Raw genomic sequence first — 72,089 nt, 5'->3', positions numbered from 1 at the left:
GGAGCTGCAAAAGGCCTGGCTTTTCTCCACGAAGAAGAAAAGCCGGTCATATATAGAGATTTCAAAGCTTCAAACATCTTATTAGACACTGTAATATCTTTAATCTTCTTATTAGACATTTTTATTTTCCATATCATATAAGATTAAAAGCAAGTGACACTAAATTAAGATGTCCTATTTGATTTTTCAGGAGTACACTGCTAAGCTTTCTGATTTTGGGCTTGCAACTGATGGACCAGAAGGGGATGAGACACATATCACAACTCGTGTCATGGGCACACATGGCTATGCAGCTCCTGAATACGTTATGACAGGTATTGCAGTTATTTTTCAATTTATATAGTAATAAACTAATTACTACACCAATAACCAAGCTTTAGTTCCAAAATGTTGGGGTCGACTATGAATCTTTAACAAACTAATCAAGATCGGCTACATGGCAATAAACTAATAGCATTCAAAATATGTAACATTCATTCACCAACAATTTGGTTGTTTTCAGGTCATTTGACGACTATGAGCGATGTGTTTAGCTTCGGAGTAGTCCTTTTAGAGCTAATAACGGGTAGGCGATCTGTGGACAAGAACCGGCCAAGTAGAGAGCAAAATTTGGTAGAATGGGCAAGACCTCTTTTGAAGGACCCCCATAAACTTGAGAGAATAATGGACCCAAGGCTTGAAGGCCAGTACTCAACTGAAGGGGCTAGAAAAGCAGCCTTATTGGCTTACCAATGCCTAAGCCAGCACCCCAAGTCAAGACCAACAATGAGGAATGTGGTCAAGACCTTGGAGCCTCTCTTGGACTTGAAGGATATTCCAATTGGACCATTTGTGTACATTGTACCAAGTGATGAAAGCCTAAACAACGAAAGTTGTGTGCTAATTAGCAATGGAAAAGGAGGAAATGAATGTGACATGGCAAAAAATGGGAACAAAGATGAGCAACGAAAGGAAGAGGAAAAGAAAGAGAAGACTTGTCGCCGCTACCGCAAAAGTCACAGGCATAGACATAGAATTAGATCATTGAGGTCTCAAGCTGTCTATTCTGATACTGCTTTGTATAAAACTCTTGGGACTAGTTTGTACACTTCTAGACAAGAACAATTGGGCTTAGTGGCATAGTTAGAACAACTTAGCATCATACTATACACAAGAAAAATGAAAAAAAAAAAAAAAAAAAAAAACACTCTTCAAGTATAGAAGACATTTTAATTGTAAATCAGGGATATTTTTTCATTTGGGTATTATGGGGCCTTTGGATTTAGCTATAAATTAAGATGAAATATCAAATATTTGTAATCTTTCTTATCTCTGTTTGTCATTATTTGAAAATTAATATATATTTCCAATTGCCAAAGTTACAAGTTATGGTGTCCCCATTAGCCTGAAATATGGACTCGTAAAAGAATTTTGGCCAATGCCCGATTTCAAAGTCTGTGGTCATGAAGATAAAAAATTTCCAATACTGTCTACTGTATAAATGATTTTGTATCCATATGCGTGGCCAAGTTTAATTTATTCAACTTTCTCAAAAAAAAAAAAAAAAGTTTAATTTATTCAAATGGCCAAAATTTTCTACCTTTCCTTGAATTTGATGGGAGGGCTTGTTGAAAGGTATAATACTCTCCCAACCTATTTCTTCTGTTATCCACTAATCTAATCCTAGATTATTCCATATTTCCAAGTCAATTTTCCATGATCAACAATGTGGTGGACAGTTCAAAATCCATAGCCCCTAGAGATGACTGACCTTAAGAGTCCTCAGTGGATATAGACAATTTTTTATGCTGTTTAGAACATTCTATGGAGCTAGACTCTTATCTTTTGGGCTAGCCTAACATTTTCAACCCCTTCTACCAACCCACCTAAACCTTTCTGGTCCTCCTAAACCGAACTACTTGAATCATTTAACGTCTTAACTCAATTTTGAATCTAAAACCTTATGCCTGAGGTTGGATAACAGGCATTTGTTAGGCCAGATATTGACCATAGCTATAGATGAATCGTGAATTGTTGGCTCCAAGGGTTGTTTGCCGCGTGTGCAGAGGCTGCTAGTTTGTAATTGCATTTAAGGTATTATAAAAGTTAATCACCAAAAACCATTTAAGTCTGTGAACCCTTCAGTGTATGGAGAAAAAACAAGAACAAGGCTTGAAAGGATTGGTAATAATGATCATTATTTACCGTTCTCCTGAATTAAAATCAAGCATGGTTGAATAAGGTATTTGTATACCTAAGAGGCTTATACACAGACACAACAAATTTTGAAAAATTAGGACATGACATGGTGCATATATGATAATTAATTAATCAATTAATATTTAACACACACACAGATATATATATATATATATATATATATATATATATTGTGGGGGATTAACTTGAGCTCGGGCCAAGAACCAAGGGCCCAACAGATTGAACCTCAATAGATAAGTCCAGCCCAAAAAGGTAGATATGAGTAAAGAAATCTTAGAGATAAAAGACAACTCCCAAGAATAAGTCCGGTGGAACCCCGAGATAGTTACCACTGCTAAGGTTCACTACTGTGATAATAAGCAAGTCTCTTTCTGTAAAGGATATATAGGGAACCACGGGTAACCAATTCTCCTTTAGCCCAAGATGCCACTATCATCAAATTTGCATCGGAAAACGCCACAAAGAGATAAAGACCATAGAGCTAGTCACCTTCGCATTAATGAGATGTTCTCTACCTAATCTTTTCCACATTAAATGCTTATAAACAAGCCTGAACAGTAAAAACACATCCAAAAGTCCTGTTTTATGATGAAATAAAGGCGGAGCAAAGGAATGATGGGATAAGCAACCCCTGAATCTAGTTGGAAGCAAGTTAGCTGGGGAGATAAGGAAGGGAAAGGTGCCTATAAAAGGAGGGGAGGTGCAGCAAAAAGAGGGGGTTCAAAAAAATAGAGAGAGAAGCATAATAGGACTTAGAGTTTTTAAACTTTCAATTCAACCTTTTGTACCTCGAGAAAATAGTTTCTATATCAATAAACAATCATTTTGTTCCTCATCACTTCATGATCAATTGTTTAGATTTCCCATTGTGGAATTTTTACCCTCTAGTTCTTATAAATTAATTGTGATAATCATCTACTTAATCACTACTGTTACTAGTATTTTGTTTTTTGATGCCCATATATATATATATATATATATATATATATATCTTCTTAACATATTGAGGACACCCATCTAGAAGTGTCCTTGCATGTCTGTGTCCGACATGGACAAGATGGGATTTTTGGGTGTTTGCATACAAACAACTTTGGGCACTAAACAGCCCCCATTACAATGACTGGGAAAAGCTAGAAGCCTAGAACAGTGTTGCTTATTGCATAATCATTGCAATAAAAACATGTTAATTTGCTTAGCTTTAGCTTATTTGGGTCTGATTGTTTTCCGTTGAAAGCGGGTTAGAATTATCGTACTTTTAAAAGGTGAAGTTTTAAAAAGTCTTATATAAACAAAATACGCTAAAAGCTAAAAAAAAAAAAAGCAGCCGGTGGCAATTGGAAGAGACAAATACATGCAACTCAGGTTTACATCAATGGTCTAAAAACAGCTGTGATTTCAAATGAAGTCCAGAATTATGTCCACCCATCTAAAGGACACCCGAACTCGTTCTAATAGTGTAAACATGACATTTTAGGCAACTTGATCGTCAACAAAGTTAAAGACTTAAATGTCCAGCTTCATGCCTTTAGTTAAATTCAAATTTCCTAGTATCTTTTTCTGAATGTCTTTGTACATTTTCTACTTTCACATATTGACAGTAATTTTGGTCTCAATCTTTCACCTTATGCTGTTAGGTCTTTATCATCCGGTACATTTCCAACAATGAATGTTTTTCTCTTGTCTGAAAATATGAACGTCTTTAACACGAGAAAGGACAATATGTATCATCTATTCAAGAATCATTTCAACTGGAACTGTGGACCCAAATAATGTATGATCACAATGCACTCAGAATTCTCATGCTTTACAGCTATTTTTCTTACCTAGCTAGTTATCCTTCAACATAAATAATTGTATACATATTGGCTTCTAGCAATGATTTCTTTCTACTTTGTGCTGAATATTGGCCCAAACCAAATTCTTACACCCCCTGGGCTGAACCCATTTCCCATATCAGAAATGTAAGTCCAATAACATCATCAATTACAATTTGATGTAGACTCATCAAGAACCTTATGACTTTGTGACTTGCTTTTTTTTCTTGTGTGTGTGTGTTTATTTGTTTTACTTTAACAAACAATATTACCAAACCTTGTGATTTGGAGAAAGAATAGTGCATAAATAAGGATAATGTGATTAACATGTTTTTAATTATGGCCAATCAGAAAAGCTGTACGAAGAAAAATCAATGATAGAGCAAGATATGGTACTTCATTCTTTGATATTTTCCACCTTGACATAAATAGGAATAGGGTAGCACCCATTTCACATTTTAGGCAAGGCTGAAACCCAAACACTTCTGTTAAATCCAATAACTCAAAAAAAAAAAAAAAAAAAAAAGTCTCCATGAATATCATCATTCATCACAATGAATCTTGTTAGTCAAATTTGTTAGGAACTGCAACCAAATGTATTAGTAATTTAGTTGTACTTGGTTGAAATAGGTTACATTGGCTTATTTGCTTCCTCTTCTCGACAAATATTAACAGTGAAATACTCAAAACAAAGTGGCATGTGAGAAACAAAATTACTTAATTACACATCCATAATGTATGTAGAGAAAAAAACACAAAGATATCAAAAAAAAAAAAAAAAAAAAAAAAACAGAGCCTAATTAGCAATAATGATTTTTTTTTCTATGAACTATATGATAAGTTTTGAATTTCATCTCTATGATTGTGGCAATTTAGTCTATGAATTTTTGCAAACAATTCAATGTTACATTATCTCAAGTTTCCGTTTAAAAATAGTGTTATTTTCATAAAATTGCTTTATAAATAAATAAAAAACTAAGTCCTAAAAAAGATATGATTGATCTCTACATTTTTCGTAATTAATTTTGCAAGTGATCCTCTATAGAAATACTCAAGTGGCGAGCTTATTAAAAATGAAATGTGAATAAACCGTTCTCTCTTTATTATTGCTTGAAACAATTTTTATCTTCTCCATATTACTATATCTCCAAAGCTAACAATTTTATATTAGGGCCTATTTAAATCAATTACCATTCAGTTTTTTTTTTTGGGTACACATCTGTTTAGCTTTTACCAAGAACATCTTATTATGGCCGTTAATCAAACGACACGTTTTACCAGTGACATGTTATTGTGGCTATATGGTAAGTTGGGCTAAATACATACTATTGCAGTCGTTTTGTCCAATACGTACAAACTCTGGGAGGAATTTCTTCAGTGTCCAATTTAGAACTTCTTGTTATGGGCTAACAAAAATAACAGCCCAAACTGTAGAAGAGTCTTTAATTAATTAATTATATATATATATATTCAACTTATGGCGTCCGCTTCTAATGATTATACTTTTTATCACCATCAGAGACTTTATTAATTTTTTTTAACTGAAACCCACAATTTTTAATTATATCTATATAATATAATAGTATATCAGAAAATCACAAATTTATTATGGGTCCGATTAATACAAAAGCATATATGAATCACCCATTTTAATAAATTTTTTATAAAAAACTGAAAAAGCTGTAAAAAAAAGTTAGTCACTTTTTCATTCTTATAAAAAAAATCTAAAATAGTTATTTTACTAATATATACCATAAGGACATAAGTTAGTAAAACTCATTTATTATTATTATCATATTATCCACTTTTGGAGCCCGTTTGGATCCACTTTTTGAGCCCAAAAAGGGCGTTTTCAAAAACGCGCAGCCCAGTTTTGCGTTTGGTAAGCTCAAAACGCAACTTTTTTATAAAAGTTGCGTTTTGAACTTTTATAAAAATGTGAGGGCAAAATGCGGAAGCAAAATGGTGAGGACGGGCTCCATAAATCAAAACGCGCTGTGCGCGTTTTGTCATATTACCGTTGCAATGGGCAAAAAGACCATTTTATCCAGCAGAAAGTCGCCCCTCATCTCTCATCTCTGCTCTCCCTTCGCATTTGACGCTGAAATCTGTTCTCTCTGCCTTGCTCTGCCTTCGTAAGTCTCTCTACTCTCTCTGTCTTTTTTCTTTGTCTTCCTTTTCTTCTTCCGCTTCGTCTTCCTCTTCTTCTTTCTTTCTTTCTTTCTTTCTTTCTGGTTCTTCCTCTCCGTAAGTCTTTTTCTGTAGTTTTGGATTGTGGTTTGTTTTATGGGTAATGATTTTTCTATGTGTTCTTTGGGTTGATTTGTCATGGGTATGGTTTGTTTTGATTTGGACCGAACCTGGGTTGATTCTCATGGGTCTGATTTGGGTTTTTTTGGTTTTGATTTCTCTGTTCTTTGGTTGATTTCTCATGGATCTGGGTTTGATTTCTCTGTTCTTTGGTTGATTTCTCACTTTTGGTGTGTGGGTTTTGATTTCTCAGGTACCAAAAACACTGATCTGCTACCAAAAACCAGGTACCAACACTGATCTGATTTTTTTTTTTTTTTACCGAGTGTGGGAAAAAAAATTTCGGATCTTCCTATGAATGGGTATTGTTCCTTTACTTGTTTTGTTATTTGTTTTTGCTGATTGGAATATATAATGAAGTGTTAGTTTGATGAATATATAATGGGTATTGTTTTCGGATCTTGCTGATTGGAATATATACATGTTCTCTGGTGCATGAAATGTGTTTCTCTAACTTTTGTTTGGTTGGACAAGAAGAATTTAGGGGCATTTACAGTTCAGTTAGCTTGTCAGATACCTTAGCTTTGAGACAAGCTTTAGTGGGAGTTTAAATCAACTTATAAGTATTTTTAATGATGCAGTTAAATATCTTTGTAGTTTTAAGTTAACATCCATGAAATAGAATACTTTATGGGACTATATTTGACCCCTTGAATGGACATCAACTAGTCAGCCTTTTACTTGCACACTTTACAACTGGTTCTATCTACATGGTCTTTCGTTCACTTCTTGATTCTTGAACCTAATACAAGATCTCCAATTTTTAAACTCTCCATCTTCGTCAGATATAACTTTCATTAACATGAGAAGATTTTGTCTAACTTTTCTCCTATGGATTTGTAGAATAACAATTTCTTTAACAGAAATTCATTCCTGAATCTTTTACTACTTATCTATAACCTCAGGTTATAGAAGGCAGTTGCAAATATTCCTATCTTGTTATTAAGAATTCCATCCTCTCATTTACATGGTCACCATCTCGTTAATGTAGTAGCATTCTGCATCCTGAAATCAACTATGCCAAATATCTCGATCCTATATCAAATATAACTATGAACTACTGCACGTTTCTCAATTGTTTGATGGAATATACATGGATCTATTTAAATGTGCATTGCACCAAAAACTGAGTCTGCATTCTCTCATTTATGGCCAACCAAAGCATAAAAGAGTATTTGGTATAGATTTTGAGCAAGAAATTCTGTGTAAGCTCCTATTTATATTATTGGTTATATTATTTCCTACAAGAGTAATATTGGATGTTCCTTGTTGTTTACCCTTTTAGTCTTTCTGTAATTCCCAGGACAATGTGGCAGATTGTGTTTGTTGGTGGAGTTTACAACACAGGATGCTACTTTTACGAACTTATTTTCTCAAAAATTCACTAATCTGATCGTCAAGCTGGACCACTACTTTCTGTAATCTTTGTGTGGAACAGATTCAACTTGCTAATTCCATTTGGGGGGATAAGAATTAGTAGTTGTCTTTTTTTTATAATATCCTGTAGTACAATTTAAACTTGGGTTATTGGTATGTATTTTATCGTCTTTTTTACATTTTTGTGTTGTACAATTTAAACTTAGATTATTGATATGTATTTTATATGTTTTTACATTTTTATGTAGTACAATTTAAACTTAGATTATTGGTGTATATTTTATCATCTTTTTACATTTTTATTTTGTGCTTCATGTTGATGGAAATTATTTAGATTTAATTAATATTATTATTATTATTGTTTAGTAAGTATATGAAATAGATAATTTAATAAGTATGAAATAAACTCACATCCACAAAAAAAAAAAAAAATAATAAAAAATAAAAAAGTTTGAAATAAATTCCCTTATATATACATTGTCCTTTTTGGTCATTTACCCCTCTAAAAGCCACTTTTAACAGTTTTTACCAAACACTCAGCTTTTTCATTATGCACTTTTTAACAGATTTTACCAAACACTCAGCTTTATGAAACTCCACTTTTTCATTATGCACTTTTACAAAACTCCACTTTTTCATTATGCACTTTTTCAAAAAGCTGAACCAAACTCACCCTTGATTGCAATCCAGTTTGTTGTCTGTCATGTAAGTATTTTTATAAACAAAGACAAATGAACATGTCGCTTGTATCCAATAGTAGTTATTACATACCTGAAATTTACATACTATTGATCTTTATGTTTTTTGTCATGGATATTCTTTGTCCTATTTCCTGCAACCCAAAAACAATCAAAGTCATGCTATTTATTGATATACAGCCCATGCTCCATTTCTGATATGCTGTCATTAGAACTGGAGCAAATACCGTACCAAACAATATCTATAGAGTTACATTATTTTTCACAACTATCCCAAAGTATGGTGTAATTAGTACATACTTTAAGTCATGTCAATTGTGGACCTAAGTGAAAATGATATTAGTATAGTACCCAATGTTAACCAGCTATGTCCACAGTTGTGAAATAATTCATCCCCGATATTATTCGGTATGAAATAAAGCACCAGAACAGTTTAAAATGGCTCTGAAAGACTGATATGAAGAAAAATATATAATTATATACTACGTTGATGTGATACAAAAGCCAAGACATACTGATATAGATTACACTAATAGCATGACCTTAAAGTGTGAACAAATCCATGCTTGGTTAAGATAAATGCTAACACCAGTTATTCGGATTTTGTTTCACTAGGCTCATTAAGAAGCACATAAGAGTAGAACCATCATAGTAATACTAGTACAAGCTGAGAATCTCAGTGCTATTTATTAGAGGGAACCTATAAGCAACCCATAATCACATAGAGTAAACATGTTTTGGAAGTCTTGGCTTCACAACAACTTCAAGTGGGAATTTCTTAGGTGTTGAGAGCCCAAATATTTCCTCCATGTTAAGATCTTCAATCTTCATGTTCTCTGGCAAACTCCATGTGAATCCATGCAAGAGATTAGACAAACTTGATTGAATCACCTTTAGGCCTAGACTATAACCTGGGCACATCCTTCTACCAGCCCCAAAAGGCAGTAGCTCAAAATCATGGCCTTTGACATCTATTTCTTTCCCAATGAACCTTTCTGGGTAAAATTCATTTGGCTTGTCCCATAATGTTGGATCTCTTCCAATGGTCCATACATTTACAAGCACTCTGGTACCTTTGAGAATGTCATAGCCAGCAATGTTGCAATCTTCGCGAGATAGACGAGGTACTAACATTGGTGCCACAGGGTGCAACCTCATTGTTTCCTTAATAATTGCATCAATGTATGGTAAATTCACAATGTCTTTCTCTTCAACCCATCTATCTCTTCCAATTACCCTATCTAGCTCTTCTGTTGCCTTCTTGAAAACCTCTGGCTTCTTTAGTATCTCAGAGATTGCCCATTCTACAGTCACAGCTGAGCTCTCAGTTCCACCCGCTATTAAATCCTGTAGACCAATTAGCCAAGTCTTTATAATTCAATACATAAGAGAAAAAATAAATTATTGCAAGTTCATCAAATGATTCACATCTATGATTATTGGACTCAACTCACTTATTGTACACTAAATTATGAGTTCCTTATTAGTCAAAAAAATACTACTAATCTTTATTTATTGTCTATATATATTATTATATCAGAATAAATTTAGGGACATACGAAATTTTACAATATATTAAAATAATCAATGGTGATTTATGGACACTTTTTATTTACCACTATTTACATGGATTCATCACTTATCATCAATTACTTCTGACGAGTTAAAAATTTAGATGTATTACTGTAAAGATAAACAATAAAAGTAAGTAGAGTGGGAAGCAATGAGATTACTTGTGTCACATAAGTTCTTAGTGTGGTCACATCTGGGTTTGTGATCCCTAAGTTATTTATTTATTTTTTGATAAGTGGAATCCACTAGATACCATAAAACAGATATGGACAAATTTCAAATTTGGTAGCTGCCAAGTTTCTCACGTGTATCTGTTACCAGGAAAAGTTTATTGGCAGTAACGTCAATGTAAAAGCTAAAAATGGATTATGTCCCACTTTGGGAAATCTTTTTTTTTTTTTTTGCTAAACCCACTTTGGGAAATCTAGTCCATGGTCCTAGTCGAAGTATTATTATTATTATTATTTTCATTCCAAGCAAAACAAATTGTAAAATTGTAGAACTAAAAAAATATTTCATTCCAAAGAAAAAAAAAAAATTGGTTTGATAAATCTTCTTTTTCTTTAAAAAATAAAGTTCTTAAAATTATACTTAAGCAAATAAAATAAGTAAATAAGCCCAAAAAATCCAAGCTCAACCGACTGGCTCTTCCTTCCTTTGGAGTCATTTGCTTAAAAGGACAAAAGAAACAAATAATTGAATCTAGTTGCATGTACTAATACTATACCAATACAACGAATTGACCAGTGGTGCGAGCCCACTATGAATCTCCATTGGGACTCGTAACTTGTGTGGTCAGATTTAATTATTTAAAAAAAAAAAAAAAAAGAACAAAAGTTGTCTCTATCAATCAATATTTCGATCAAAGATATTATGCCACTAATTGAAGTTAATAATGTCTTATTAGATGATTTTATGAGAAAGTTATAAGGGAAATTTCTAGGAAATTATATAAACCAAAATTAGTGGAAGCCACACAAGGCATTTTTTGAATTCTGTGGCTGCTATTGACCCACAAGGAAGATGATACAGCACTCAAAGGAATTGAAAATACAACCCAACTTCCCATCAAAAAAAAGGAAAAGAAAATACAACCCAACTAAGACTACCTCGGTTCTGGTTTATGTACACTCAAACCAACTCCTAAATAATAATTAAAAAAAAGATACAATTTTTTTTTTGGGGGGTAAATCAGTGAATATTAAACAACAAAATATTTTTAATTACTATAAATAAAACAAAATGTACAATAACTCATAACTTGCTCTGCTATTTAACCCCAAAAAAAGAAAAAAAAGAAAAAAGAAAAAAGAAGAAGCTCTGATAAAGATGGTGACTGGTGAAGCAAGTCACGGTATTTTACTGTTAGCGACTTTTGTTTTATTTTGTTTTGTATTTTTTTGTTAGAAATATGAGAAATGCTATGTCCAGATATTTGCATAAAAAATTCTAAATGACGAGTTGTTTCGAATTGTTATTGATGAGATAAAAAAATAATTTCAATAGTAAATCTAACTTAAAACAAATAAATCAACCACTTATCATTTGTTTTGAAAACGTTGTTGTCGTAACACTTTTCATATATCATTAAAGGACAAAAGCATTGACAGATATTTCAGCTCTAGTTGTGGCATATCTGCAAATTTCCATTATATTAGAGGGTTAACGTTATGCCGACTATTGATAAAGAGTATAAAATATTCCAAGAGGATAACGATGGTTCACTGACTCTACTCTCTTTTCTCACGTAAGTATCGAATCTCAACATTGGATCAAGATTCAACTATTATATGAAAGAGTACATTATTATTATTATTATACTATTGCAGTATTATATAATTAGTCAATAAATTTTTCTTAAGGATTTTACCATAGGTGAACTTCATAAAAATAATAATAAACTATACGTAAAAGATTGACCTCATAATGAAAGATAAGGTAAAGTGTGATAGTAGTACCTGAGTAAATGCCTTGACCCCATGTCTCTCAAGCTTAACATCAAGAGCAGGGTCCTCAGCAAATTGCAAAAGCACATCCACCATGTCCTTTGCAACGTAATCTTTCACTCCTTTCATCCTCTCAATATGTTCATCCAACACATGCTCCAAGAACCTATCAAACTTCTTGCTCAAAGCCTTCATTCTCTTAATATAACCTTGCAAGTCCAAGAAATCAATCCAAGGGATCGAGTCCCCTATGTTCAACACCCCACTAAGCAAGAACAACTCATCCAACATCTTCTTGAACTCGTCGGGGCTCACAATTGAGTCCACCGTCTCGTCGGTGTACTTCTTTCCGAGCACCATCCGGCTGATTACATTGAGACTCACGGTTGTGAGATTGCCTTTCAATAAAACAGCCTCATTTGAGGACTCATACAAGTCTCTGAGGCAAGCATTCATTTCCTCCCTACGTATGTACTCATAGGACTCTAAGCGTTTTGCACTAAAAAGTTCCATTAGGCACATTCTACGGGCCTGGCGCCAATATGGCCCATACGGGGACCAAGTGATATCGGAATAGTTATAGGTAGTGTATTTACCTGCAGCAATTTTGGGCCTCGAGGCAAAGGTGACATCATGGGTTTTGAGAAAGGCCTTAGCCATTTCAACGGAAGAGCCCACGACCACTGGGAATGACCCAAAACGGAGGTGCATGATGGGCCCATATTTTTGGCTGAGTTCATGGATGGATCGGTGAGGAAGTGAGCCTATAAGGTTGAGGTTTCCGATGATGGGCCAAGGTTTTGGGCCTGGCGGCAAGTTAACTTTGCGGCGGCGTAGATAGTGGGAGAGGAGGAGGAGGGCTATGGTTGCTAGCCATGCCAAAGTGAGTGAAGGCCAAGTAGGAGTTTCCATGTGTAGTGAAAGTGTGTGTGAGATATTGATAATGGTTTTGGTGGTTTTAGTATATGAGTGGTAGTTGTAGCGGTCATGGTTGTGATAGTAGTGATGGGTATTTATAGGATAAGAAAGCAAGGACAAAGTCTTTGTATTTTGGTTGTTTGAGTGGGAGGACACTATTTGGTTGGCGTCTTTCATGAGATGTCACATTTTGGAATTATTATACTCTTTAGGGGAATTGTCTAAAGCATCCTTGTGGATGTTTCTACGAAATCTCAATTATTTGTCTAAAAGCATCCTTTTGCACTTTATATATATATATATATATATATATATATATATATTTTCTACGAAATCTCAATTATTTGTCTAAAAGCATCCTTTTGCACTTTATATATATATATATATATATATATATAAAGAAAATGAAGTGTACCCAGTGTTAGGAAATAATACATGTACACAGTACACTTACCAAAAAATAATTTGCAACCATAACCAAGCAATGGTGTGAATTAATCTTATAACTTAACACCAAACAACGAATCATCATATTTTCCTTAGAAAAATCTTGAAATTCATCACCCTTTGGTAAACAAATTGCATGGTGGAAAGTGTTTGTGGCCCAATGCACAGTGAAAGAACGTGTTAGGGGTGATTTGGGGAAATCACTTGTTTTAATTGGTTAAAAATATACACATTTAAAAAAAAAAATAGTTAGAAAGGGAAAAATTTTTGTTTTAGGATTATATGCTCTCAAAAGTTAAGTTTATAATTATTGCGTACTTTTGGTGTGGTGGTTGCTTCATAAGTACAAAATTTTTGTAGAGTAAGTAGTAAGGAGTGAGACTCAAGTCTTCAAGAGGAAGACTTTAGTATATTTAATCAATAAATTTTTCTTAAGGATTTTGCCATAGGTGAACTTCATAAAATGATAAATTATACGTAAAAGATTGACTTCATAATGAAAGATAAGGTCAAGTGTGATAGCTAGTACCTGAGTAAATGCCTTGATCCCATGTCACTCAAGCTTAACATCAAGAGCAGGGTCCTCAGCAAATTGCAATAGCACATCCACCATATTTCCATGATTCAAAAAATGTGTAAGCTAATTTTACATTGTATTTAAATTCTTAATTTTGATACCAAGTGATCCATTCATAATTCTACACAAAAGACAATATTATCACCTCGTTCACCCAGATAAGAACACCTTATTATTACCATTGCGCACCTTTGGTGTGGTGGTCACTCCACAAGTATAAATGCTTGTGGGGTGTGAAGGAGTAAGGGTCAAGGTTCAAGTCTCTAGGAGGGAGTTTCACATACATATACACTTAGATTAGGCTATAGTGGAAATTCTATCTTGTATCAAAAAATTTTTAAAAAAAAAAAAAAAAACCCTCATTATTACTACAATTAAATGTTTCCATGCATCAACACAAGTTACAACCTAGTCCTATGTCCATTCTCTCTCTACTGTTTTTATTAAAGTCTTAAAAAAGAGTGATCATAATCTTTTTTATTTATTATTAAAGTCTTAAATCAAGAGATATCACAATAATTGGCCATTATAATTTATAACTATTTTTTGGTAAGCTACCCACTTTGATTTTAAAAAGAGACACACACACACGTGTTTAAGTATAATGATATATAAATTATAATCACTAATAAAAAATTTTAACTAAGTATTATTTTTGTTTAGAATAGTACAAAACGAGAGTAGTTGACGCATAAAGTTGGACCCATTTGGCCAGTCTCATTAATTTACTTGCAACTTCTTAGTTGGTGAGAGGAAATATGAACTATGAAGTGGTTGATCTTGACTATTGACTTGCCTTTTGAAAAAGGTTTCTATTTTGTACTCCACAAACTTTGTTCTCAATTTCCTGGAAATTTTCTCAATGGACTCAGACAAGTAATACCAACTTCTTACTGGTTGACTTAAGTCAGCGCAGTTGGTGGCTGTAGGCGAGAGACGAGAGTATCAATAATTTCTTTAGGGAAAAAGGTAATCATATTATGACCTGCTTGGAAATGGCATATATTGTTGAATCTATTAATCACTTTTTAACATGAAATTTGGTACGAATATTCTATCAAAATATCAAACAAAAAAAAAAAAAAAATCTACAAATATTAAAATGAGAAGGGTAGTTACGGATTCAGAAATTTCTTCCACACGAAAAATTATAGATGCCCTTTTTTGCAAGGTGTGGGGGCTATGGCCCAAAGTGACCAGTTGGGCCTTGGGTTGTCCGAGGACACTAATTAGTTTGAGGAGTCAATGAGACTTAGACGAATCTGCGTTATAAGTTTTATCACGGGTGACAAAGAAAGAGGGTCCGAGGAGGAACCCCTCCTCGGACACTGAAAATCAGGAGCAAAAGTATGTCCAAGCCACTGAAACGCATCCCTAAAACACGTGAAAAGGAAGAAAACACAAAATATCTAAGCAAAAGCTGCCACCATCACATTAAATGCATTGCAGCTACTTTTCTGGCCGCATTAATGTGGAGAAGACTCCTGAACAGTGTTGCTCTAGCTACCACAACTCACAAAGGACTGAAAGAGGTGTCTGATGGGATAGGTGCTCAAGTGGAGACTTGGATGATCGACAAGTGTAAAACTCAGATGATTAGGAAGAACCTATATAATGTATAGAAGCCCCCATAAGGAGGAGATGGAGAAAAGAGGAAGGAATACTATAGCATGCAAAAGAACCCTAAAGTAGTGATCTGTATTCATAAATTAAATTATGTGTCTCCTCGGACCGAAGGTTATGTCATCATAATAGCTTTTGTTCTTGTCTGTGTTCCTTAATCTCATGCAAGCCTCTGCTTAACTTATCCGAATCTAGTTCTTTGACCCATACTCTACAAAATTCATTGCATTGGGCTTTTTGAACCAGGATTCCATACAATGTGGGCTTAGGCTCTAAATTTTGTCCCTACACAAGGTTTTCAAACCCGAACCATTCATTGAATCGTAAAAGGGAGAGGTTCAAGGTTTTTGAGGTCAAACTGAGGTCGAACAGGGGTTGAACCGTGATGACGTCATAATTAATTTAATAATTAATTAAAGCCTAAATATAGATATTAAATTTATAAGACTAGCAAAATTGACAATATATCTATATATGTGAGGGAAATTTAATAATTTTCAAGTATATATTTAATAATTAAATAAGAAAGTTAATAAAATAAAATAATAACCATGAAAACATTAAAATTTATGATTAATTTTTGAATTAAAGTTGAATATCTTTGAAAGATTTTAATTATAATTTTTTTTTTATTCCTTGTAAGAGATGGATAATTTAATTAAGTAAAATAAAATTGTGTTAAGTTGTTTTTTTTTTTTTTTTAAATTGCTAAGGGGTTGGACCGCATGGTTCTCACCGGTTCATGTGGTCCAACCCCGGTTTTAGGGGTTCACGGAATTAACAAAAAATCTGGTTCTTTAGGTTTAAAAAATTGGTTTTCATCTCGATTCTCGATTTTCACGGTCCGACCTCCTAGTTCGGTCCGGTTCTGAAAATCTTGCCTTTTTGTGTGTGTATATTGATGAAATGAAGTATTTATCTCTTATATTATTTAATGATTGAATTTTTTTTATTTATTATATACATTAAAAAGAGTGATTTTATAACCTTTGGTTAGTCTATTGACTCTATTCCACTCTTTACTTATGAAATACTCTAAAAAGTAAAAACCTTATGAACTAATAATATGATGAATTGAACCTAAGACTTTCGAATTTACTTCATATTTCAAATCAATCTACCTACAGCCCAGTACTCCCTTGGGTTGGGGTCTTATTATTGAACTTTGAAGAATGCATCAAGCCAAGTAAGTAATAAATAGTTTTGGTCTTTAAAATTTAATGACCAAAAAAAAAAAAGTTACACTTACGTTAAATCAAATGATATCAAGTTTCACACACATATATACTTAGATTAAATTAGAGTAGAATTCTATCTTGTATAAAAAAAAAAAATGATATCAAGTTTCTTCTTAAAATAAAAGAAAAGAAAAAAGAATTGATTTCAAGTTATCAAAATCTTGGAATTACCAAAAAAAAAAATATATATATATATATATGTATGTATGTATGATACAAACATCTTCTTGAAGTAGAACGTAAAAAAGAACATATAAACGGACAATTTTGCTGCACTGTTCAATCCAAAATCAAAAAGGAATATCGTATTTATTTGATTTGATTGTAAAGCTAAAATAAGTAAATAACTATTCCAAAAATAAGTAAATAAATAAATAAATAACTACTCCCACCTCTTAAGTCAAGAATACATATGTTCCTCACGTCTAGGAATAATTATTCCACAAAAATAAGCGCAAGCAAAACAGTCAGTAAGCATTACAATTTACAAGTTCCATTCCTTGTTATTAAATTTTTTTTTTTTTTTTTTTTGAAAACATGGTTTATGAATTTTCTAAATTACAATTTTTTTTTTTGAGTAAATCTTCTAATTTATATTTACATATAAAACATGTGATATTTAAAAAATTAAATAAATATTACATGTCTCACATCCGGTTAAAAATAGAAAGCAATCAGAGGATTTAGTTACATCTTTCCCAAAAGAAATATACCCTAAACATCATAAATTTGAAGCCATCCACCAAGAAATGGGAAAAGGTAAAGAAATTTTTTTTTTTTTTTTTTTTTTTAATCATGTCACCTCGCCTCGTATCATTTGTTATGATTTGTAGGCTATTTTTATCCTAAAAGAGAATATAAAAGTTATAAATTCACAACTTTTAAGATATGTATTTTTACCTAACTTAAATTTTAAGAAAAATAAACCAATGAAAAAAAGCTATATCAACTTGATATTAAAAAAAGGTTCTTATTTTTTTTATATACTATTATATATTTGTCATAAACCTAATCCTAAATCTAGAGAAATGATTTGGGGGAGTCAATTCAAAAATTGTATTTATATTTTTCCATGGTGAATCCCTCCCAAGGAAAAGTCAAATTAAGAGGACTTCAAAATTACAAAGCAGTCACATGATATGGGAGAAGTCATATTAAACTATAATAAGTAAAAAAAGAGAAAGATTCCAGTTTCCAATTTCATAAAACAGTAGGCAGTGATTGTACTTTCTTTGAAACTCCCATACTATTTGAAGATTCAGGAAGTAAAGAACAAAAATTGGTAGTTGGTTTTAATTTATTCATTCATAACCCTCATGCTTCCTCTTCTTCTTATTATTATTTTTTTTCTATTATTTTTCGCATCTTATGGGATTTTGGTGGTGGGTGAGGATTCCAATTAATGCAGTTGTTGCAGATTTTATTTCCTATATTATCAAGCCTGCTCATTCTTTAACCCACAAGGGCCACAACGATTCTTGCGTTCACTTGATGATCACGACGACGCAAAAATAAAACTTAGTGATCATTCACAACTAGAAGGAAGAAGTTCGGTATCTTGGGTGTAGCTTCGGTCAAGTTGCGCATGGGACAGGACATGAAAGTGACACATGATCTTTCTTTTCAACATGGTTATGTCCATATAATAGGGGATATTTGCAGACTAGCTGTGTAAGGGTCTACAATGTAGTAAGTTAATACGTGTTTGAAACGTATAAGCAAACTAGCATCTCAAGTTTTAGAAACTCGAGATCCATATTAAAACTCGAGTCTCAAAGACTCACTTTGCGAGTGTTTGGCTGGATGAGTTGGACTGAAAATGCCACAGATCTTGAGTCTTAGAGACTCGAATTCTGATTTGTTAAACTGAGTCTCTAAGACTCGATTTTGGTACTTAAACAACAACTGAACTGAAGAAGCCAACGATCTGACAACGAAGAACTGAGGAACAATCTGACGACAAAGAACTAAGGAACGATCTAACGACGAAGAATAGCGACGAAGAACAAGAACCCACGGAAGAACACGATGCCCAGGGAACCCATGGAAGAACACAATGGAGCTTCGCCATCGCTGCCTCCGTCGCTCCTAGGTTAGGGAGATCTGGATTCGTGTAGGTGTTTATGATTTGGGATTTATGATTTGTTGTTCAAATTTGTTGTTCCTTCGTGTTTCTTCTGATTTGTTGGTTATTCCTTTGTGTTTCTGTTTTGGTGTTCTTCGTGTTTCTGTTTTGGTGTTCTTCATGTTTCTGTTTTGGAGAGTGAAATCTCTTTATGGAACTCAAGTCTTTAAAACTTGAGTTCCACACAGGAAATCAAGTTTTAAAAACTTGAGTTCCACGTGGATTTTTTTCCACATCAAGCCCATCACTTACAAATCGAGACTTAAAAACTCGAGTTTTATCTTGGAACTCGAGTTTTAGACACTTGAGATGCTAATTTCCAGCATTGTTTTGAAACGTGACAACTAACTAAATTTTTTGATATTTAATGTTATTTGGAAAAAAAAAATTCCCATGTAATATCTAGTACAATGGATACTAGATGCAAGTCAAATTCCCAATGCATAGATTTTTTAATAAAAAACATATAAAAGTAGTAAAAAAGGTGAATCTGAAATTGTTGTATTTCATTACTTTATTAGATTATTTACTTATCCGCAGCTTTTTAATTTGTTTGTTAGGTACAATTGTATTTTTGTCAACTTTCAACAAATAAGAAAATAAACTTATCAAGAAAAAAAAAAAAAAAAGCACTAATCCAAACGCACAATAAATATCATTCATTTTTTAATATATATTTTTAATCCAACATGGGCTCGACCAAAACCGTCCAATCCAAACAACTTGTTTGAAAATGATTGGTTTTGTGAGGATGTTTGGTTAGCAATAGGTTATTAGGTATCAAAACTATAAACATCTGTCTCATTATTTGATTGGTTATTCAAATTTCCTCACCTCCTAGTTATTCTATCTCCATCGTCTTTATACTATCTAGAAATCTGTATATGTTCTCTCTCTATCTCTCTCTCTTGTGGAATAGGAAGGATCATGAGTAACTCGTATCCTCTTTATGGCGAGGAAAACTTATGTGAGGCAAGAGTAGGGCAAGTCAATGATGGGGCATGTAAGGAGTATTTTGCCATCCTATTTAGGTTTTCTTGTACACTGATGAGATAAAAATAAGACAAAAAGAAAGGACGAAAGCAGGGGCAGAGCTAGAAATTTTTGTTTGGGGGGGCCGATTTGTATTACTAATTTATTAGTTTATACAAACTTCCATACACATACATAGAAATTAGTATATTTCATATTAAAATCCTTAAAATCAAATGTTTCATAGAATTAAATTAATCTTTTACCATATTCTATAGTGAAATCCTTACAATTTTCATTTTTAATATAAGTTACCAAATTGTCTACCATTGTGAGTAAAAAATTTTCATTTGAATTAATGATGTGTTCAAAAACATGAATGATCCAAAACATTAAGAAATATGAGAACAAATTTTACAATAAAAAATGAACTTGAGAAATAATACATTCTCTATAACTACTAGACCAATTGGATAATTTTTTTAAAGGACATTATTGGATCAACTCAAATATTCTTTTTTTTTGGGAGGGGGGGTCCCATTTTTGGGGGCTAATTATTAAAATATTAAATATTTCAATATGGTAAAAAGAAATCCTCAAAAATTTTGCCCACCCTAACATGTAGCTCCGCCCTTGCACGAAAGTGAAAGTTATGAGAGAGAGTGTTTTGGGGAATAGTAATAGAATATGCATAAAAAAAATGGATTATAAAAAAGATATTTATAATGCATATAAAAAATGTGAGTGTATCTATGTTTGGTGGGGGGGAACACATTTGAGGCAAGAGGGGGCATTTTTGCCCCCCCTCTCTCTCTCTCTCTAACATGTACATAAATATTTATTTACTTATCTACAACTTTTTAATTTGTTTGTTAGGTACAATTGTATTTTTGTCAACTTTCAACAAATAAGAAAATAAACTTATCAAGAAAAAAAAAAGTAATCCAAATGCACAATAAATATCATTCATTTTTTAATATATGTTTTTAATCCAACTTGGGCTCGACCAAAACCGTCCAATCCAAACTACTTGTTTGAAAATGATTGGTTTTGTGAGGACATTTGGTTAGCAATGGGTTAAAATTAAAGAAATTAAATCAAATCAAGTTGAGTGTGAAGTCCCAATAAAGTGAACCCAATAAATTTGATAGTTTGACACACTCAAATATATTTATTACGTATCAAAACTATAAACATCTATCTCATTATTTGATTGGTTATTCAAATTTCCTCACCTCCTAGTTGTCTTGTCTCCATCTTATTCTCTCTAAAAATTCGTATATATTCTCTCTCTATGACAACAAGGTGGAATAGGAAGGATCATGAGTAACTCGTATCCTCTTTATGGTGAGGAAAACTTGTGTAGCTTCCTTTATGTTAAGGACATATTTTGTGTAATTAGCTAATCCTTTGACAAAACGCACTTTACTTGTAATTGAATAGATCTAGGATGTATTTAATACTTCAAGGAACAAGAGTTCAAGTCTAGTATTGAAACCATGCAAATCTGTCCAAGAAACAAGTGAATAAGTGCTGATTTTTTAAAGCTCGATAGCTGCTCGACACCTCTCAACAGCTAGGTTATCTGTCGAGCTTTTCAGTTAATTGTTATCGCAATCTCGACACCTCTCAATAGCTGGTGGATCGATCGAGAAAACTCCTGTCTCCTCGACAGCTCCTTGATAGCTTTTCGATAGCTGTATCTGTCGAAGTTTAAAGCTCGACACCTCCTGATCGATCGAGTTTATTGGAATTCAGATTTTTAAATCTGATTTTCGGCCCATGCTAACATGAATGTGTAGGGTTTCTTTTCTCACAACCCTAGACCTATATAAGGCTTATTTTAGAGGCCATCACATAAGAGAATAAATGGAGAACATATGCTAAAGGTGACCAATGTCTTATTCTCTCTGAAAGAAGGTACTGCGTCTTTGTGCCTTAGGGTTTTGTAACCAAGTGCTTCTTGATCTTCATTGTTAATGAAGTGAAGAACTTTACAGCCAACAATCTTCTTTTAGTTGGTGATTAAGTCGCGTACTGGGATCCGCGCAATTGGTTAGTCACGTACTGAGATTTGTGCATCAAAGGGTGGCGTTCATATATTGAAGAGTTCAGAGGTTCTGAAGCGATAGAAGGTTTCTACTGTGAGTTCATCTAAGAGGATTGTAGAGTCTAGGGACAAAAGTTTTGTACTAGATCTAAAACTTCTCTTTACTATAGTGGATTGCTTTTCGGGAAGCTTTACCCCCAAGTTTTTTTACTGTAAAACTAATTTGTTTCATTGGTTTTCTTGGGTCATTATATCTTGTCTTAGTTATTTTTCCACTGCATGATTTTGACATGATATTGATGTTTGTTTATTTTAACAAATTTTATTCATAATAAATCTAATTAACAACTTGGATTTAAAACTTGTTAATTCTAACAATCGGGGTCTAAATTTCCCAACACTTTGTGGTCATCATGCAAACATGAGCCCTAGCTCTTTATCTATTTTTTCCCCTATATGTAATTGCCTCTTCCTTTCATAAAATGTTTTTTTTTTTTTTTTCCTTTTTGTTTTTAGCCTTAAATATACAGATAGTTCCATTTGTTGGTTAGGCACTAATTAACTAATGTCACCAACTTCCAAATCTCATTAGAATAGAATTTATATTTTGAGACAATTCCCAAAGCTAGGAACTTCTAGCCTACTAGGCACTATATGTTCTTCTTCTTCTATTTTATAGAAACTTTTTTTTTTTTTTTTTTGAGAAACATTATTGAAACTTCTTTGCTTTTGGAATATTGCATAATGTTACTGCCAAATTTAAAGTCTACCTAAGGCTAACATCACTCAGATTATGTGCAAAAGTTCATAAGCACTACTTGCCTAGCCAATTCCACAAATTATTGTTCTTTTACAACGCGTTAGTGGCTCTCTCTGTACTTTTTTTTTTCGTACACTTGGACATTGTTTACCTCTCTACTCCATAATAGAACCCCATCATAGAAACAATCATGAAAGTTAGACTCAATTGAATTGCATTTTTGGGAGTTGCAATATTCAATATTTAAGTATCAAATAATCAATATATTTCCAATTTTCTATTTCAAATATCAAATTATTAGCTTTGAGAAATTTTCAATAAAGCCAAATAAGTTGATGGAGAGAAATCTTGAAATTCCCAACTTTAGTATTTTCTTTGGCATTTTTTGGTAGGGAAAAAAAAAAAAAAATTTACCAAGCACAATAATGTGATGCTTTTTCTTCTCATATTCATGGTAAGATTTAATTAGTAGGATCTACCATAAATGTAAGAAGAAGAAGTATCACATCATCATGCTTCAAGAAAACAACTAATAAATTCAAGAAATATTATATTAGTATTGACAAAAAAAAAAAAATTCAAATTAACAGATTGTGTCGTTTCAATTTATCTGATGTCTACAAAGGGAATTGATTGCAACATGTGATTCATGTTAAAGCAAATCATATACATCATGTACCCCGCATCATCTTATTTTGTAGCCAAACGTGTTGTGGTGCTTTTAACAACAAAGTGAATGGCCAATTTTGAGAATTATGGTGTGGTGTGATAATTTATAGGGTAAATTACAATAAACTATACTGAGTTTGAGGAAATACCAAGCACATCAACAACTTGTTAAAAATGAGAAATTTAATCCTTCAACACAAACAATGTTCATCTGCCGTTAATAACAAAGTTATCTAACTCTCTCTCCTCTCTCTCTCCCTTCTCTTCTTTTTCCCTAATTATCTCACCGTATTCTCTCTTTCTCTCTTAATTTTATTTTTTCTAAATCTGACTCTCTCTCTCTCTCTCTCTCTCTCTTTCTCTCTCTCTCTTCTTTTTCCCAATCTCATCTGACAGTTTCTTTCTCTCTCAATTTTCTTTGCCTTTGGTTGTCTGAATTTTGCTGAAGATGGATCTGCTTTCTCTCTCATCTCTCTATTTCAATGTGGAGATGGTAGGACTGGATTTGGGTTTGGCTGACATAGGTATTAGTAGTTTGATGTTTGCTTGGTGGTAATTTTGTGGTGGACTTAGGACTTTGGCTAGTGTGATTGGGTTTTCTTGGGTTTCTTTGTGGTGGAGAAAAGGGCTTGTTTTTCAAGGAGCTTTTTCTTTTTGTTTTATTAGCTACCAAACACTACATGGAGGAGATGAGACTTTTTCTATGGCTTTTTCTTTTGATTTTTTCAGTTTTCTCTCTGATTCTTGGCTACCAAACACAAAGTAGAAAGGAATTACCCTTTTTGTTAAATTTTAGAAAAAAGAACCAAAGAAAAGCATTGCTGTGTTGTTGATTTTAAGAAGAAAAAGGGGGGAAATTTCAAAGAATGAATCTTTTAGTCCATGAACAGACTATTCAAAATTTTAAGATTTGGATAAGTAAAGAAAAAGAAAGTTGAGAGAGAGGAAGACAATGAGATTAGGAAAAAGAAAAGAAGAGAGAGAGAGAGAATCAGATTTGAGTTTCAATTTTTTTTTTTTTTTTTTTTAGAAAACTTCGCTATTAATGGCAAACATTAACACCGTTTGTGTTGAAGGATTAAATTGACTATTTTTAACAAATTTTGGTTGTGCTAAATTGACTATTTAGCATTAATGTTTTCTGGAAAATAGTTCATTTTCCAGTGAGGATTTTCTGGAAAATTATTTTATTTTCTGGTATTTGGTAATGACCTCGAAAATGAGCTTGAAAATGTTTTCTGGTGTTTGGTATTTTATTTTTTATTTTTCATGTATAATTTGAAACATGTGTATTATGTATCCAACTATTGTCATTAATATAAATAAAAATCCAAGAATTAGTTTGGTTTTCATACTACAAAAGAAAAAATCAAAATTAGTTATCAAATTCTCATGATCTCTACCACTCATCTTGCTCATATATATATATATATATATATATATATGGACAGTAACGTACACACACACACGCGCACGTGCGCATATATATATATATATATATATATGAATCATACATACATATAGAGTCAGCTCTATACTAAAAGCAAATGTTTGGGCCGCCTAAGGCCCCAAGTAAAAAAAAGACCCCCAAATTTTAACCAATAGCGTTTTTATTTATATTTTTTTTTATTATAATAGTATTAATTAAGGCCAAATATTAGTCAATAAATAAAATGGAGTAATATTTTTTATCAAATGAAAAAAAATGAGAGAGAGAGAGAGAGAGAGAAATGCTTCGTCCACGATGCTTTCACAATAAATCCTAAATAGTAGACCAAATGCCTTGTAGCTGAATTGGCACATTTCCATGTATAAAGTACTTGGGGGTCTAGGGGGAAAAAGATTCGAGCTACGAGGTTAGTAGCATGTTGTAATTATCTCTAAAAAAAAAAAAAAAAAATCCTAAGTGATAGGTTGTTGCAGGCTATTATTAATGACAAAAATTAATTTCAATGATGAATTCAAATTAGAACCATTAATAATTTAACACCTAGGATTTTTTGTGAAAATATTGTGAATGTAGCACTTTTCAAATAAAAAATTAAAAAAAGTAATACACAAAAAAATTCACAACATTTTTCACAAGTTGAGTTGACAAATTTTCACTAGTTCTTATCTAAATCCATCACTAACATCACTTTTTTACTTACCACTATCAATCTACCACATCAACAAGTGTGAAAAGTTTTGTCAATTTTTGTTGTGTATAGACTTTGTAAAAAAAAAAAAAAAATCATACGTTGTTCATATTAATTAGTAGTAATTTTTGCATCTAAAACAAGACAATAAATTTTAAGTAATATTTAATTTTTTTTAAAAATCATATTTAAATATATAAGAGACCTCAATTTCAGTTTTCGCCTTAGGCCCCCAAATACATTAAACCGACCCTGCATACATAGCGTATAAAAAGTAATGGGTCTCATCCTTATTTTATATTTTTTTTTGCACTTTTATGTGCGAAAAGAAGTAATTTCTGCCTAGAATCCATCAAATCGAAAATTTCTTAGAGAAAACAAAAAATAAAGCTTGAAATTCAAAGCAAAGAATATATGATAAGAGAAAAAACAAAGAGAAGAGAGAGAAAGTGAGAGAGCTTACCGTGAGAGAGAGAAGGCGCAAAAAAATATGCTTTCCACGGTTACAAAAGATATAATATTTATAGGAGATGCAACGAGTGAGAGAAAGATTGTTTTCCAAATTTTTATTTTGGAAAACAACCTATAGAAAATAAGCCTTATTTTTGTTAAGGTTTTTCGTTGATTAAAGATTGTTTTCTGTTGACCAGTTTTTTTTTTGTGCCACCAAACACTGGAAAATGTGTAAAACTATCTTTACAGAAAGTTTTCCAGCGAAACAAACAGAGTGTAATTTATAAATGCATGTGTGCAAAGCAAAGGAATTTTTTTTTTGAAAATAACTATAAAAGCCAAACTATTTTATTAATTAGCCAACGTTTGAAACTATTTTGGTATCTAACAAATCGAGACCAAAGGACTCGATTTTGCTCTTTGAAATTGAGCGGAGAAGAGTTGAGTTTCAGTGAAATCGAGTGTTTCACACTTGAGTTCCATGAAGAGACCAAACGAAGAAAGCCAGATGAAGAACCACAAAGAAGGCGAAACCCAGCAAAGAAGAAACACAAACTACACGAAGAAGGCAAAACCCAGCAAAGAAGAAACACAAACCAGCAAAGAGGAAACACAAACCAGCGGTTCTAGGAGGCAGCGACGGCAATGACAGCAGCGATGGCAGCGATGGTAGCAATAGTGGCAATGAAGCTCCAAGTGAAGGTATTCGTTGTTTTTCTTGTCTGGGTCTTTCAATTTGGTGATGCTTCGTTATGTTTTCTTGTTCTGGTCTGATGTTCGTTAGCTCCCATGGAAATTGAGTCTCTGAGACTCAATTTCCATGGAACTCGACTCTTACCAACTCGATTTAGGAAAACAAAATTGACTGCACCAGACTCGATTTGTTAGATTGCTAATTTGTTTCGAAACCTTGCTAACTAATAAAATTGTTTAAGGGATTTGGTTATTTAGAAAAAAAATCTCAAAGCAAAGTTTAGAAGTACACTAAGCAATCCCTTTCATTGCATAAAAACAACAATTTTGATGATAATATTGGCCCACATAGCTTTACATGCTGAATTTGCTCCATCATTTGAATAAAGATCTGCTATTCTCTCAGAGCAAGAAGCATAGCTTGCTTTAATTTTGATTAAGTGCTATTTTCTTAGATAACCAACTATTATATTTGTTTTATGACTGATATCCTCTAATGTAATGGTCACTTCCTTTTCTCATTCATTTTTATTTTCCTTTTAACTTTTATATTTTTTTTAGCAAAAAAAAAAAAAAAACACAGTTTCATTTGATGGCTAGGGACAAACTAAATGAATGTTATCAACATTCTAATATACTTAGAATATATTGATTTGATACTATTTGTATTAGGAGTGTGCATCCAACCCACCAACTTACTTATACTTAATATATGTTTAAAATAGATATTATATGTTTTTTTTTTTGTTAATTACTCTTTTATCCCACTCCCTGGTATAAAACAGAAACTCTAACCTATTTTCTTATTTCAGCTCTTAGTCTTTCACTTCTTTCTCTCCTTATATAGAATTTTTGTATGGTGGTGCTACTACTTAAAACTTTCAAAAGATGGTAGGGGGCAGCAAACAGTTGTAATACTGCTACTATTCTATTTTTGTTTCTGAATTGGGTTGGGATAAAACTATTTGATATTTTACTATCTAAATGTCATTTTGTTTTACGTTTGTGTTGATTTGATAATTTGTGTATGGTGTTATACTTAGAATTTTTTGGAAGATGGCAGGGGCACGTGTAATATTGCTAACTGTTGTTGTTTTAATGCGCATTTTATTTAAATGTCTAACCCATGGGTTTGACCAAACCCATGTGGGCCAGGTTGGATTAGACACCTGTGATGAATTGGATTAAGTTTTTTAAATCCATCTATGATGGGTTGGACTAAAAAAACCATTCAACCCAACCCATGCACATCTCTAATTTGAACATACCAAAAGAAAATGTTAGTGTCTATTGAGGGGAAAATTTTGATGTTCCCAAATAGAATATGGGGTAGCCAAGCTGAAACTCGACGATGGGCCCTTGAAATAAAGCCCAAAGTCTATTGGTGTGGTGTAAGTCCGCCCAAGCAAGAGATAGAGGCTACACCCTAACAAAAAGACAACAATAAAGCATAATAAACATGTTAGTGTTGTTATATTATTAGTCATTTTACAGTATCATAGTTCAAATCAATCCTCCAGCAGTAAGGGTAAAATTACACTTAGTCTAGGAAAAAAAAAAAACAGATTTAAACAGTCCAATGGTCAATGATTAAATAAGTTTAGGAATGTGTTAACTCTTGGGGGTCCTTGCATGTCTCAGTCAGGGGAGTTCATTATACTTTTAGCCATCATTACATTAATGTGAGGGAAAAGTTCAATTGTTACATATACATTATATCCTTCAACCGTAAAATAAAAAGTAAAAAATTGAAGGTTCCATGGGAAGAAATAATTTCCAGAACATTATGGCATTCATCATAATAATACTAAACAGGGATTAAAGACTCCACAGTTACAAATAAAAGAGAAAAAAAAAAAAAAAAAGGATGGAATGAAGGGAGAGAAAGATCTCCAACTCAGTGCAGCAAGTATTAAACTAAGATTTTCGTTGGTATGTGTTTATAAGGCGTGAACGAGGTGAATGTGGACTGTTTTGAGTGAGTGGGATAAAATTAATACTGAGATTGAAGCTTTTTGTGAGTAATGGGCTGTTTGTGTCTAGTTGGAGGACATTTTTGAGTTGTGGTTATGTAAAGGGGTGAGAAGAATATCTGGGATTAAATGAGTGTAGGCTGAAGATAATGAGTGGTGAGCTTAAGGAGAGCTGAACCACTAGCAAAAATGGCCAACGAATCCAAAGTCTCAGAGGAGGGTACCTAGGTTGTCTTTCTGATTAGTTGCTTGTGTTTTTATAATGGAGCTTAGGGAAGAATTTATTGACAAGAATCCAAAAACATATGACTACTCAGAGGTGCTGAATCAAGGTCCGGCTTTTTTTATTAGAAGCAAGAAAATCCATTTTAGGGGCTGCCCTGCTTCTTTGGGTAATGATGAGATTTTAGAGTGTTTTTGCATTAAATGTCAAGATTTGGGACTGAGCTTAATTATTGTGATTGAGGTATGTATCAAGAGCGAATCCTAATACTGCAACTGAGATTCGGACCCTTGAGGAGTAAGATTAAACACCCCCAAGCCAGGTGTCAAGCTTTAGTCTACTTCAGGGGGTTCCGCTGGAGATCCCTTTATGCCCTCCAAACCATATGTTCCCAATTTTTCCCCTTTAGGATTCATGGGCTTGGCACATGAATCACGTCTTGAATGTTTTTAACATTTATAGCATCAATTTGTTGAAGTTTGGTTTCAGCTCCCCTTCCACTAGAGGTGCAGCCTTGAGGAAGATGATGGAGTCCCTTCATCCTTTTGACTTCAGCTGATATAATAGCCCTTGGACACTGTTCACGTCAGGCAGAGGGTGGTAGAAAACTGATGGGACAACCCTTAGTCCATTCTCAAAGGCTTGGTTCCCTTGTATGAGTACCTAGTTGCTCTTTTTGGTTAGGAATGAACAAGGGTTGTTTGCCCACTCTCCTTTGCCTCCTGCTGGTGTTTTTTGCTTGGGCTTGCTCACATGGGCTGGGTTGTGTGCACATGTTGCCATGGGCTTTCATTCCTCATGGACTTTTATTAGTAAATATTTTGGGGTTTTTCATAAATACTTAAAATGGGCCTTTGGGCAATTAGTTGTAATGTATGAAACAATAGGATAAGTTTCAAAATACTTTTGTAAATAATATTTACTTTGATGAATTCCATGTTGCAATAATGTTCATGGTTTCTAATAATCGCATCATAACTTAAATGATGATCTTGTGGGTTTGAATGTTTATCATGAGTGTCGAAAGCGTATAACCTGGATGTCGCGATGCAAATGATGTCCATGTATTTCATGGGTTTATAACATGAAATAAATATATATCATGGGTCTAACAATCATAACTTTCCATGGGCTTTTACAAGATGATTGCCATGGGTTTTGAGAATAGATAATTCATAAATTCCATGAGCTTGTAATATTATAATAATATGTTTAAGAATTTAAAGTATTGTTCATTATCGGACTTTTAAGTGAAATAATTATGATATAGTATTTTGTCAAGTATTAATAACCTTGGGCTTTTAATAGAATAGTGTCAAGTAGTTAGCTTGGGCTTTTAATAGTGCCATTGCAAGTTGGGCTTTTGATATTACCAATGAGAATTGGGTTTTGATATTGCCAATAAGAATTGGACTTTAAATAGTGCCAACATAAGTTGGGCTTTTGATATTGCCAATAAAAATTGGACTTTGATGTTGCCAATGAAAATTGGGCTTTGGATAAATAAATTGCCATGGGTTTAAATCATAGATTTGAATTCCATTGATAAAATTGTTTTGCCATAGACTTGAATCATGAGCTTCTCAAATATTGTCAAACATAAGTATTCTTGGACTTTAAATAGAATATGATAATAAAATTGGATAAAATATGAGTTTTCGGACTTTTTTTGTGATATTTTATATCATAACCTAATTTAGATAATGAGATATGAAACATTTGTAATTAACATAATAATAGAGCAAAAAATATTTGGGAAAACCCAATAACTTATAAGTGGTGTTTGAAAATAAATATGTGATACCCAAATAAAATTAGGTGTAAAAAAAAAAGTACCCTAACAGTGTCTGCTGTATCTTAAAATAATAGTTAAGTTATAATTGGAATTCATTGTAACCTCTTAAATAGCCTAAATCAATCTAGTGTATGTTTAATGTGAGATTTAATATATGCTCATTCAGCACACTCATCTAATTCAATCCATTAAAATCCAATGATATCACATCTCTCTCTCTCTCTCTCTCTCTCTCAAGTCTTAACAAAGGGTATTGTGCAGGGGCAGAACTAAGATTTTTACTTTCGGGGGATCGAGACTAAACTATCACATTGATTCAAAATTCAAAAAAATAAACTCAAAGTACCACACGGTACATGCCACACAACCACACACACGTAAGTCTTAGATTTTTAAAGGGAGAAAGAGTGGATGAACTGGTGCACTTCCATAGGAAGCCAATGCTAAAAGAGTAAAATTCAAGGCTAAAAAAAAATGAATAGTGTGATTTGGTAAATGGGGAAAGAGACCAAACATATGTAGCGCGGGCCAATTATTTTCTTGTGGGGGCCAAGTCTTCATAAAATCCCATGGGAGGTGCCCCACCTGCACTTGATGCACTCATTCATGCCACATGCTAACAGAGCTAACCCATACATTATAACTGGGAATACACAAACTATTACAACATAGTTTTTATACATACCCCATTTTTGAACTAAAATCTTGACTTAAAGTTACGATTTTGAATTTAAAAATTGTGATTTTACGTCATGAATTCAGTTCAAAATAAGTCGGGTATAAAACTATACGTAACAACTTGTGTTCAACAATAATTACCTTAACTTAAAAATCACTAAATCAGTCAATTTAGGTGCAATCATTCAAGTACTGTACAATACTGTTCTAGATCTGTACAATGTCTTTATGAATTTGTTTTCTTTTATAATTATTGTACATTGTGTACCTCTCTACAGTCTACAATAATCTTGAATTCTTGATAAGGACACTAAGAAAGGAAAGTTTGATTTTGGTACATTGAAATTTCATTTGCAAGTTCCAATAATCAATGGCTGAAATTTTAGGTATAAAATAATGCGCATGTCTCTATTTCCATTATGGAATGATTATCTTTGAGTAATTTTCAATACAGCAACAACGAATGTTAAAATCAGATTTCATCATGGTTAGAAATCATGAAATTCCCCAATTTGTTTATTTCTTAATTTTATTTAATTTTTTGGTGAGAACTAATACTATATCCAAAATTTCCAAATTAACATATTGAAGTCATGATTCATGTTAAAGCTAAATCTTTTACATATATTCTTTTTTGGATGTTATTAGTTCTTTTAACATTTTAGCCTATTCTTTAGTTGCTTGGGTTCCCTTTTGTAATTGTCTTGGTGCCATCTCCATCTTCACTCTTCCTGCCATTATTTTATAGACGGAGAAGGCCGATGAGTTACGTCCTAGTTTTCCTCTTAATAAATTAGTATTATTCAGCCAAAAAAAAAAAGAAATCATGTACCCCATATGCTTTAAAAAATGGACAAATTACATAGACCCCTAACAACTTTCACTTTTTAAGTTGCTTCAAAATAAATCTCAACATTTAAAAAATATCAATTAAAATCTTGGACGTTTTTAAATTATTTCAATTCACTCATCATAGACCTTTTTTTTTTTGCTAAATTAAATTTTAAAAAAAATTATGTCATTTTAAAACACTTAAATGGCACATTATAACAAAAGGGGATGGAAGAACTACATTGAAGTAAGGAATAAATTTAAAGAATTTAGATGAATAAAATCAAAAGTAACATGATTGAATTGAATATTGGGCAGAATTAGGGATATAAATTGTAATTTAACAATTTTTTTTTTTTTTTGGTGGTAGGTAGACAGTGGGGAGTAGAGATTGTGTGGTTTGAACTACAGACATGCGACACTATAAATAATGTCATTACTGTTAAACTATCAATTGAACCCCATAGAGTTATAGTTAAAGGAAACTACATAGGATAGTTATTTGGGCACTTAATATAAACATTATGTAATATTTTATTGCAAAATTAAATTACAAAAAATAACTCATAGATTAATCACATATTTAATAAACTTTGTTTATTTGTTAGGAATTTTTAAGTTATCATGTAAACTTTTTTGGTGTCAAAAATATACATGTGATTCACATAGAAACATTTTTGGATTTTAGATGAGTTATAATTAGTAATTACAATTTGTATGAATTTCTTTTATATTTTGTTAATAACAACTCACTGAGGGAAGAAATTGAACTGCTTTAAATAGTTAATAATTTTAATTTATTTTAAAATCTAGAATTTTTAATTTAAAATTATCCTTAAACTATAAGGGAAATCATGTAATATATATATATATATATATATATATATATATATATTATTGTGGTGGTGCTTCTCCCAACAAAGTGAGTAATTAATGGTCAGCCTTGAGACTTTGGGTGTGGTATTATAAATGGCTTTTGCATCATATTCCAACAATGGTTGTTGAATCCGAGTAACCCTTTCATTGCCATAATTTCTCAGATAAAGACATTAATTTTGAATATAATATTAGCACCCATAGATTTAATCCAACTTATGCTGAATTTGCTACATCATGTGGATTAAGAAGTGTTATTCTGTGAGAGCAAGAAGGAGCTGCAACTATCATTTGGAATAATATTAGTATGACTTGCATTCATTGGGCTATTCCCAATTGGAAACAGAAAGTCACTGTTTTTGTTTCTTTTGATTGGAAACAGAAAATCATAGAGAAGTAAAAAAAGCATTGGACCCTACATGTCATGTTTTTAAATGACTGAATAGGAAATATGACCTACAATGATCATTATACTTTTGACGGCATCAGTTGAAGAATTTTGGGCCACTATTATGTAATCAAACACTATGTGTGTGTTTTTATAATGTTTTCAACCATTAATAATATACTATGTATATAATGTTGTCCACATTTGTAAAAAAGTATAAATTAAGAATTTGTTTACTCTACAATGTAAGATTTACCTAGCTAATTCAATATAAACTAAGAATTTTCCATAAAATTTATTTTTTAGATTTGCTATAAACAAACTCACAGCTTATTTCAAGTATAACTGTAATCTTGTCTGACTTATTTTTTAAACAATAAATTAATAAAAATAAGTTATACCAACAAATATTTGTCTAGACGTACCAACCAATATATTAATATCTTGCTGCTCAAATTTATTGAATTCTAAAAGTATGTGTTAAAAATATCAAAATGTGCCAATTGAGTTAAGAGTTTAGACTCTAGCCAATTGGCTCCACTTGAGACAACGTAAACAGGATGACGAGATCTTAGATTGTGGTGGTGAGATCAACTTATCCAATTCTAACACGTGACACACGTTACCATATAATCAAATAAAGATTGAAAATTTTGTCAGTCTTTGTTTTAGTAGGTTCAAGTCACCAAGGATTTATTTAATTGAAGCATGATGCATGCTTGGACCAACTTGGGGTGGGGAGCAAGCTCATCTATTTTCACATTAAGAAATAGATCAAAGCATATCTTAATCTTAAACAAAGGCCAAGTGGGAAAGCCCATCTATTCACATTGAAATTTGACATCAAAGCTACCTAATCCTCAACTTGAAATTGCACTAAACTATTTTCAAAATAGCTCATCAAGACCATTCACATTGAAAAAAGTTCTTGATGAACCTTTACCATGTAGCTTTTCACTGATAATTGTACACAGAGAAGAGAGCGCTGAACATTTGCATGTGGTTGGTGAAGAATAATAGAGGCCAAATTATGAAAGGCTGAGGCAGAAGGTGAGACCCATTCCTGATAAATAACGCTGGCCATGGACAGTGAGTCATTTCATCGAACACTTCCCGCGCAAAAAAACAAAAAGAATACATAAATATATATATATATATTTACAGAATCTTTTCATGGGACAAAATAACAATCAATCAACACCTTTTAGATGTGAAGTTGCAGCAGAGAGCCCAAACAATATTTGGCAGCACTTCACGTGAAAGATGTCACTATGATTGTTAGACAGACTGTTGTTTCATTGATAAAAAAAAATTTTGAATTGAATAAGAGACTTTACTTTTATACCAAAAATCAATTGCTAAACTGATATAATAATAAAAAATAATTATCATATAATGAATAATATAAATTTACATATATAAATTTAATTAGCTTGTACTCTCTCATATATATGCATGGGATACATTTACAAATAATTATAATTAAATGTGTATTGAAATTTTACTAAGTTTATATATAATATTTGTATATTTGAAAATATAAAATAGCTACTAATAAAATTAATATAAGTTATTTGAAAAAAAAAATCATTTTAAATTGATATCTATGAAATTCTCAGTTTTAGTTTATCCAACCACTATTTGTGTAATAATAGTAATAATAATAAATAATGAATCAATGATAGTCTTTTTTTAAGCTTTATTAATTTTGATTTATAATTTTCTTACTTAATAACTCATGTATAACAAAAAAATTAAGAAAATTAAATTAGAGTCATTGATTTTTGTAGTACAGTAAATACTAAATAGTTGCACCAAAATTAAGAAAAATGGATTGGATCGGATACATGTGACATAAAATTAATCTCCAAGTTGAGATCTAATTTATATATATATATATATACCCCCACAAATAGTGTATTTGGGTCCAATGATTCCTAGAAAGCACAATTATACAGCCAATAATTTCAGCAAATGAGCTTTTTAAATCGATTTTAAATGCTTGTTTGACATGTAAGTTGAACAATGTTGTTTTTATTTTCTTTACAACAGGGATACAAATTCTTTTTACAACTTTCTAATGTTATTAGTGCAATGTTATATTGATATAGATCCACTACTTAGACTACTTTTATTATGTACTAATCAAAATAAATTATTTTCAAGATTGTTTGCGTGACATTTTGAACAAATTAAGCAATATTGGTTTGGACTAAGGGGTGAAAATTTGGGCTGCAAAATAATGCTCATTTCTCAGGGCTTTTCTCAAGAAAACTTGAAAGTTGAGTCCAATTTGACCAAGGATGTCAATACCATACCGGAGGCCATACCGGTTTGACCACCAGTACGATATATTTCCGATATCGGTCAATACCGGTGTACCGTTTCGGGTTTATCGCTATTTTATATATTTAATAAATGTATATATACACATACACACACAAAATCTCTATTTACCATAAAACAATACCTCAAAAATTCATGTTTACCATAAAACATTACTTCAATTAAGAACAAATAATTCATAGTTTTAAACTTTAACATCAACTAAAAAAATAAATAAATAAAAAGGTATATTTCATGTTTCGGTCCAGTATCCAATTACCGGTCGGTACAGCTGGATTTCGCCGATACGGCCGGTATTTTTTTTGGTACGAAATAAGAGGGTCGAGCGTACCGGATTGCTGGCCGGCACAGTATATTCCGGCCGGACCGGCCGGTACGGTACGGAATCGATAACCTTGAATTTGACCCATCGGCCAATCGTACTTGAAATGCTAACATTGGACCATCAAACAACTAATTAGCTGAACTTATGGCCCAGGCCCCAGATGATGTGTGGACTTCTTAGTCTGACCATTATCTTGGACTTGAAAAAGCTATTTTCAAATACTGTCCAATAATGGACCAAAAGAGTAAAAACCGACAAACTTTCCAATCCTTAAGATCAATTTTATTTGTTTAACCAAAGTTATGCTATGAGCTTTATTGCATATAAGTTAATCAGAGACTACAAAATGCATATGAGAAGCTATATGCAAATTCTTTTATCTAGACAGAGTCATTTGCAACTCAAAAATCTAATAGACTATATACCTAAGCTGATAAATGTGACCAATTAAAGTGAGTCTCAATCCCTTTCATATTGACACACTATTTGGTATCCCTCTACATGTTACACCAGGTCCTGAGCTAGGTGCAAGTAGCTCATATGGTAACACACCAGCCCCACATCGATTCCTCAAGCTAGTATCAAGGTTCTTCCTATCAATCTCCTTCTCTATCCGTCTCAATTCAGCAGAGAATTCGTAAAATGCATTGATGATTTCAGCGTCACTGGTCCAAACAGATGGTTGTTGTCTCTCCCCTAGGTACTCCTCATCAGGGGAGTGTGTTGAAAGTGTATCAACCATAGCCATGAACTTTGTAGCTTGTAGTACACTAGGCATTGCATGGAGGAAATACTTTTGAGGATCAGCTAGGAAAATAGCATACTCAGGTTCATTTTCTTCAGGTATCAATCTTCTCATTAGGGGTGGACGGCTTGGTACATATCCACCATATGGGTATTGACCAAAATTAAGTGCAGCATGTTGTGCTGAAGCTAGCCAAATAAGGGTTGTGAGGACTGAGACTAGATTATCAGCATTGTCCAATGTAGGCCACCAGCTTTCCTGGCTTAGATCACCATGGCCCACATTGACAGACTCAAAGTACCAAGCTTGTAGCTCTTTGTCATTGCAAATTAGGCTTGAATTTGGGTAGTAGTGGTTCACATAGGTGCGAACCCAGTTCTCGATTGCAGACCATATTTGGAGCCCATCAGTGGCATATGGGTAGTCTTCAATTAGGAGTTTTAGACCATGTGGTTGTGTTGGGTCAGGTACTGCCATACCCCTATATATAATGAATACAAGAGTTCCCATTATATTCATATACATCAAACGAAAGCAAACACAAATAGAAGCACATATAGCATAACATTGGGGTAAAAGTTAGTTTTTTTTTTTTTTTTTTTTGCTAAGCTTCAATGACATTAAACAAACTAGGTACACGGTGAGCAATCCCCCTTACAAACCGACTCAAGAGAATGGGGAAGATTACAGGGGTAAAAGTTAGTTATAGTTCCATAAGTAGTGTACCTTAGCTTCTTCAATTAAATTCAATCATGTAACTATATTGACCAATGTAGGATAAAATATTGCATCTTTTCTAGATAATTAAATTCAACTGTGTGGTTCATTAGCCAATATACTGTATGATTGAATTTAATTAGGAAACTTAAGGTACAACACATTAGGAATTGTGTCTAAATTTGTCCTATCACTCACATAAAGTAACTCATGAATACCTGCGGATGAGATCAGCAGGAAGGCTTTCCATGTCAAAGCGCCAAGAGCTTTTATATGCAGCAGCACTAATCTCCATAGCATATTGACCAGGTGTAAAGCAAGACTCAATAACACCATCAGCATTGACTAGAGTTTGCCGGGCCAAGGCATTGATTTCCATTGTATATCTCATGTGAGGGTCTAAAAGCTTGAATATAGGGTGCAATGCACTCATTTGCCTGTGTGTAGCTAGTATAAACGGTTCCAAGCTTGCATGTGTACGCAACCTATACAAAATTGGCACACAATTGCATTACTTTTAGTCACACAAAAACTTAAATATGATGACTCTAAAACAAATTTAGACAAATTGGTATGTCTTGTATAATTATAGTCTCAAAAACTCATACTTACCAATGGTTAACAAGTTGGTGTACCCCTACATCATTGGAGCTCACATGAGCCTTGGCAAGCTGCCACATCCAATTGGAAGTAGCATCAACAGCTGGTCTGACAACGCGTTTAGAGCAAGAACTTGAACTTGACGGTGGAAGGCTAAGTTCTATAGCAATGGGCATAAGAGTCCCAGGAGAGGTCAAGAAAAATACGGTACGAGTTGCATAAGCTTTTCGGCCATCAAGGGCATTAATACGTTCAAGAAATGGAAGGTAAGCATCATGGTGATCCAATATAAACAGCTTGTTGTCCTCCAATGCCTGTCAAGAAAGAATGAAAAATATCAGCAATTTAAGAACAGAAATAAAGTCATGTGCATTTATGACCTTGCATACATATACCATGATTAAAAACATGTACATTACTTAACAACAATATGATGTGGTTACCTGTTGTACAGTCATGCCATTGAGATAGCCCATAATGTGTTCTTCTTTGAGTGCAGACTCCTGAGGACCATAGATTTCAGGATCAAGCTTGCTCACAGGAGGGAACACTGTAAGCCTTTCAATACTAACTGGATTTATTCCTGCAATTGCTTGTCGGGCAAATTCATCATCTCGCAACCATGCAAACTTGTCCTCTGCACATGGGAAGTAAATGTAAGAAAAATACTAAAGTTACTATCAATTTTAATACAGAGGTTTAAAAACTAACGAGACAATTAATGTGATTAGTGTCGCTTCAACAACATAATAAATAAATGTATGAAGGGAAATGCTAACGAATACCTTTAGGGCACTGGTTAAGAATCCAGTTAAAGAAAGTTTTTATGGGAAAAGAAAAAAAAATTAATGTTTTGACAACTTTTTTCATTTCTCATAAAAGTGATGTCAAAACTTTCCTAAAATGGATTCTTAACTAGTGCCCTTAGGGCACTCGTTAGCATGACCCATGTATGAATTACCTTTTAATTGGTTTTTTGAACATAATAATAATGGATTTTGATTAACACATTTTAGCCATTATGATGTAATGCACTTTGCAAGTGAAAAAGATTCTTCTTGTTGGTGCCAAGGACAAATAATAAAGACTTAGTAGGCTAGTTGCATTTAAATATACAACAGCAAGCTCTAGAGGAGCCAGAATATTTCTATTCATAATTCATTAGTCTGGCTTCCAACAGACAAGCCATTGAAGGAAAAACGACATGGTATGGGAGGTACAAAACTGAATAACCACTCCAACTTTTTTGGGTATCCAAAAAGGTTCAAATTATTAACAAATCTAGAAAATTATAGATAGTATACTCACTGGAAACTATCTTGGGGGTGTCAAATTTGGTAATTCCCCTATTGGATTCTTGGATATTGCTGACCACCTTTGGCAGTGGGAGCTGCTTTACGAGTTCATCTTTCAACCCCAGTTCATGGAGGACACCTTCACTATAGAGGTTGTCAATGTCCAAAAATCCTTTGAACTCGTGGTTATTAGCCGAAATGCTGGCTTTCAAGGATGGGATTAAGTTGTGAAGCACTGCTTTAAGCCTCCCAGCAGAAACTGTGTCTTGCTTTGACTCCTCAAATTGGTCATCTCTAGGCACATACATTGGTAATGGCTTCTCAACCCTGCTTTCTGCATGCATATCTGTGGCACATGCAACATAAAGGTATTTAAGACCATTACAAAGAGTAGACAGAGAGGTTAATGAAATTACAATCTGACTTGAATTTAAAATGAGAGTAAATTTCATTTGACATAATTTGGTTTTGAAAATGACGTTTAGTTTTTATATTTGTGTTTATATGTAATGTAAGCACCAAGCCTGTTCAATTCAGTTCTATTGTATTGTCAAAAAAAAAATATAGAAAGCTTTAACTTTAATGTAGCACATTAGGCACTTACAGAAGCTATGAGTCTAGCTCCACACAAAAATTCACAACTTTGTTGTCAACTGTTGAGGTAGTATATTATGACTTGTATACTATAGAAGTGATGTTACACTAATCACAACTTGCTAACTCAAGAAGTCTATAACATTGCTCAATTAAGAAAAGAAGATATAACACTCACCAGTATCAGTAGGAAGACGACCAGTGCGACACCGTCTAGGATATGGAATTTTTTCACCTCCAAGTGTTGGCCTAGCAAGGTCAATTCCCTTGTCTGGATTTCCCAAATCATTGTACACATCAAAATCATATACCCTGTCAGATAATTTTCTGACTCCTTTGCCATCACCCCTTATATCTCTAAGCTCTTTCTCTCTTAATGATCTAAGCCCACCAGGCGTTTCATTTGGTAGATATGGCTGTTCAAATAATATAATCACAAAAGGGTGTTAAAGTCGAACTTACAAAAAAAAAAAATATATTCTATATATCATACAAAGAAAAAAAAAATCAGAGAGGAAAAGGGATGGTTATTTCATATTTGTTCTTAATTGTCACACATGTTCAACTTCCATCATATCTGGCTTATGAGTTATGATGGGCTTTTTATTCCCAAAAATAAAAAACAAACAAATTTAATGCTCTCTTGGTAGTTAGTAGGCTCAGTTTTTAGACCCATAGCCCATTCCAGGAGTGGCCCATTAGCTACATACTGAATTTTTTTTATTTGATCTACCAAACCCAAAAAAAAAAAAAAAAAATTCTTCTTCATACTCTATAGTTGGCATAGATCTTAAAACCAAATAAGGGCCCAAATCAACTATACCATGCGATACTTTCAAATTAAAAAAAAAATATATATATATATATATATATATATATTATTAGGTTGAACAGGGAAAAATATATTTTGATGGTAAGTAAAATTCAATAACAGCACGCTAGAGACTATTCTCTATTCAACTTCTTGGACCAAAGAAATTAGAGAAATATTCAACTTCTTACTTGGAGGACCATGTCACCTACATCTAAACACTATAATTTTGTTTACCAAAAAACAAAAAAACTATAATTTTTACTTATTGGCAAAGATTCAAAAGTTAAATATGGTATCACGAAGGGTGATGTTCCCGCGGCCATTGGGTTTACTCTTAAGTAGTTTGTGGCGAAAATTCTAAGTTCAAATATCTAGCTAATAAGATGCTACTATAGTAACACTCAGATAAGAAAATCGCTAGGTCAGCCCACCTTCTTCTTTTTTTTTTTTTTTTTTTTTTTTTTAAGCTATGTGTGATTTTGACCTTTGTTGTTTTAAACAGTTGACTTGCTTTGTCAGAGATTCAAAGAATCAACCAAAGAAAAAAAGAGACATTTTTTTAACCTTATTTGAGAAGAATATCCTCTTTTCTGGATGATCTTTCCTGGATTGCACCCATGAGTTACAAGGGAAGTGGACTGGACCAAATGCAAATCCTTCAATGGTAATAGTCTCCAAAAAAAACTCCATCTGATGGTTGTTGCTCACTGTGATTGCTCCAGGCACACCAAAATTAGAGTTCAACATAAACTCAGCTGTGTAATTAACCCTCTCAGCTTTGACATTCGATTTCTTTGACCAGTCTTTTAACACAGCCTCATTGCTTTTCCTTGGAGCCTTAGTTTCTTCAATACACAAAAATATAAACCAATTCAGTACTAAAATCGAAAAGAATATAGTACTACCACACATAATAACATCAACCCAATAAAGAACAAAGATTAAATTAATATGATGATTGTCAAATTGATCTCAACTTTGAGAACCTAAAAGAGGAAAAAAAAAATTGAAAATCCCATTAGAGAATTAGATCCTTTATTCCAAAATTAGAGACAAAAGACTGAAATTTGAATTACCCAGAAGAAAAAATTTGAAGTGACAAAAAAAGTACTAGTCTTTTTAGACAGTAATATATAGTCTGATACAACCAGAATAAGAAATAGGCTTACTTGGATCAATTTCAGTGCTGACTAGTTGCAGAACAATATTCCTCCCAATATTATCAGTCAAACAATCCAAATGCTTCACAATTTTATCTTTGAAGTCCTGCTTGTTCTTATTCTTCACTGTCACAACAGCTCTCACCTTAAACTTCTCTGCAGGCACAGACACAACAGGCACAGACTTCACCAAATCTTCACTCACAGCAGCCACCACAGGACCCTTCACAACCTTCCTCAAAGGCACTACTGCCCTCCTTTTCTCCAAATGTTTAACCAAAAACATGTTGTTGTTCTTACCATGATTCAGAAACACTTTTGTTGATGAAACAAATGAAGACCTCTCAATCATAGAACCACCCATGATTTCTTTTCCCATCGCCATCTTGTTTTTTCACTCCAAAAACAGTCTATATGTGATTCTTTATCTCTCAAAAAAAGCTCACTTTCTACTGTTTTTGATCTGCCTTTCTGTTTTTTGCAACACTAGAAAGTTAGTTTGTGGTGTTGGCTTTGAACAACGAAGTGTATCTCTTGTTTATTGCTTTATATGTATGGTCAAGAAAGTGCGATATATATAAATGATGAAAAAATTAAAAAGTGGGTGTTATGGATGTCACTGTCCTCGTACGTTTTTTCAAAAAACGTGCTTCTGAATCTCCTTCCTTTTTTTTTTAATTATTTTTGTTTGTGTGAGTAATAATACATACACAACCAAAAAAAATTGATGAGATGTTAAGCTTGTATTGGTTTTTGTGGCAGTTATTAACATCAATTTTTTACCCACTACTAAATATTAATAATTTTTGTCTTTCAAAAAAAATATTAATAATTTGCAATATTAGTAAGTGTCAAATTTATTGTGTCTTACAAACGGTCTCTTTTTAAAAAATATATATATTTTAGAGTTCGGACCAATGACAATAATTTTAGAATCATACATTTTTATACACATTCTCCTAACTCTCTTACGTGGTTAATTGTAAATTAATGATAGGTAAAAAGTTATGGAAAATGGTATAGTCAAGTTTGTGGTCTTAGAATCACTTGACCAACTATGGCTGCTGAGAATCAAGTGAATTTCGGATTTCCAAGTAAAAGACGCGGTGTAGGGAAGCCAAGGAGAAGGTGGGCTTGATATGGTGAAAGGACAAGTGTCTTCTCCATCTTTTGCATAAATTACAACTCACTTTTTCTCTTCAATTCAAAGTATCCGCCTTGAAATTGCTTATCTCCCATAATTTATTTGCATAATGTTTATTAAAATATATAATTTTTAAAAACTTTTATGTTAAATATGTTATAAAAAACAGCAATAACAAAATTTATTTCAACAAAATTTAAAGCTAGATTACTTGAAAATGAAAATAAAAAAATAATGAGACAAAAAGAAAAATGTTAAGAAATAAACGTACACTCAAATAGGATTAAGAAACAATACTTTTGATCTTTTGTAATTAATGGATAATAAAAGTGATGTTAATAGTGAATGCTTGTAAAAGTGAAGATCAATTAGATAAAAGTGATTATGTTTTAATCACAATAGGTTAATAATTGTGATATTAAGATCTTTTTATTTTTTTAAGAAAGCTTCATTAGATTTCATTGAAATTTTAAAAAGAAATGGATAAATATGAGTGTAGGAGATATAAGATCTTTGATTTAGTTGAAGTGATTATTATTCACCAAGGTAGATAAAATATACAACATATATAGTTTATTGTATTTCACACTAATTAGCATAACTGTATGTGAAATATGGAAATAGACTTACGTTATAATTATAAAGTAAAATGATAGCAAATATAATCTTAAAATTTCTGTGACCTCAAACCTTAAATTAAGGTGTGAGATAAAAACACTTAATGATATAACATAAAATTGTCTGTCTTATCTTGCTATAATAATCCATTATATCTTTAACGAACATTATTAGTTTAAATCTTATAATATCTTATAAAAAAGAGAAAAGAAAAATCAAATATATATCTAATGTTAAGTGATGAAAAGATGAGTAGTGATTGATGACTCTAGATGAAATTACTATTATCATTGCTTTTCAAAACTGAAGGTCCAAATCTAATACATTTATCTAGGATGACATAGTATCAAAATTCAAATATGCTGACAAATGAATAAATTTGATTCTAAGATTCGTCATTCCAAATTTCCAATTAAAGGGTTTTATATATTTTCTAAACTAAATTACATTGTACACTAATCTTATAATTGTTTACCACAACTCTATGATCAATTTCATGCATTTTATTTTGTAAAGATTAGATAATTAATTTAAAATAACCCAAATGTTTTGTGGTTCAATGGTATATCTTAGTTTATTTTTATGAGAGAAAAAAGTACGTTTAAATTTCCTATCCCCCTTAAACAAAAAAACAAAAACAACAGCAAAAACTAGAAAGTACCCTTTAATCTTAAATGCAATCTTTGGCCATACTAATGACCATCCATGGCAATATCAAGTGTAGCATTGAAGCACTTTGATCAGTTGTCACTTCCATGCATTTACATACAGTTGAAGCTATTCAAAGGCAGCATAAAATCCACAGAACATTGAGTGGGCACGAAGCATCTAGATCTTCCAATTAGACTTACAATGATATAGGCAGATGGTAGTTTGACAGATATGAATATTTAGTCCCAAATGGATTTGATTCATGAGATACAACTTCAAAAAAATTTAGAGGCGCCAAAATTTTCACATTTTTAAAGGTTAAAATGTAAATTGCACCACCAAGTTTGACTTAAATTTATTTTAGTTCTCTAACTTTACTTTCGTTCAATTGAGTCCAATAAGTTTCAAATTTATTTAAATTAGGTCTTTCATCCAATTTTGTTAAAAAATATTTTTCTCACATGAAAGAAATTTATAAAATTAGTAAAAATATTTTATAGATTTTTTATATAATTTTTTTCATTAGTTAATAGCATACTTAATGGCAAATTTTCAAATGAAATTGGACGAAATGCCTAAATTGAATATATTTGAAACTTAAAGAACTCAATTGAGTGAAAATAAAGTTAGAGAGTGCAATTTGCATTTTAGACTTTTTTTTTTTTTTTTTTACAATTGTCGACATAATTTGTTTTAATTGATACATAATAAAATAGGTCATTTGTGAACCATGTAAGAATGATGTTACTCCAAACACAATTTACCAACTTAACAAAATGTGAAAATGTTGTAAGAAATGCTATGTGGTTAGCAGGGACACTTAGCAATAAGACCCTCAAAATTGTGTCATAATTAGAATAATTCTTGTTTTAACCTTATATTTAAGATGTTTTTTTTAAAAAAAAATTGCTATTAATAGAATACGCAGGAAAATTGATTATTCTAATGAAAAAATATAAAATATTTATGTGTAAGTAGTGTAATTGGTTAAGTGATCAAGTCTTATGGCAAAAATATATGGTTGGTATAATTGCATTTTCACACACTTTCTGATATCAACAAACCTCTAAAAAGTTAATTCAGACTCAAATCAGGTTATTATCAAATCTTCCTATTTGTTTATAAGCAAAGATTTTAATGTGGGAAATTAGTGTTACCCCAATTTTATGTATTTCAAGTATAATTATAGAATACTTCGAGAGTACCATAAATGTGTACTTTCTTATTTCACATAATAATAAATCACAATAATAAAATTCATGATGGACTCATAATTCATATGATACAAGAGACTATATATGTTAGTCCCAAAGGACTTTATAATTTTTCGTATTTCAGAATATATTGGTGGATTATAGACAAAGCGAAAGATAGAGAAAGGTACATACATAGACATAAAACCATTATAAAAATAAAATAAAATAAAAAATTTAAAGGTGAATAGGAATGTAATTGGCATAATAGTAATTGGAGGACATGTTTTGTCGCGTTTTTGGTAGTGGAAATTGGAAAGGTAAAAATATGGAGCAAATTTAAAGCGTGCTGGAATTCATTTTGTAAGCCACCAGTTTGGTCATTGGTGGCCAAAAAAGTTCCGTAAACAAGGACATTCCTCTTTGCTTTTTCCAAAGTGGACTATTTTAAAGTTTAAAATGATAAAAGTGTCAAATTATTGCCTAAACTCAATTTTGTAAAGTAATCATCTATATATCTTTCCAACCAATTACAATTATTCTTTTTCTTTCTTTCTTTCTTTTTTAGAATCAATTATTCGATCATTTCAAGTAACATTTTGGCTGCATTTGTCTATTAATGGGTTCTAATCCATGCAATGAGGCAAGATGTGCAGTGAAATAAAATGACTTCTACATCTAACCAAATTGTGGGTTGCATCAAATTCAATTAGTGGCAAAGACTTACTCCCACATAGTTTGATTAGGATGTACGTTTGAATGTTTTGAAGTGTAACGCTAAACCGATTAATAAGGAATATATTTTCTTTTAAGTCAAGAGAACCTAAATCAAGTCAAATTAGAAATTTGGACAATTTTTAACAAGATCAAGCTATAGATGAACTCACCTCTCCCTCATGTTGTATAAGCCTTTTAGGCATTGATCCCTTAGCAAGTAATGATTATTATAGTCACCCTCAAATAGGATTTCCACAACTAGTCTTTTCCATACCATTTTTGCTTAACAAATAATAGGGGCAATTGGGAAGGAAATCAATGGCAAAGATATAAGAAAATGAACTCCGATATATGGTCCAAGTCAATGATAAAAGTAAAACTTGAGAATACAGCTTAATGGAATTCAAAAACCATTGTAATACTGCCGTGAGAAATATGTCTTTTCATTTTGAGTTTCCATGCAACTTCATATCTTTTGCCACATTTTATTTCTTAGGCCTTTTGAAGGTACATGCTCTACCTACAGCTAACTACTGTTTGATTCTTACATTTTAGTGTCCTTGTGTCCTACAAAATGAATTGTCTTGGATTTTTCCCCTTTACAACCATAGGGGATGAACCTAATAGACTTTATGATTGATAATTACTCTCTTTATTATCTAATTAAGACACTAACAAATTTTTTTTTTATTGGAATTTTAGTGTAAACAAAGTTCTTTATTTGATAACAAAAGTCTTTTACCATTGAGATTTACTTAAAAAAACGATATTAATTTGTAAGGTTTATGTAATAAAATTTGTAATATTCTAATATAGCGTGCGGGTCAAAATTTTATACTTTTTAAAGTCTTTCTTACAAAACTCAAATGTGAAAAGTTGTCATGAGAGGAAGATGCATGGTTGGCATATAGCACCAGACATGCCTTGACTTCCTCTCATTTGTTAGAATAAAGAAATTGGCCCTTTTGATTAGGTAAGAGTAAGACATTAATCTCTCAGTCAATTTAAAAACAAAAACGTGTAAATAATATACAAAGACTCAAAATGTCACAAATTGACCTTTGAGGTCGTATGCCATGTTGAATATTCAATTATTCAACATCTTAAATCTTCTTCTTCCTTCTTCTTCTTCTCTTATCTTCACCTATATAAAAAATATAGTAAATGTTCTCCCAAACAGAGACAGGGCCTTTGTCGAACAACATGTTTTGCTGTTGCTGAGCTTCGGCCTTTTTTTTTTTTTTTGGCTAAATTTTTGTCTTATTGACCAAAAGCTCACCGTTTTACCTGCTCCTAAATGAAGTATTTATTAAGTGAGCCAAAAACTCACCTTTTTTATAGATTAATAGTTTTAAAGCTCGTGCATGGCACGTATTAGTCACTATTAGAAAAATATTTATTACAAACAATATTATGATCGTATCACATCTTCCTTTAATTCAAAACTAATTTTTTCTATGTAATTTAGAATGGAGATGGATTTTTTTTAAAAGACCAATAATTTATTAATAACAAAATCACTTTTAAAGAATTTGTCCCAAGTGGATGCTAAAAGTAAAATCAATAGTCTATAATCTAGACTTTTAAATAAATGAATATCATAATTTCTCTACCAAAACAAATTGAGTTGTCACTACAATTAGAATGAAGAAGAAGGAAATCAACCTTATATGTCAAAACCACCAAGCAAAAAGCCATACAAATCTTCATCTTATACATAGATTTAGAGGTAAGAGTGTAATTACAACCCCTATTAGTTTTGTTAGTGTATAATATACTTTCCATATAAATTTATTCATCTCTTACTAAGCTGAACTCAAGGACCATTATTGTGTCTTTGATTTTAGCCTAATCAAGGATATTTGCCTCTAAAACTACTACCTTCAAAACACTAATATATATATATATATAAACTTTTCTATCTGATTCTCTGTAATCTTGGAAAGTAAAAGAAACTAACTTACGTTCTTCACTTAAGATTTAAACCTTTCTAGTTTAGCTCCGCTGATCGTAGTAGGGGATTTCTTTCTATCTTTCTTTCTCACATATCTCTTGTGGGGCCCAATAATCTATGGGCCAGGCCCATTTGCTCGTGGAGAGTCCGAAGGCCCAAGCCGAGGAGAGCTATGGCCCAAGCCCGATAACATAGAGCACAAGACTGTTTTGGAATACAGCCGAGGACAGTTCAGTCCTCGGCAGATCCAAAATCCCACCGGAATAAAGGGGTAAAACTGGTATAGGACTAAACTTGAAAGGAGACCTAAAATATCTTGAGAAAGTTACCCTTATGACCCTTCCCAGATAAGACTCTGCACCTAGCAGAGCCGTATTCTTCAGCCTTATCAATCATCCCCAACAATTTTGGGATTAGACTGATGGGACAAATATCAGTCTTGTAAAGGTTGACCCTACACGTGGACGAAGGACAGTTAACGCAGAGGAGTATAAAAGAAGAAAGTAAGTAAATCTAAGGAGAGACCCATCCCACCTCCAAAAAAAAAGAGAGACTACATGGGTGAGAACACCTAAACAACACCTGAGATGACAAAAAAAACCCATCGTCGGGTAACCGGGGTAAGACCTTAATGGTCCTCGGATCAAGTCCGAGGAGACCCATCCCATAGGATGCGACGCCGTAGGACTTAAATGTTCAAGCCCAAATCCTTTTTCTACACGAATTCCTCTAAAACCAAGACCGGGCATCGCCCCGTGACCAACGACTAGCTTTTCAAACCCACTCTCTACAAATCATATTGTGAGGGATCTTTCATATGCGAGCCCAACACCATTATTGGGCCGCAAAGGAATTGTGTCCTTACATCTCTTATTTTATTTTATTAGACCTACAAAGGTTCTGTATTATGGATGTGGTTATGAAGGAACTGTGGAGGAAGTTCCATCTTTCGGAAGAAGAAAAAGGGGTTTTGGCGGTGAGTTCTCAAGAAGTGGCTCTTTCTAAAGATCATGCTCAGTTTAGTATCTTGTTCAAACTCCAATCTACTAAAGATTTTAACAAGGAAGCGTTTAAATCTACGTACCATCCAAAAACTTCGTCGTGGTCTGCATGGAGTTACCATTAAAGAAGTAGGAAATAATCTTTTTCTAGCTATCTTTGTAAGAGAGGAAGATATGAAGGAGGTTCTTGACAAAAGCCCTTGGTCCTTTGATAGTAAGCTAATTCTTTTGAAACATTTCCATGAGGACCTTAGCCTTGGTAATGTTTCTTTCCAATATTCCCCTTTTCCAGATTCAGGTTTTCAACATCCCTATTAAAAGTATGAATAAGGTTGTTGGCACTCATATTGCGAAGGAGATTGGTATTCCACTTTTGGTTGATGCTCCGAAGAGTGGCCTTGCTTGGGGTCATTTTCTTCTGATTCAGGTCGATATTGACATCACAAAACCTCTGATGAGGGGATGATGTCGCGGAAGCTACAAAAAAATAAATATGTTGATTCCTAAATGAAAAAAAGAAAAGAAAAGAAACTAAACACGTTAGCTTCTAAATGAAAACCTCAAATCCATGAGAAGGTCCCTTGAATCCACAATGTGATAAGGTCCTGGAATCCACTAGAGAGAAATAGACAAAGTTTGTATTTTTATAAATCTTAAAAAAAAAAAAAAAGAATTGCCTTGGAGGCTATAATATGTTTAAATAGTAATAGAAACCCTAGGACGGCTAGGGTAATGCTCAAAAACCCTAATTCGCGCTAATCACGTAATTAAGTGACAAAATAGTGATTTTTGCCAAAAATAGCAAAATTGAGATAATTATAGAAATTGAAAATACTGACTCTAAGGGACGTCTCAAAATAAACGGAATCTTATTTTGACTTTTAAACTAAAAGTTATTAAGGAAAAACAAATATTACTATAAATAGCAAAAAACTATTTTCGATCTGGATTAGAATGTTGTTTCCCTTCAACTTGCCAAAATTTCATGCAATTCTGACTTGTCATCTTGATGGCCTCTACTAGGCCCCCCCACAATTGATCTTATGTTGTGACTTCCAACGCCCTTACTATTCTAGGAAGGCATGTGCTGTTTGTTATGCAACAGGGGAAAAACGATTCATATTGAAGATATAGAGGAAGGCTGGGTCTTTTTTAAGTATGGCAGGTTACCAACATTTTGCTATTGGTGTGGTATACTGGATCATCAAGATCGGGAATGTTAGCGGATAAATAAAGGATGCCTCCACACAGATAAGGATGAGTTTCAATTTGGTCTATGGTTGCGCACTATAGCTCCAAAAATCAATCAAAAAAAAGGAAGTCCCAGCCAACCAAGGTCTAGCGATGATGAAGAACAGGTCAGTTCGGCCATTGAGGGGGAAGAGAATACTGATGGACCTTCTAAACTCCATCAATTGCAGCTTCATATTCCGATGGCCGGTGAATCTATTGTGAAGATATGTAGACAATAGCTGGATGACTCAAGACATTCAAAGCATAAAATTTTCATTTTTCCTAATCTTGTTGAAATTTCAAATTTTGAATGTGATAGAGTTGCATCCAAATCCACATCTTCAAAAAACCATATTCTCACGTTAGTTCAAGTTTCAAAATCTAAAGAAAATCTATCAGCTAGTAGTTTGGTGGATTGCAATGACTCTAGGTGACAACTTGATAAGCCTGATCCTATTTTTAAGGAGTGTATTTTAAATATGACTCTTTCAGCAGTTGATAAGTTAGATAGGTGTCAATTTCTAAATACTAATCAACGACTGGTAGGTGGGAAGGATAAGGCAATGGATAACAAAAATTTAAATGAGGGATATTCAAAGGTGGATATGGAGATGGAGATGGAGATAATTCTAATGAGGATTTGCTAGGTCAGAAAAAATCGTTTCTTTGATCATGGAAACGCATCTTACGAAGCTCCAAAAATCACGCTTCACCTGATGACTCATCTTGTCTTCAACACTCGGCTAGTTAAACGTACATCTTCAGAGTATTTTTCTCTAGAGTCTCATGTTCATAAGAAACATATTCTTAGTACTGATAGTCTGAGTGTATCTCAATCTTTTGTTAGGGGTATTGTTCCACCCCCTCCTCCTCCTCCATGAAGATTTTAAGTCTTAACTACCAAGGGCTTGGGATCCCAAAGATGGTACAAGAATCTCGTTGTTTGGTGAGTGAAAAAAGGTCCCAAAGTTTGTTTTTCTTCTAAAACCCAACTAGACATAATAGGCTTTGCCAGATTAAAGACTCTTCCCCATATGATATTGATGCTTTGGTAAATCAAGAGGTTGTCATTTTGCGCTTTATTGGTTTTCTATGTGCGTTATCTATCAAATTCAATACACAAGTGAAGGAGAATTTGAACCCACTTTGTACTGCAGCTTTAGTGATGAGGATAACCTTGTAATTTTGTAAAAACACTTGTTTTCCTAAAGTCATTGTGGAAAGTAATTTTCTGAACTCATTGATTTTCTAAATAATGATAGAATCTGCTCTTTTGAGGTTGCTTGGATCTTTGAAGACATTAAACTTATTAGTGATATTTTTTTCTCTCTCTCTTTCTTTTATTAGCATTCATTTACGATGTAATTGTGCTGCTCTAACCTTGCCTAGTGTCACAAAAGAAAAGGAAGAGGTCATTGTTTAATTAGAAAAATACCATTCTTTTCTCTTCCCTATTGTACAACATGATTCTGTATAAATAATAAAGTCTGCTATCATTTTTGCCTATGTAATTAGTCAACTATAAGGTCATTATGATACATTGTTAAACACTGATATTTGTTTTCTCTTAACATGATATTCTACAATCTCTCCTTTGCCAATAGCTCTGCCTCTCTCTACCATGCCACCGGCATTTGTAGCAAAACTCTCACGCTTTCTCATCATCATTGATCTCGTTTCCTCCACAACTAATCGCATAGGTTAGTTTGTCCCTCAAGATCGATCTGTAGACTCAAAACTGGTAGATTCCGAGCACCCACGTGCTCTCACATGACATTTATAGGTTCTGCGATTCATCATCTACACACCCACATGCTGTCAAATCTATTCAAGTGCTGGTACTGGCTCTCTATGTTCCAAACACGCTTTCACATGCCAGCCCATCATTGTCTGCCACATGCCACCCTACCAAAGTGCCACGTGAACCTTAATCTGAAGGCATTGTCAGGACAACTCTATATCATCCGCAACATCAATCGACGCCATGTCAATTATCTATGCCATGTGTTAGCTAACACCAATCGATTCCATAAGTGGTGCTGATTCATGTTATTTGTAATTTTCAGCTGCATTCAATTTGCCACAACTCAGCTCTCTCTCTCTCTCACCAATCATTATGCCATGAACGCATCTCAATTTCCAATAGGGTGTCAATGACATATTTTTGTACAACAAAAGAATTGTTTTTGCTTATGTGCGCCTGATCACCATTGGGTAAAAAAAAATTTTGACGAGGCAAACTTCGCTGAAGACAACACCGCTGGACTTGGAGTGGTCATCCAAAATGATAAAGGCCTTGTCATCGCTTCTTTATCCCAGCAAATCCCCATGCGATCCACGGTTATTAAGGTGGAAGTCTTGGCAGCAAGGAGAGCATTGGAACTAGTTTTGGAACTTGGTTTTGATCGCATTGTCCTAGAGGGAGACTCGAAGATTCTTTTCAAAGCACTAAAGAATGGTAGCAGTAGCCTAGCACATTATGGTCATCTTACAACAGATATACATTTCCTTATTTCAAACTTCTCAACTTTTAAATTATCTATTGTTCGCAGACACTATAATAAGCTAGTTCATTCCCTAGTGAGAAGAGGGTATATCCCCTCTCATATGTCCGTCTGAATGAAAGAAATACCACTAATTTCACTGACCTACCTTAATAATACGCATTGAACTTTTTCTATAAAAAAAAAAAAAAAAAAAAAAAAAAAAAAAAAAAAAAAAAAAATGTCTTCCAATAAACTAAGCATGTGACTTGGACATGCCACCAACATTAGTTTTTAATAATGATATATCCCATGTTGAATATGTTTATATAAATGCGGAAGAGGAAAGCATAAAATAGGAATACAAGAACACGAGAATTACGTGGTTCAGCTTAACGACCTACATCCACAGATGAAACCCTAAAAAGTTACATTTTTAATATATTAGAGTGTAATACAAATCATGTGTTACAATGAACCATAATATGGGTATATATAGTAGACTAAACCCTAAACTAATAGACTTCTAGTACAAGTAAGAGACTTGGCTTGCATACAAAGTAGTATCAGGTTTGAGTCTATGCTAATGGGCTTATATATCTCTAACCAAAAAAAAAAAAAAAACTTCTCTTACATGAAGTAGAAGAAACAAATTTGCCTAAATGCAAGCAAACTTTGTTCGTTAGGACCATAGAAATCGAGGAAAACCATGGAATATTTTTAATATCTTATATTTGACCACCAACTACTAGAATTCGAGGGAAAACCATGGAAATGTCTAATATCTTATGTTTTCCGCCAGCTATTAACTTTTGAGTGTCGTAGCTATTTACAAATCCCACTAGTCCTGACCCCAAAAAAAAAAGGTACAAAAGAAACTAATATAAGTGAAGGGTTCACATAGTTTGACAAAATTTTTTGACTAGGTCAAACTCAAAAAGAACATGAAAGTTAAAGCTCAAAAAAAAAAAAAAAAAAATATGAAAGTTAATTCTTGATTTATTATATGTTTTTGTTCAACCTTTTACTGAAGTTGTGTATTTGAATAGGAATTTTGTTCCATACGTAGCTAGCTATGGAATAGGTGCTATGGCTATTCTTAGTTTAAAGGAGGGAATGGAAAAAAGATCTTTAAAATAATAATAATAATAATTTTTTTTTTTTCTTTTGGATAAAGGAATTACTATTTGAATGCAATAATGCTCATTTATCAGGGCTTTTCTTAGAAAATTTGAAAGTTGAGTCTACTTTGGCCCATAGGTCTATCCTTGTTGAATTTCTATCCAAGGACCATCAAAAACTTATGGACCAAGCCCCAGATGGTGAGTGCAATTCTTAGTGTGGACCTTACCTTGGACTTGCAAAAGCTACATTCAAATACTCAAGTCTAATAATGGACCAAAAGAATAAAAACACAACAAACTTTCCAATCCTTAAAATAAAATGAACTTTATTTATTTAACCAATGAGCTTTATAGCATATAAGTTATCAGAGACTACAAAGTGCACATGAGATGGTACGTGCAAAGACTTGTATCTAGACACAGTCATGTGCAACTCAAAGATCTAACACACTATTATATACCTATGTTGAAAAATGTGACCAACTAAAGTGAGTCTAAATTTCCTTCATATTGACACACTATTTGGTACCCCTCTACATGTTACACCAGGTCCTGAGCTAGGTGCAAGTAGCTCATATGGTAACACACCAGCCCCACATCGATTCCTCAAGCTTGTATCGAGGTTTTTCCTATCAATCTCCTTCTCTATCCGTCTAATCTCAGCGGAGAACTCGTAAAATGCATCGACAATTTCAGTGTCACCAGTCCAAATTGATGGTTGTGTTCTCTCCCCTAGGTACTCTTCATCAGGGGAGTGTGTTGAAAGTGTATCAACCACAGCCATGAACTTTGTAGATTGTAATACACCAGGCAATGCTGAGAGGAAATACTTTTGTGGGTCAGCTAGGAAAATAGCATACTCAGGGTCATTTTCATCAGGTATCAATCTTCTCATTAGGGGTGGACGGTTTGGTACATATCCACCATATGGGTACTGACCAAAATTAAGTGCAGCATGTTGTGCTGAAGCTAGCCAAATAAGGGTTGTGAGGACTGAGACTAGATTATCAACATTATCCAATGTGGGCCACCAGCTTTCCTGGCTTAGATCACTGTGACCCACTTTAACGGACTCATCGTACCAAGCTTGTAGCTCTCTGTCATTGCAAATTTGGCTTGAATTTGGATAGTAGCGGTTCACATAGGTCCGGACCCAGTTCTCAATTGCAGCCCAGATTTGGAGCCCATCAGTGGCATATGGGTAGTCTTCAATTAGGAGCTTTAGACCATGAGGTTGTGTTGGGTCAGGTACTGCCATACCCCTACATAATCAATACAAGAGTTTCCATTAGATTCATACACATCAAATGAAGCAAACATTTAATTGGGGAGCCTAAAGTTTAACATATAAGGAACTGTGTTTAAATTTTCTCCAAACTATCACATAAACTCAGTAACTCAACTATACCTGCGAATGAGATCAGCAGGAAGGCTTTCCATGTCAAATCTCCAAGAGCTTTTATATGCAGCAGCACTAATCTCCATGGCATAGCGACCAGGAGTGAAGCAAGACTCAATAACACCATCAGCATTTATTAGACTTTGGCGGGCCAAGGCATTGATCTCCAACGTGTATCTCATGTGAGGGTCTAAAAGCTTGAATATAGGGTGCATTGCACTCATTCGCCTATGTGCAGCTAGTATAAATGGTTCCAAGCTCGCATGTGTACGCAACCTATATATAATTAGCACACCATTGCGTTAATTTTAGTCACCCAAAAACAAATATAATGATTCTAAAACATTATTACACAAATTGATTATAGTATAATCATAATCATAAAGTCAAGCTTACCAATGGTTAACAAGTTGGTGCACCCCTGCATCATTGGAGCACACATGAGCCTTGGCAAGCTGCCACATCCAATTGGTAGTAGCATCAACAGCTGGTGTGACTACGCGTTTGGACCGAGAACTTGGTCCTGATGGTGGAAGGGAAAGTTCTATAGCCACAGGCTTAAGAGTCCCAAGATAGGTCAAGAAAAATATGGTACGAGTTGCATAAGCTTTTCTGCCATCAAGGGCATTAATCCGATCGAGAAATGGAAGGTAAGCATCATGGTGATCCAATATAAACAGTTTATTTTCCTCCAATGCCTATCAAAGAAAGAAAGAAAGAAATATATCAGCATTTTAAGAATAGAAACTGATTAAATCATGTAGATTTAGGACCTTGCATACATAAATACCATGATTAAAAACAAGTAAATTACCTGTTGTACAGTCATGCCATTGAGATGGCCCAAAATGTGTTCTTCTTTGAGTGCAGACTCCTGGGGACCATAGATTTCAGGATCAAGCTTGCTCACTGGAGGGAACACCGTCAGCCTCTCAATACTAACTGGATTTATTCCTGCAATTGCTTGACGGGCAAATTCATCATCTCGCAACCATGCAAACCTGTCCTCTGCACAAGGGAATTAAATGTAAGAAAAATACTAAAGTTATTTCCAGTTTTAATATAAAGGTTTACAAACTAACATAACAATGAATGTGATTGGTATCACTTAAACAACACAATAAATAAATGTATGAATTACTTTGTAATTATTTTTCTATACAAAATAATAATGGCTTGTGAAATGTCTATAATTATAATGCACTTTACAATAGAAAAAGATTCTTCTTGTTGGTGACAAGTACAAGTAATAAAGACTCAGTTGGCTCGTTGCATTTAAACATACAATAGCTAGAGCTGGAGGAGCCAGAATATTTCATTTCATAATTCAATAGTCCGGCTTCCAACAGACAAGTCATTGAAGGAAAAATGACATGGTATGGGAGGTATAAAATAATAAAATTGAATAAAAACTCCTATATTTTTGGGTATCCAAAAAATTTCAAATTAATACGAAACATAGAAAGTTATAGATAATATACTCACTTGAAAGTATTTTAGGGGTGTCATATTTAATAATTCCCCGATTGGATTCGTGGATATTGCTGACAACCTTTGGCAATGGAAGCTTCTTTAGGAGTTCATCTTGCAACCCTAATTTAAGGAGGACACCTTCACTATAGAGGTTTTCAATGTCTGAAAATCCTTTGAACTCATGGTTATTAGCTGAAATGCTGGCCTTCAAGGATGGGATTAAGTTGTGAAGCACTCCTTTAAGCCTCCCTGCAGAAAATGTGTCCTGCTTTGACTCCTCAAAATGTTCATCTCTAGGCACGTACATTGGCAATGGCTTCTCAACCCTACTCTCTGCATGCAAATCTGTGGCACATTCAACATAAAGGTATTTTAGACCATTACCAAAAAAAAAAAAACCTTAGTATCAAGCTAATCAATACAGTTCTATTGTATTGTCAATATGATAAAACCAATCACAACTTCCTACCTCGTGAAAAAAGTGGAATTTGTTGTGTCTCTAACATTGCTCAATTAAGAAAAAAACGATAGAATACTCACCAGTATCAGTAGGAAGGCGGCCAGTGCGACACCGTCTAGGATATGGAATTTTTTCACCTCCAAGTTTTGGCCTAGCAAGATCAATTCCCTTATCTGGATTGCCCAAATCATTGTACACATCAAAGTCATATATGCGGTCAGATAATTTTCTGACTCCTGTGCCATCTCCCCTTATTTCTTTAAGTTCTTTCTCTCTTAATGATCTAAGCCCAACAGGCGTTTCATTTGGTAGATATGGCTGTTCAAATAAAATAGTCACAAAAGAATGTTAATCTTGAACTAAAACCAAAAACAAAAACAAAAAACAAAAAAATCATACTAAGTAAAAAATATCAGAGGGAAAAGGGATGGTAAGTTCATATTTGTTGTTGTCACACAGGTTCCACTTATATCACTTATGTCATATGAATTATGATGGGCTTTTTATGCCCAAAAAAACAAATAAATCTAATGCTCTCTTGGTAGTTAGGCTCAAATTTTGGATCCATGGCCCATTCCAGGAGTGGCCCATCAATTACACAAACAGACTGAATATTTTGGATTTAATCCACCAAAACAAAAATTATAGAATCCCAATTTAGACCTTTCATTTAAAAAAATTAAAAAATAAAAACAAAATAATAATAATAATAAAATAAGGGCCCAATCAACTCTACCATGCAATAATCTTTTGAAAATTAGTTTCTTTTTTTGGAGAAGGAGCAAGTAAAAATGTATTTTAATGGTAAGTGAAATTCAACAACAGCCAGCTATAAAGCATAGAATATTCTTTATTCAACTTCCTGGACCAAAGAAAATTAGAGAAAAATATTCAACATTTTATTCCAAGCATAGATTCAAGTTGATATGGTTTTGACATTCTTTGTTTTAACCAGTTGACTTGCATGGTCAGAGATTTGAAGAATCAATCAAAGAAAAAAAGATAATTTTTTTTTTTACCTTATTTGTGAAGAATATCCTCTTTCCTGAATGGTCTTTGCTGGATTGCACCCATGAATTGCAGGGGAAGTGGACTGGACCACATGCAAATCCTTCAATGGTTATAGTCTCCAAAAAAAACTCCATCTGATGCTTGTTGCTCACTGTGATTGCTCCAGGCACACCAAAATTAGAGTTCACCATAAACTCAGCTATGTAATTGACCCTTTCAGCTTTGACATTTGATTTCTTTGACCAGTCTTTTAACACAGCCTCATTGCTTTTCTTTGGAGCCTTAGTTTCTATATCACATTAAAATATAAACCGATTCAGTAAGACAAACAATGACATCAACCAAAGAAAGAAGAAAGGTTAAATTAATATGATTGTCAGATTGATCTCAACTTTAAGGAACCAAAAGAAGAAAAATATTGAAACCCATTAGAGAATTAGAGCCTTTATTCCAAAATTAGAGATAAAAGACTGAAATTGAAGACTGAATTGTAAGTGGAAAAAATTTAATGGTCTTTTTTTTTTTTGGTGGCAAAACTACTTATAAATATATTGTCTGACACACCCAGAAGAAGAAATACTGAAATAAGCTTACTTGGATCAATTTCTGTGCTGACAAGTTGCAGAACAATATTCCTTCCAATCTTGTCAGTGAAAGCATCCAAATGCTTCGCAATTTTATCTTTAAACTCCTCCTTGTTCTTATTCTTCACTGTGACCACAGCTCTCACCTTGAACTTCTCTGCTTTCTCTGCAGGCACAGACACAAAAGGCACAGCTTTGACCAAATCTTCACTCACAGCAGCCACCACAGGATGCTTCACAACCTTCCTCAAAGGCACCAATACCCTCCTTTTCTGCAAAGGTTTAACCAAGAACATGTTGTTGTTGTTGTTCTTACCATGATTCAAAAACACTTTTGTTGATGAAACAAATGAAGACCTCTCAATTATAGAACAACCCATGATTTCTTTTCCCATTGCCATCTTGTTTTCTTCACAACAAAAACACAGTAGTTTTTATGTGACTCTCTCTATCTCTCTCTCTCAAAAATAAAAAGAAAAAGCTCTCTTTCTACAATCTACAGTTTGCTTTGCCTTTCAGCTTTTTTTGTTGCAACAGTGAGAGAAAGTTGGTTTGTGTTGTTGTTGTTGGCTATGAACAGCAAAGGGAATCTCTTGCCTTTATATAAAAATAGTGGAAGAAAATGTGTGAATTATATCAATGATGAGAAAAGCAAAAAGTGGGTGTTTATGGATCTCACCGTCCACGCACACGTTTTTCAAAATTTGAGCTTGTGAATCTCACTTTGTTTTAGTTTTGCCTTGTGTTTCTTTTCTTTTCTTTTCTTTTATGAGCTTTTGCTTTCGATATTTATAGGAAAAAGGCAAAGTTTCTATATATAAGAGTACTGACCAATTATGGGAGCTGAGAGTCAAAACGAGTTTGGGATTTTCCGAGTAAAAGACGCGGTGCAGGGAAGCCAAGGAGAAAGTGGGATGGAGGACTAGTTTAAACTTTAAAGGACAATTTTCTCCTTTATCTTTCTTGTCGTAAATTACATGGAAAACCTTATCCCTATGCATTCCAAACTTGGATAGGATTAGGAAACAAACTCAATTTATGGATAATAAAAAGGACTGGATGCATGTAATAAAAGTGAAGATAAAAAAGTAAAAGTAATCTTTCTATTAAAAAAAAAGAAAAAGAAGAAGTGATGTTGTTATAATTAGAGCAGATCAATATTTGTAATATTAGGATATTTATTTAAGGAATAATAAAAAGATCATTCGATCAATTTATGTGTTTATGTTTAGTCAGATGATTTATCTTTGGATACCTCCGATTGTGTGTAGTCTGGTTTCTCAAAAAATAAAAAATAAAAATTTTGGATAATAGTAAATTGAATCCTGAAATTTCGATGACCTCAAAAAGTTAAAGTGTGAGATAAAAATTAAAATGCAATTAACAATATACCACGTTGTATGTCATATCTTAGTCTTACTGCAATAATCTATCATATTTCTAAGAACGTCATAGGTTCAAATCTCATCCTATCCTGGATTCAAAAAAAAAAAAAAAAAATCTCATCCTATCCTAAATATATATATATATATATATATATATATATGTTTGTGTAAAAATCAATCAAGCCTCTAATGTTAATGTTAGGTGATGAAGAGATGAATAGTGCTTGACGGCTCTAGGTTAAATTACTATTATCATTGCTTTTCAAAACTCAAGGTCCAATCTAATACATTTATCTAGGATGATGAAATACTAAAGGAATTCGAATTTGCTGACAGATGAATAATTTTGATTCCAAGATTCGTCATTCCAATTAAAGGGGTTTTTTTTTTTTTTTTTAAAAAAAATCTGTTTTCTAAAGTAAATTACATAGTACAATACTCTTATAATTGTTTACCACAACCCAATGATCAATTTCATGCATTTATCTAAAGATTAAGTAATTTGGACTTTATGAAAAAAATATATAATAAAATAACCAAATGCTTTGTGATTCAAATCCAATTGCATTTCTCAATTTATTTTTATACGAAGAATTTAGGTTTAAATTTCCTATCCTCATTTATTATAAACACAAAATTAAAAATAAATAAACATAATCTACAAAGTACCTATTCCTATCATTGTTTCCCAAAGCCCTGTAGTCAATCTATGCATTTAACTAGAATCCTACACATACAATAATCTATAATTTTAGGAAAATCTTCATAATCTAATCCCTATGTGCTGTAGAATGAGTAATTTAATGGACAATTAGTGCGTATGTATACATTAAACATTGGTGAAACCCAAGTTATTTGGTTGGGTACAGGTATTTAAATGAAGGAATAATAAATTTTGCAATCAAGCCACGGACTTTCATAACCCACTTGCAAAAAAAAAAAAAAAAAAAAAAAAAAAAAAAAAAAAAAGCTATGCAAGTGGGTTATGAAAGTCCTTCTCATTCTTATAAAGAAAAAATATCTTGTAATTTTGTGTTGGTGTCTGTGTCCTTTAATCTTAAATGCAAACTTGGCCATAGTAATGAATACATATCAAGTGCAGTATTGCTGTATTGGAGCAGTTTGAGCAAATTGTCACTTTCATTTACATACAGTTGAAGTTATTTAAATACTTCATAAAATCCTCACAAAACTGATTGGGCATTAAGCTTCTACATCTTCCAATTTGGCCCACAATGATCAAGCTAAGGCAGACGGTAGTTTGGTAGATATGAATATTTAATTTCAAATAGATTTGATTACATCTTGATCTTGAGCACAAAATTTTCCACAGCAGCCTCTTTTCTAACTTTTTCCTCAGTTTGATATATCATAAAGAGAAATGCTAACGAGTGCCCTTAGGGCACTGGTTAATAATCCATTTAAAGAAAGTTTTTATGGGAAATGAAAAAAGTAATTAATATTTTGATAGCTTTTTTCATTTCCCATAAAAGTGGTATTAAAACTTTCCTAAAATGGATTATTAATGAGTGTTCTAAAGGCACTCGTTAGCATGATCCTATAATAAAATAGTATCAATAATAAATTCATAAAAAGTAAAGTTACTTGAATCACATTTACAATCTTTACAAATTAGAAATAATATTGAAAAATATGTTCCGTACCTAACATTGCTCAAAAACCTTACCAAGAGGGCCCTCCAAACTCTATCTATTCATTAGGGCTTGTAATAAAATATGCAAGAAAATTTATTACACTAATAAAAAAAATATTTATGTGTTGATAATGTAATTAATTTAATATATTCATGTGTAGATAATGCAAAAAAAAAAAAAATATATATATATATATATATTCATGTGTTCATCCTATATGCTTTTTTTGACAAGAGTTTTAGTTTGTGAAATTAGTGTTAATGTTAAACTCTAATTTTATGTATTCCAATTTTCAAAAAGTATACCTGGTGGGTTATAGAAAATGGCAAAATAGAGAGGTACACATATATTACATCAATAAAAAAAGGTTTGGATGTGGATGTAATTGGCATAATCTAGTAAGTGGAGGACACGTTTTCTCACATCTCGTAGTGGAAAGGTAAAAATATTATGCAAATTTAAAGCGTGCTGAATTCTTTTTGCAAGCAAAAAAAAAAAAAAAAAAAAAAAATTAAATTAAATTGACACAAACAATTTCACAATTTTTTGTCACAATTTTAATTTAGTAAATTATGAGTTGTTGCATACTACTTATACATAAACTCATAATTTTTTCTTATTATGACACAATCGCAATTGTGATAAAGAAATTGTAAAATTATTTACAGTCTTATATTTAAAAAATAAAAAGTCCCTAAAGCTTACATCATATTACGTTATCATAGCTCAAATGCCGCCAATTTGATGGCCATAAAAAGTTCCTTAAACAAGAGCATCCATCTTTGCTTTTTCAAAAGTGGACTACTTTAAAATAATACATACAAGTTAAACCATTGCCTAAACTCAATTTTATAAAGAAGTTTGATTTACATCAAAAAGCCATCATCTATATATCTTTCCAACCAATTACAACAATTCTATCTTTTTTTCCTTTTTTAATATCAATTATTGGATCATTTCAGGTAACACTTTGGGTGCATTTGGCTATTAATGGGTTCTAATCCATGCAATGAGGCAATGAAGTGAAACAAGAGACATACAGAACTACAAAATGACTTCAACAACTTTACCAATTTTGTGGGTTGTGTATTTATTTGGGACCGACCTTACTTAATATCTTGCTTTCATACTGATATATTAGATAAACTCAATTAGGTCCTTAGTTTTGTTAACTTAGCATATTGGATAGTGACCACCAAAATTTTCTTGAATAGAGGCAATTAGGACCACCTAGAATGAGTAGTTTCTGTGGCAAATACTTATTCCCGCATGGTTTGATTATAGGGTCTAATGTACTATGTTTGAACTTTAATTTGCAGTGTGTAATGTTGGTTCACTTTAAGATACCAACTAATTGACGCTGTTGAAACTAGCTAGTTAGGTTGAGATCTCTGTTGTGGAACTAAAAAAAAAAAACCCTAACCAAGTCAAATTAAGAATTTGAAACAATTTCAGAATTTCTAACAAGATCAAATTATAGATGAACCCACCCAAGAGAGAGACGACTGTCCCTCGTATTGTATAGGCCTTTTAATCATTGATCTCTTAGCGAGTACGGATTATTAGAGTCACCGTCAAACGGGTTTCCACAACTAGCCATCTCCTTACCCATCTTTGATTGACAAAAAAAAGGGACAATTGGGAAGGAAATCAATGGCATTAATATAAGAAAATGAATTCAGACAAAGGGTCCCCATGCTTGCCTAGGACTAGTTGGCCAAATCCTGACCACACCCAAAAAATAATAAAAAAATAAAAAGTTTGAACTTAGGGGCAATCTAGAAAAGCTGGAGAAATAGTCAATAGCAGATTTTTAGTATTATCAGTATTACTTTACTTTTGGATATATAAGTCTATAGCAAAAAGTTTGATTAAATGACAAAGTAAAGAAAACCAATCTTTACAAATTTTTCAGAGATTTGTTATTAAAAAAAAAAATGGAATCACATAAATTCTTGCAAATTTGGACGATCCATATTTCCCAGACAATTTGATACTTGAAGAAGATCATAATGTACTATTGAAACAAGAGTTCATATGCTTAATTGGCTATTTTATAATATAAAGTATGAACAAAAGTTTTGCAAAGTCAATGATAAGAGTAAAACTTTTTAAGTATAATCAAATTTCCTCTTCATTGCATGTCTGTTTGTCTCTAAAAAACTAATAAATTAATAAAATTAATTCATGGAATTCAAAAATCATCCTAATACTGCCATGAGAAAATGCCTTCATTTTAAGTTTCCAATTTCATATCTTGTCAAGTTTCATTAAGTGCCTATTTGTTTCAACTTTTTCAGCTCAAAAAGCACGTTTTGAAAAAACCAGTCCAAAAAGTCCGTTTGGTTAGTATAAAACGCAACTTTTTGGAAAAAGTTGCATTTTATACTTGTGAAGAGAACGCGCAAGGAATGAAAGGAGCTCTTCAGGTCCATATTACCAAAAGTCTGTGCGCGTTTTGATATATCCGTTGGGGTGAGTTGGGCAATTACCAAATTACCCTTCATCAGTTCTCAGTTCTCACATCTGTTCCTCATTCCTTTCATCTCTTATCTCTACTCTGCCCTTACCGTGCTGCTACAAACACAGCACCACCCAACTATCACCAGTCTACCACCACAATCAACAAAACCCATTTCAACATTTGATAATCCAAACACAAAATCAACCCAAAACCAAACCAAAAATAAGTCAAAATCAACACAAAACAATTTAAAATCAACTCAAACCCCATTGGAAAACCCATCCCAAACCCAACTCAAAATCAACCCAAAACAAAATCAACTCAAAATCAAATCCAAAATCCACAGAAAATCAATTCAAAATTAAACCATCAATTGAAAACCCATAACCCAAACCCAAACCCAAAATCAAAATCAAATACAAACCCAGTGGTGGCAGAGACTTAAGGGATCTTCTCTCTTCCTTGTAGCTTTCGAACTATCAAAAAAAAAAGCTCTGCGGCAACTGGAATTTTCTAGAGAAAGTGGTAGGGAAAAAGGGGAAATAAGGAAGAAAAAAAAAAGTGGGAACGTTATGGAGGTGGTAGGGAAAAAGGGGAACGTTCTGGAGGAAGAAGTGGTAAGGGAAAAAGGGAAAGAAGGAAAAAAGAAAAAAAAGAAAAGTGGAATGTTCTGGAGTGTCTGGGTAAGGAAAAAGGGGAAAGAAAGGAAAAAAAGAAAAGAAAAGAATAATTAGAAGGGTACGTGTGTGGAGGAGAAAAAAAAGAGGGAAAAAAAAGAAGGAAATATGGATGAAAAAAAAAAGTAAAGAAATAAGGGAAAAATAAAATAAAGAATGAGAAATTAAAATTGAGAAATGCAATCACAATATTTTCACAATAAATCTTAAGTGATAGGTTATTATTAGTTAATATTAGTGAGAAAAAAATAATTTTTTTAGAAACTTTAAAAGTTCTTTTTAAAAAAAAAAAAATTAGAAAGTATTTTCACAATACTTTACATATACATTATCCTTTTTGGTCATTTACCACTCAAATCGCCATTTTTATAAGTGTTAACCAAACACTCAACTTTTTCAAAAATCACTTTTTAACAGTTTTTTGAAAAAACACTTTTTTATATGTACTTTTTGAAAACTCCACTTTCTGAAAAAAACCTAGTTTTAAAAAGCTGAACCAAACTCACCATAAATAGGCCATGTGAAGATAAATGCACTACCTATTAATAAGTATTGTGTTCTTTCCTGCATGTTAGTGTCCTACCAAATGCCTTGTTAGGGTTTTTTTTTTTTTTTTTTTTTTTTCTCTGACAACCGTAGGGAATGAACTTAGATAGACTCTTTTCACAATGGATATTCTTTATCATCCGATATTCATGACACTGATGAGTTTCTTTTTGATGTGGTTGAACTTAGGTTTTTTAGTCGACAACAAAACAAACTCTACCCTCTAAGATTTATCAATTGAGATTAATATTAATTCGTATTGGCGGCTCCAGGAATTTTGTTTAGGGGGTTCATTAAAAAAAATTTATAAAAAAAGAACTTGAATATATCGAGTTACCAACCAAAAAAAAAAAATTTAATACATGAAGTTTTACAATTTCCTTCTATAAGTATTCAAATTTTGAATTATGAGTATCTATTGCCAATGTGGTAGGTATGAACCTACAATCATTTTATTTTGTTAAGTTTATCTAACATTTTTATTTTTATGCAATTTTTATTATCTATTTGTTATTGTTTTTATAAAAATAATTTAAACTAAATGACTAAACTAAACTCATTGATTTTGTATTAATTATTGACGCATACAACCACACTCATTCATACATAAAATTATACACTAGTGTCTATTTAACCAGTCAAATGCTTGGACAATCACTAACTTTACGATTTTTTTTCTTAAATTTTACTAACTTTATAACAAAAAGTTATTATAACATGATAACAATACACAAACATGTAACAAACCATCTCTATTTCCTAATTATTAAATTATATAAATTTATATTGTACACACAAACATCCACACACATCATAGTTCACACAAATAACATTATAACAAAAAGTAATACACACAATCAATATTAGACACACTCACACACATAATATAAATTTATAAAAAATAGTGACACTTACAATTCACAAACACTTACTCTTTATTCTTAGAGTTGGAAATACTTATAATAAAGGTGTGCAAAATTTAAGTCAAGATGTGTAAAAATATTTTTAAGAAAAAATTTATAGTATTAAAACTAACAAAAAAAAATATATATATATATATATATATATATTTTATATATAAATTTTTTTTTTTTTTTTTTTTTTTTTGAAGTCAGGGGGTTCATTTGAACCCCCTGAGAATAATGTAGAGCCGCCCCTCAAATTTCAACCCCCTGAGAATAATGTAGAGCCGCCCCTCAAATTCGTAAGATCTATGTAGTATAATTTATTTGTATCTCTTCAGCCATATATATATTAAATGTGCTCATGTGATGGCGATGCCTGTACCAACCAGCAACAACGCCAGACATGCCTTGACTTCTTCTCATTCGTAAGAATAAAGAAATTGGCCTTTTTGATTAGGTAAAACATTAAGTCATTAATCACTTAGTCAACCTCCGGTATTCAATAGAATTTTACAAACAAAAATGCGAAAAATACTCAAAGACTACTCAACAAATGTCACTGATTACTCAATTTTGGTCTTTGAGGTCATTTACTCTTTTGCCATGTTGAATATTCAACTATCTTGCACATCAAAATTTGAATAAAATAAAGCTTCCCTACCTTGAAGAAGAAGAAACAAGTTTGCCTAAATACAAGCAAATTAAAATTAGTACATTAGGGCCATAGAAATTGAGGGAAACCTTGGAACTTTTCTAATTAATATCTTATATTTGACTACCTAACTATTAATATTTTGAGTGTCGTATCTAGCTATTGACCATGCCCATTAGTCTTGACCCCAAATAAAAAGTTACAAAAGAAAATAATGTAATTGGAGAGTTCACATGGTTTGACAAATATTTCTTGATTAGGTCAAACTCAAAAACAATATGAAAGTGAATTTCTTTATATTCTTAATTGATTATATGTTTTTTTTTTTTCCAACCTTTAATGCTTTAACTGAGGTTGAGTATTTGATTTAGGACAAAATTTAACTACAAAATTAGTTGTAGCCTTAGGCTACAAACTTACTTAATATATTTTTATTGGATGTGAATTTTGACAAATCCACCATTGGATTACATCTTCTTCTTATATCCTCCATACTTGCAAAATTTCAAGAAAATTAAAGATCAATAGCTATGTCATCAATAAATTTTTTAAATTGCAAGTTTTTGTAATTTAAAATTATGCACAAAATATAAGCTTATAAATCATATAGTAAATGATATCCGATTGACACAATTTAATATGTGTATTAAGGGCGTAAAGAACATGCAATTCAACGGTTAGATTTTCAAAATATGTTGTAGTATTTATTTTATTGAGTGAGTTTGTAGCCTTAAGTTACACCCAATTTTGTAGCTAAACTTTGTCCATTAATTTATTCTTGATTTCTCTCTTTAATTTCTGTCTCTTTCAATCCATCATTTTAAATTAAACACACCAAAAGATTGTTGATCTATTAATAAATGAATGTCGGGAAAGCTCCCCTGCATTTATTTATTATAACACTATTGTTTAGCTCCGCATATTTGATTTTATAAGGTCATCAAAGTCCAAAAAGAAATTATAAAGAACCAATTTCCAAAAAAGAAGATTGTCTATCAACCAGAAAAATGGAGTTTATATAATTAAATTACTTTTAGACTAGGTAGAGACTTAATGGTCTAAAGTTTAAAATTTTCCATTATGTCAAAAAGTTTCCAAATTCACACGCAGAACTTTGAATATAGAATAGGTCCATCTATCTTTCAGCAACCAAAAAACGAATAAGTCCATCTATCTTTTGCAATGTAAAGACAACTTAATCCTTCGTATTAGATACTTCATATGAAAAATGAATAGTGCAAAGCAAACATTATTACCATTACACCTCTTTTTAGCAACTACATTAGCTCTTGCAAAGTCTTGCAAAATACAAAAAGTAGCTTATTTTACACATTTTGATCAAAAAAACACCCACATCAATGGGTGTAAAATTGTTCATAAATATACAAGTGTTACAGTAATCGTGCATATATGCACGTTTACTGTAGCTCTTCTATACATTATATTAGTATTATTTCTCTCCCTTCACTAGGGGTGTGCAACCAACTTGCCAACCTGCCAAAACCGACCCGACCCAACCCAACATGCCTGGTTGGGTTGGTTTTTAGAGCTTGATGGGTTGGGTTGGGTTACAAAAATTTTTTATAGCGGGTCGGGTTGGGTTTGGGTCATAAAATTCCAAACCCGCCAAACCCAACCCGACCCACCCATATATTTAAAATATATTATATAATTAATAAATTTTTTAAAATAACTAGCTCTTTTTATCCTATATAAAAGCCAATTAGTTCACACAAACCCTAGTAAATTACTATTGTTGTTTAGTCATTAGTGTTGTTTGCCTTTAAGGAGTTACATTGATACTAATCTTTGGGTTTTTTTAATATATTTATATTTATATTTTTTTTTACTCAATTTAATAATAATAATAATAATAATTTGTCCAACCCATAGGTTTAACCTGATCCAACCCGACCCATGTGGATTCGGTTGGGTTGGACTTATGTGATGGGTTGGGTTAGATTGAATTTTTTTTAACCAACCATGGTGGGTTGGATAAAAAAATCTCCTTAACCCGACCCAACCCAACCCATGCACACCCCTACCCCTCACATTCTCTCTTCCCCTGACTCTCTCTCTCCCCCTTCAACTCATAAAAATATTATTTATATAAAATATAGTATATAATAGATGGACTGATGTGGGTGTTCTGTAAAAATAATGATATAAAATAGAAAAAGTGGGTTTTTTGTGTAAAATAGACGGAATCTTTTAGAAGAGCTAATGTTGTTGGTCTTAGTGTTTTCTCACTTTTAATAGAGATGTTATTTGCAGGAGAAATGAAAGCGAAGAGAAAAGAGAAGGAAATGAAAGCGAAGAGAATGCCTTTTTGAACTGATGTTAGGATATAAGTAAAAAAAAAGAGAGCAATAGTTCATTTTTCACTTTTTTGCTTTACAAATAGAAGAAAAATAAAAATATGTTATGTACTTATTTGACCTTTACGATTTTATAGATATATTTAATAAATTGCAATATTAGTTGTTTGGTTTATGATGGAAATCAGAAAGGAAGCGGAAAACAATGATGTGCCTTATATATATTAAACCTTGATATATTTGTCAATGGTTTTATAGTTCAACTAACACTCTTGAATTTTGACCTTTGGACAAAGTTTTTCTCCAAATCAGTTTGGAGAATCCCTTTCAATCCATTATGTTGCAAATCGTAAAAGCATCAACATGAATTTTGTAAACAAGTCAAATAAGTTATTAAATAGGTCATGTAATTAAAATTTTTCTAAAAAAAACAGGTCATGTAACTAAAACTTAAAAATATACATGAATAGCTTTTCACATAGCAAGTTGAAGGAATTTTTAGGCAAGCTTTTTTTTATTATTTTATCATATTTGGGTTTAATCAAAGCTATAACAAAATGGAAATCACAATATCAACTAATTTTGGGATTTTTTATCAAATGTTTTCTTTAAAAAAAAAAAAAAAAAGGAAAATGAGGGATATATGATTAATTTGTGGCTATAGATGAGGAGCATAGTGTAGGAGTAATGATAAAGCAAATGAATCATAATTCTCCTGATTTCTCCTATTTTTTGCTGAATTATTTGATTCATTCCATGCCAAGCTCAATGTCTTTTTCCCATTATTAAGGTTGGTGACTTGGTGTAAATGTCAATTTTTTTTTTATCACGTAAAAAAAGAAAAAAAGAAAAAAAAAAAGTGTCAATTTTATGGCTAAATAACGTGGTCCCTTTTTTCTCAAACTGACCTTGGCTTAGACTCTTTCAAAAATATAAAACATTGACCCACAAACAAAGAAAAGTCAAAGCACTTTACCGAACACAGTCACCGGCCGCGAATACAAGTACACACGTGTAATTGACAAATAATTTCATTACCGAAAATACCCTTTGCCGCCACAAAAAATACATGGTGTGGGACCGTCCACAGCAGATGATCCACCGGCCTATATGTGTTTAGGGTTTATGTTGTCTACAAGTGAGCTGGTTTTTTGAGATGGAGACCCACATGGATTTGGTGGGACCCACCTGACATTGACGAAATTTAACACAAACCACACGTGGTGTCAAAATTTTGATCACTTGTCGATATCGTATTTTGTCTTATGAAATAGAGCACCGACGAAAGACTTACCTCCACCTATATTGAATATTGCTTTCGCTCTTAATGAGAAAATAATAAATTTGATACAAATTTACGATTATTTATATGTTAAATCATAATTGATGCATCATGCATAATAAAAGTGACGTGCATGAAAGATATGTTAGTGTAATAGAGTTGTACTAATTCAATTACAAGTTGTGTCCGAAGAGAACTCATGGGTAGGGGCCTATATTAGGGTGATGAATCATTTGGACGGTAGAATCACATTTTGGATCATATAATATGTATTCAAGCACACAAATCATGTTGATTTTTTTTTTCTTTTTGTTCTTTTAGGAATTAAGATTCTTTTCAAAGTTTATGGCTTTTAATGCAAGAGGAATTAAACATGTGAACAAGAATCGCCAACATCATGGATCAATTCCTCTTGCATGAGTTTAGTGCTTGAGTTAAACAGTAGTGATGAGAATGACAGTGGAGTTTGGAGTTTAGTAAAATTTCTTAAAACTTATTATTGAATGGGAGATGCTAAGGAGGTTGCAAAACCATTTGTAAAGAGTTCTTAAAAATGTGAGTTGAGAGATAAGGCAAATTATTGACATATATATATATATATATATATATATATATATAGAAGCTCATACAAATACAATCCCATCCTTTCATTCAGTTCAACTTCACTTGGATCAATATGGTGTTGCCCATCTGATAGCAAAATGGATTTATGTTACCAATGTAAATGGCTTAATTTGGCCAAGGTCCTTTTGTTTCTCTTACATTAATGGATTTCCTTTTAACAAAAGAGTCACCAATAATGATGAAATGCTGTTATACTTTTTTGCTGAATGAAATGCTGTTATACTATTTGCCTCGTAAACATGAGATTTATGGGTATTCTATTGTTACAGAACCACCTAAATATATCATAAAAAGTGTTTAAAAATAAAGAAAATAAATGATAAAATTTAACGTGTTATTTATATGATTGTTCAATCATGATCAAGGATTTTAGAATATCTCTCTTCATTTGAAGAATATCCAAATCGGGTTGTGTAAAAATCATTTTCTTCCTCCCAACTACATGCAAGTGCTGTTTTTTTCTGGATCACAAATCTTCACTTGAATGTGACCTCATATTACTGCGATTTTTTGGACATCAAAGTCCCAATCAGTTCACATTATAATAATTTTTTTTTCTTATTCGTCAAAGGAATCAAAAGAACAAACCCCAAAAAA

At 32.6% G+C, this 72,089-nt stretch overlaps 4 protein-coding genes and 1 long non-coding RNA gene across 5 annotated transcripts in view; 2 read left to right on the top strand and 3 right to left on the bottom strand.

The window, feature by feature from the left end:
- LOC115991806 (putative receptor-like protein kinase At1g72540) overlaps positions 1 to 1,301 on the top strand; it is a 2,438-nt gene extending 1,137 nt beyond the window's left edge. The window contains exons 3-5 of the mRNA XM_031115739.1: positions 1 to 90; positions 191 to 314; positions 503 to 1,301. The exon at positions 1 to 90 is cut by the window's left edge and continues 47 nt beyond it. Of these exons, the coding sequence (XP_030971599.1) occupies positions 1 to 90; positions 191 to 314; positions 503 to 1,122 (834 nt within the window). The 3' untranslated portion in view covers positions 1,123 to 1,301. The remainder of the gene's footprint in view (positions 91 to 190; positions 315 to 502) is intronic.
- A 4,764-nt stretch (positions 1,302 to 6,065) lies between these two features.
- Positions 6,066 to 7,826, top strand: LOC115989462. Its single transcript, XR_004091942.1, has 3 exons — positions 6,066 to 6,148; positions 6,517 to 6,550; positions 7,627 to 7,826. It is a non-coding gene; the product is annotated as an uncharacterized LOC115989462 (long non-coding RNA).
- A 1,030-nt stretch (positions 7,827 to 8,856) lies between these two features.
- LOC115991779 (trimethyltridecatetraene synthase-like) lies at positions 8,857 to 12,918 on the bottom strand. The gene is made up of 2 exons (XM_031115692.1): positions 11,929 to 12,918; positions 8,857 to 9,745 (listed from the first exon to the last, which is right to left on the bottom strand). The coding sequence occupies exons 1-2, from the start codon at positions 12,826 to 12,828 to the stop codon at positions 9,116 to 9,118; spliced, it is 1,530 nt and encodes a 509-aa protein (XP_030971552.1). The 5' UTR covers positions 12,829 to 12,918; the 3' UTR covers positions 8,857 to 9,115.
- A 23,353-nt stretch (positions 12,919 to 36,271) lies between these two features.
- LOC115991611 (linoleate 13S-lipoxygenase 3-1, chloroplastic-like) lies at positions 36,272 to 42,475 on the bottom strand. Its single transcript, XM_031115431.1, has 8 exons — positions 41,949 to 42,475; positions 41,344 to 41,624; positions 40,144 to 40,381; positions 39,385 to 39,717; positions 38,520 to 38,713; positions 38,089 to 38,390; positions 37,695 to 37,961; positions 36,272 to 37,240 (listed from the first exon to the last, which is right to left on the bottom strand). Exons 1-8 carry the CDS (start codon positions 42,322 to 42,324, stop codon positions 36,484 to 36,486), a joined length of 2,748 nt encoding a protein of 915 aa, XP_030971291.1. The 5' UTR covers positions 42,325 to 42,475; the 3' UTR covers positions 36,272 to 36,483.
- Positions 42,476 to 54,356: 11,881 nt separating this feature from the next.
- On the bottom strand, positions 54,357 to 59,745 carry LOC115989795 (linoleate 13S-lipoxygenase 3-1, chloroplastic-like). Its single transcript, XM_031113671.1, has 8 exons — positions 58,995 to 59,745; positions 58,409 to 58,689; positions 57,470 to 57,707; positions 56,942 to 57,274; positions 56,271 to 56,464; positions 55,853 to 56,154; positions 55,466 to 55,732; positions 54,357 to 55,319 (listed from the first exon to the last, which is right to left on the bottom strand). Exons 1-8 carry the CDS (start codon positions 59,383 to 59,385, stop codon positions 54,563 to 54,565), a joined length of 2,763 nt encoding a protein of 920 aa, XP_030969531.1. The 5' UTR covers positions 59,386 to 59,745; the 3' UTR covers positions 54,357 to 54,562.
- Positions 59,746 to 72,089: the final 12,344 nt, after the last annotated feature.

The sequence above is a fragment of the Quercus lobata genome, chromosome 5 (assembly GCF_001633185.2).
Source record: "Quercus lobata isolate SW786 chromosome 5, ValleyOak3.0 Primary Assembly, whole genome shotgun sequence".
Lineage (NCBI taxonomy): Eukaryota > Viridiplantae > Streptophyta > Magnoliopsida > Fagales > Fagaceae > Quercus > Quercus lobata.
This window is presented reverse-complemented; position numbering and strand designations above follow the sequence as displayed.

Excerpts from the sequence above, each read along its gene's own strand:
- LOC115991779 (XM_031115692.1), bottom strand. The coding sequence starts at position 12,828 with ATGGAAACTCCTACTTGGCCTTCACTCACTTTGGCATGGCTAGCAACC. Across the intron at positions 9,746-11,928 it reads GGGTCAAGGCATTTACTCAG|GATTTAATAGCGGGTGGAAC; the intron begins GTACTACTATCA and ends ATTGGTCTACAG.
- LOC115989795 (XM_031113671.1), bottom strand. The coding sequence starts at position 59,385 with ATGGCAATGGGAAAAGAAATCATGGGTTGTTCTATAATTGAGAGGTCT. Across the intron at positions 55,733-55,852 it reads CACCAACTTGTTAACCATTG|GTTGCGTACACATGCGAGCT; the intron begins GTAAGCTTGACT and ends AATTATATATAG. Across the intron at positions 55,320-55,465 it reads CCTGCTGATCTCATTCGCAG|GGGTATGGCAGTACCTGACC; the intron begins GTATAGTTGAGT and ends TTGATTATGTAG.
- LOC115991611 (XM_031115431.1), bottom strand. The coding sequence starts at position 42,324 with ATGGCGATGGGAAAAGAAATCATGGGTGGTTCTATGATTGAGAGGTCT. Across the intron at positions 38,714-39,384 it reads CACCCCCAAGATAGTTTCCA|AGGACAAGTTTGCATGGTTG; the intron begins GTGAGTATACTA and ends TCCCATGTGCAG. Across the intron at positions 37,241-37,694 it reads CCTGCTGATCTCATCCGCAG|GGGTATGGCAGTACCTGACC; the intron begins GTATTCATGAGT and ends CATTATATATAG.